Below are 72,089 nucleotides of genomic sequence, written 5' to 3'. Positions count from 1 at the left end.
CACATGTTAGACAACGTGTATGACCACATTTGTGGTTCCCCGTGTGGTGTAGCCAAGAATATTTGTTCGTGTTTCCATCTGTGTAGGTGAACAGACTCGGCGATACCATAGATCCTATTGTTGGGGCCTTCTTTGAGATGAACCTTACTCCCTGCTTAAGGCATATCTTTAAATCATTGTCTTGTTCTAAAATAGGTAAGTATTTATTGATTGCTTTCTTGACTAAGTGGAACTGGTCACTATAAGTCGTAACGAATGAGATGGGATTCGTATCTCTCCTCTGTGTGTCATCTCGCTGCTTATCTTCTAACAGGATTGACCTCTGTATTTTATTGATTTTACCCTTAGCCGAAGCTAAACTCTTTTGCTTGTACCCCCTTCTTCTGAGCCTCTGTTCCCAGTCTGTGAGATGTTGTTTAAAAATACCGTCTGTGGAGCTATTTCTACGTATACGAGTTAGTTCCCCGAAGGGAATGTTGTCCACCACATGCCTAGGGTGGCATGATGTAGATAGCAAAATCGTGTTCCCTGATACTGGCTTGCGGAAGGGAGATATTACAACTGTATTTCCTTGTCCTCTAATAGTGACATCCAGGAAATCTATACTGTTGCCCCCGAAATGTTGTGTAAATCTAAGATTCATATCATTTAAATTTAAAAAGGCAACAAAGTTGTCAAACTCCAGGGGTGAGCCACTCCACACCCACAACAGGTCGTCTATATAGCGGCCATACCACCCTATAGACGACCTGTGTGGGTTCTCATCACCAAAAATGTATCGTTTTTCCCATTGGATCATGTAAATGTTGGCAAGGGAGGGGGAAAATTTTGCTCCCATAGGAGCCCCCTCCACTTGCAAATAATATTGGGAATTGAACATAAAAAAGTTGTTCTCTAGGAGAAACTTGGTTGTCATCAGAATAAATTCCTTTAGTTCTGGTGAATAGGTACTAAACTCCTCCAGATGTTTCGCCAGGAATACTATCACTTTCTGATGGGGAATAGATGAGTATAGTGCACACACGTCGCAAGACGTCCAACTGAAAACGCTATCCCATTTCATAGCCTCAATCTTTTGCAATAAATGTTTAGTGTCACGGAGGTAGCTGGGTGTGACACCGATCAGGGGTTGTAAATAATGGTCAAGCCAATCTCCCAGTCTCTCCCCAAGGCTCCCAATGCCCGCGACAATAGGTCGACAAGGCGGGGGAAAAACTCCCTTGTGAACCTTGGGGAGAGAGTGGAAGACCGGCATGACGGGGAACTGGACATACAGAAAATCCCTCTGTTTCTCACTTAGCACTCCCAAGGCAACCCCCTCCTCCAAATGCTTAAACAGACTGAGTTGGCAACTCCTCGTCGGGTCTGAGGGGAGCTTGCGGTAAGTGATGGGGTCATTCAGCATTTCCTCATTTATTTTCCTATAAAGAGATGCGTTCATAAGAACAATCGAACCCCCCTTGTCCGCATTCCTTATTAACAGATCTTTATTGTTTCGAAGATCCCGTAGAGAGGTTCTTTCCGAATAGGTTAAATTCTGTTTTTTAGCAAAAGTATTGCATCTATCTTTAAGATCGGTCAGTTCCCTCTCCACGAGATCCTGAAATCTATCCATATGATCACTCCTAGACATGAGCGGGTAGAAGGTGGGATTGCTGGTTTTAAAAGGTTTCTCCAAATGGTTATCTATTCCTGTAGATTCGTTGGATAGTATTCTGAGATTAAAGATAGCTGTTTGGTCTCTAAAATCTTCAGCTCCTGTGTTAATATTTATTTCCTGTGTACATATATTATCTGGTATGATGGTAGCAGGTGACAAGCTACCCTCCCCCATGGGATCATCACCCTGTTGTGCATGCATTTTATTTGTGAAGTGGTTCCTCACTGTCAAATTTCTCACGAATTTGTTAACATCAAGCAATGTCCTATACAAGTCAAAATCTGTTGAGGGCGAAAAATTAAGGCCTTTACTGAGAACCTTTAAGTGTTCGTCAGGAATAATATAACTAGAGAGATTCAGAACTGATGATTTCCAGTCCGATTCTTCGGATCTAGCGGAGTTTCCCGTCCCTAGGTTCGTTTCTTGGGTTGCGATGGAGTTCCTCGTCTCGTCTTCATTCTTTCTTTTTCTTGTCCTGTGCTTCCTCCCTGCCCTCCTGCCCCGTTTTTTGAAGATGACATATTATGGTTAGTTGTTTGGTCAGAAGCATCGTCGGATGGGCAGGAAGAAGAGCTATTGAATGATTCCTCCGTTTCTGAGAAGCTAACATGCGGAAGATTTTTATTCTTCCTTTGTCGTCTGCTCTGTTTATTTTTTAGGATGGATTTAGGTGTGCTTTTTTGATCTGAGCGAAAAGATTTCCAAGTGTACACCTCGTTGTACTTATAGTCCAATAGATCCCTATCGAACTTCTTTTTCTTCATGTTCATAATGTTATTTTCCATTTCGGTGATACTGGATTTCATCTCTAGCTCCACCTTTGATATGTCCTCCGCTGCTACTAGCTCTCCCAATCGATTCTTTATGTCCTCCACCTCTACTTTAATATTTTTGAGTATGTTCTGTTCCTCTTGAACAATTAAAGTTATCAATTTCTCCGAACACTCACTCAGAGTTTGGTTCCAGGTTTCTAAGAAGAGGTCAGAATAGATGGTGGTGGGCATTTTCTTTATACGCAATCCGCGTGGAATCATTTTTCTATTCAAATAGGATGACAGAGTCTCTGCGTCCCACCAAATTTTCACCTCTTTACCTAGGAGTCTCTCCCAGCGTCCCTTTAGAATGCTGTATTCTTGTGTCTGTATGCCTGCGCCACCTTCAATGTTAAATAGCATTGCTGATGATCGCAAAAAGAAAGCAGCAATGCTATTTAACATTGAAGGTGGCGCAGGCATACAGACACAAGAATACAGCATTCTAAAGGGACGCTGGGAGAGACTCCTAGGTAAAGAGGTGAAAATTTGGTGGGACGCAGAGACTCTGTCATCCTATTTGAATAGAAAAATGATTCCACGCGGATTGCGTATAAAGAAAATGCCCACCACCATCTATTCTGACCTCTTCTTAGAAACCTGGAACCAAACTCTGAGTGAGTGTTCGGAGAAATTGATAACTTTAATTGTTCAAGAGGAACAGAACATACTCAAAAATATTAAAGTAGAGGTGGAGGACATAAAGAATCGATTGGGAGAGCTAGTAGCAGCGGAGGACATATCAAAGGTGGAGCTAGAGATGAAATCCAGTATCACCGAAATGGAAAATAACATTATGAACATGAAGAAAAAGAAGTTCGATAGGGATCTATTGGACTATAAGTACAACGAGGTGTACACTTGGAAATCTTTTCGCTCAGATCAAAAAAGCACACCTAAATCCATCCTAAAAAATAAACAGAGCAGACGACAAAGGAAGAATAAAAATCTTCCGCATGTTAGCTTCTCAGAAACGGAGGAATCATTCAATAGCTCTTCTTCCTGCCCATCCGACGATGCTTCTGACCAAACAACTAGTACTATTATAGTATAGAGTTAGGGGATATGGGCAATACATATAGTGCAAATATGCATTATCCCCACTCAAGATACCATAAAACACACCATTATCAATAAAGATAAAAAAGGAGAAAACCAATATAAGCTATATAGAACAATATAGTCTTTATTAGTACATATATAAACAGTATAAAATGGCACAACAATGGATGAAAATTAAAAACAAGAGAGCAGTGCATGAAACCTTGAAATAAGCGTGTAAAGCAATATGAATTAGCAGTGGAGAGGTAGTGATAACAACGGCAGACAGAGAGACAATAAATAGCACAAAGGAAATGTGCTCTAATACAGAATATAAGTCCTAGGCCAAATACCATACCACAGTTAGGAACATGCACTGCCAGACCCCAACACGTGTTTCGCATAAGGCTTTCTCAAGGGGAGTATCTGGGATTAGGAAGCATGGGTATATATGAGAAGGGTCCGCCAATAGGATGGCGAGAATTAGATGACGTGATCATGGTGGGAGGAGTTAAGATCGGAGGGTCCACTAAGGGAGCCTTTGTTACCATAATGAATTTAAAACTGTATCACAGGCACAGGTGTATGGCCAGAGTAGAAAGTCGTCGCGTTAGCATAGTGTGCTGACGCGGAATACGAGAGTAAAGAGAGCTCCGGACAACGTCGGAAACTCTCGCGATGGAGTGACGTCATAAAAGTGAAGAACGGCGCATGTGCCGTCCAATGGAAAGGTCAGATAGACGGAAAAGAGGGTGCGCATGCGCAGAACCAGCCCGATGAGTATTAACTCCTTGCGGTGGATGTAGTTGTATGACATAAATTGGACAAAGTGCTAGTGCAAGGTATAATAGTTATAATGTAAATATAAATTACATTTATATACATATTAGAGACAAAGTGCTAGTGCTAATATGACATTGAGAAATAATACAGAAATTAGTTAATAGTACCTAAATAAATACATAGAAGGAGTACAATTAATTTATATTGAATACATTCATAGCCAGAATTATATAAAATTATGTGATAATACATAATGTAGTGTAATCAAAGACATGATATAAAATTGACACTAATGAATAACTTGCAATGAAAATCGTTTAGCAATGTAAGGAGTAAAATCTATATTACATATATGTGAGTGAAAAATTAAATCCGTGAATAAAAGTGCAACCCAGTGAGCAAAGTGACATGCAGTGCAATAATAATATTAAGGCAAGGAAACATTAAAGTCCATGGCAGAGGTATATAAATAAATAGAGACGCGGATGCAGAGATGAGTAAGGAGGGTGGTTCGTACACATTGAGCACTTTCTATTAAGAAAGAGTAAAGGGGATGATTCATACACGCTGAGCACTATCTGTTGAGAGAGAAGAAGAAAACCATGACAGACCCAAATTCATATAGGTAAGTAATGTAGGAATAAAAACAGCAAAAAGATAAAATAATAATGAAAAACAATGAACAATAAAGAATGACAAACAGGACCACACATCATGTAAACCAGATAACATACGTTAAAAAGAATCTGAGGAGTTTATAAATATTGCAAATATTACAAAAAGGATGAAAAACTAAGTTGTTCATTAAGACCTCGTGGTGAAACCGTATCAAGTAAGTAAATCCATTTACTTTCCTTTTGGGCCAAAACCCGTTTCCAATTGCCCCCTCTACTATCCACCAGGACTTTGTCAATGCCCCTTACCTTAAATTTGGATCCATCGCCTCCATGGTGTTCTCTAAAATGACGTGGGATGGTTTTCAGTTTATATAGATCTTTTTCGTCTTTAGCTGCCTCGATTCCAAGAACGTGTTCTCGGACACGTCGGCGAAGTTCACGAGTGGTGAGTCCCACATATATTAGATCACAGGGGCAGGTGGCGTAGTATATGACGCCAGTCGTTGTACACGTAATTGTGTGCCTGATTTCATATTCTTTTTGCCTGTCTGAATTAAAGAAAGTTGTAGTTCTCTCAATATTAGGACATGCAACACAGTTGCCACAAGGGCGACTGCCACATTTAGGACCTTTTGATCCAAAGATGTTACCTACCTCCTGTTCCCTATGCGTGCTTGTCACCAAACGGTCCCGTAGATTGTGGGAACGTCGGTATGTAATTGCTGGATGAGATGGTACATATTGTTGGAGGGTGTTGTCTATTCTTAACACTTGCCAGTGTCGTAATAAGGCTTGTTTCACTTTTTCCCATTGGGAATTGTATGTTGTAATAAATCGTATTGTGTCACCGTTGTTTTTTGTCTTGGGTTTGGGCATTAGTAACTCTTCCCTTTTAGCTTTTTTTGCTCTTATGTATCCTCTTTTTATGGATTGTTCAGAATATCCCCGTTCTCTGAATCTCTGGCATAGGTCTAGAGCTTGCTGTTCGAAAGAGGCGTCATCTGAGCAGATACGGCGTATTCTGAGGAATTGGCCTATAGGGATACCATTGATTAATTTCTTGGGATGTGACGATCTTGCATGTAACAAGGTATTACTCGATGTCTCTTTTCTAAACACATTGGATGAGATGTTCCCATGATCATCCACGTCAAACAAAATGTCCAGATATTCCATATTGTGGCGACCCATTTTATATGTCAGTTTGATATTAATATCGTTAGTATTCAGAGATGTCATGAAATCCTGTAATTCCGATTACACACAATCAAAACAAAATAAGGAACTAAAAACTAATCTACGAAACCTCTTACACCGACGAACTCGAATTTGGTGGAACCGCCTCTCACTAGAAAAATACATCCTATCGGGTATGATTCCACGAGGACTACGCATACAAATCTGCCCTTCTTTCGGGTATGATGATCTCACTTTCTGTAATAAATGGGAGGAGATCTGCAACAAAACCTCTATAGCCCTAATGCAACTCATAGTGGAACAGAATACAAAACATCTTGAAAATTTGGACTCTGAACTTAACACTATTCAGCTGGAGATCAGATCATCTCTCCCAACTGGGGAATTTGAACTCTTCTCTATGGAAATAGATGAATCTTCGAAAACCTGGGAAAAACAAATTAAAAACCAAAAGGCAAAAAAATTCCAACGAGACACCCAGGACATGAACCTTGGAAAAATCTATAAATGGAAGAATTTCAAGAATACACCCCGTAGTCGTACCCCATCAGTATCCTCTCAGATATCCCTGAGTGAGCTATCACAGACATCCTCTGAGCATGCGAACATGAGACCACACAGAGGCAATAAAAGGCGTTACGAACCCTACCACAGGCAACAGCCGAAACGGTGGGCACGGGCAGAGAACAAAAATGAAACTAGGAACTCAACATTAAAGGTAATTAACTTAACAGATATTATACTAACTAAAACACAATGTGAAGTGTTAAGTCTTGGTTTGTCATTCTCTCCAAGTGACAAATTTGATTGTTTCCTAGCAATAAAAGACCTGCATCTGTTCGCTCGAAAACTGGCATTCAAGAAGATATTTCACGACAAGGAAGCACTAATGTCACCACAAGACCATGAACACTTGGCCCTACAAGCCCTAGAAGAACTTTTGGAAGAACAAGACAACGCATATAAGAAAGGTAAAATTCCATCTACTCTATTACCTAAATCTACTAATTTCCCAATTCTGTCTAACTTTGCTAACATAGATCTGTTTGTTAAATTAGTCACACGTGACTTCAAACAGATATCAACATGGGGCCAAGAAACCAACTGTACAACAGCCCAGCGCAAAGCAATTACTGAATTGAGGGAGATGAAAAATGTGATAATAAAACCCTCTGATAAAGGGGGAAACGTTGTGCTATGGTCTACGAAAGACTATGAAAAGGAGGCTTTTCGCCAATTACGCGATATTACCTGCTATAAAAAACTTACCTTCAATCCTTTACAAAAATTCAAAGAAGAACTAACATGTATTCTCTCAACAGCAGTAGAAAACAACATTCTAACGAAAAGCCAGATGGAGTGTCTAATTCCGGACTACCCCAAGATTTCTGCGCTGTATCTGCTGCCAAAAATACACAAACGCCCCAACAACCCACCAGGTAGGCCCATTGTGTCAGGGATCAATAATCTATGTGAACCTATCTGCAAATTAATTGATTATCACCTACGGCCTTTGGTGGAGGCTCTACCGTCATATCTGAAAGATACGACTGATACTTTAAAGAAATTCAACGGCCTCCACCTAGAATCAGACATGCAGATTGTTACGTGCGACGTAGAGTCGCTATATACATCGATAAAACATAGAGATGGCATTTCTGCCGTCAAATTTTTTCTTGACTCCTCTGACATGGAACCGCAGTTTGTGACACTTCTGATACAATTGTTGGAATTCGCCTTAACACATAATTTTTTTCTTTTTAAGGGGAACCTCTACCTACAGCTCCAGGGAACTGCGGTGGGGGCGGCATGTGCCCCCTCATACGCAAACCTTTTCCTGGGGCTGTGGGAGAGGGAAATTTTCCTTACCAATCCAAATATATTGATCGACAAGGTACATCTCTATGCCCGGTACATTGATGATGTCATTATGATTTGGCAGGGCCAAGAATCGGAATTACAGGATTTCATGACATCTCTGAATACTAACGATATTAATATCAAACTGACATATAAAATGGGTCGCCACAATATGGAATATCTGGACATTTTGTTTGACGTGGATGATCATGGGAACATCTCATCCAATGTGTTTAGAAAAGAGACATCGAGTAATACCTTGTTACATGCAAGATCGTCACATCCCAAGAAATTAATCAATGGTATCCCTATAGGCCAATTCCTCAGAATACGCCGTATCTGCTCAGATGACGCCTCTTTCGAACAGCAAGCTCTAGACCTATGCCAGAGATTCAGAGAACGGGGATATTCTGAACAATCCATAAAAAGAGGATACATAAGAGCAAAAAAAGCTAAAAGGGAAGAGTTACTAATGCCCAAACCCAAGACAAAAAACAACGGTGACACAATACGATTTATTACAACATACAATTCCCAATGGGAAAAAGTGAAACAAGCCTTATTACGACACTGGCAAGTGTTAAGAATAGACAACACCCTCCAACAATATGTACCATCTCATCCAGCAATTACATACCGACGTTCCCACAATCTACGGGACCGTTTGGTGACAAGCACGCATAGGGAACAGGAGGTAGGTAACATCTTTGGATCAAAAGGTCCTAAATGTGGCAGTCGCCCTTGTGGCAACTGTGTTGCATGTCCTAATATTGAGAGAACTACAACTTTCTTTAATTCAGACAGGCAAAAAGAATATGAAATCAGGCACACAATTACGTGTACAACGACTGGCGTCATATACTACGCCACCTGCCCCTGTGATCTAATATATGTGGGACTCACCACTCGTGAACTTCGCCGACGTGTCCGAGAACACGTTCTTGGAATCGAGGCAGCTAAAGACGAAAAAGATCTATATAAACTGAAAACCATCCCACGTCATTTTAGAGAACACCATGGAGGCGATGGATCCAAATTTAAGGTAAGGGGCATTGACAAAGTCCTGGTGGATAGTAGAGGGGGCAATTGGAAACGGGTTTTGGCCCAAAAGGAAAGTAAATGGATTTACTTACTTGATACGGTTTCACCACGAGGTCTTAATGAACAACTTAGTTTTTCATCCTTTTTGTAATATTTGCAATATTTATAAACTCCTCAGATTCTTTTTAACGTATGTTATCTGGTTTACATGATGTGTGGTCCTGTTTGTCATTCTTTATTGTTCATTGTTTTTCATTATTATTTTATCTTTTTGCTGTTTTTATTCCTACATTACTTACCTATATGAATTTGGGTCTGTCATGGTTTTCTTCTTCTCTCTCAACAGATAGTGCTCAGCGTGTATGAATCATCCCCTTTACTCTTTCTTAATAGAAAGTGCTCAATGTGTACGAACCACCCTCCTTACTCATCTCTGCATCCGCGTCTCTATTTATTTATATACCTCTGCCATGGACTTTAATGTTTCCTTGCCTTAATATTATTATTGCACTGCATGTCACTTTGCTCACTGGGTTGCACTTTTATTCACGGATTTAATTTTTCACTCACATATATGTAATATAGATTTTACTCCTTACATTGCTAAACGATTTTCATTGCAAGTTATTCATTAGTGTCAATTTTATATCATGTCTTTGATTACACTACATTATGTATTATCACATAATTTTATATAATTCTGGCTATGAATGTATTCAATATAAATTAATTGTACTCCTTCTATGTATTTATTTAGGTACTATTAACTAATTTCTGTATTATTTCTCAATGTCATATTAGCACTAGCACTTTGTCTCTAATATGTATATAAATGTAATTTATATTTACATTATAACTATTATACCTTGCACTAGCACTTTGTCCAATTTATGTCATACAACTACATCCACCGCAAGGAGTTAATACTCATCGGGCTGGTTCTGCGCATGCGCACCCTCTTTTCCGTCTATCTGACCTTTCCATTGGACGGCGCATGCGCCGTTCTTCACTTTTATGACGTCACTCCATCGCGAGAGTTTCCGACGTTGTCCGGAGCTCTCTTTACTCTCGTATTCCGCGTCAGCACACTATGCTAACGCGACGACTTTCTACTCTGGCCATACACCTGTGCCTGTGATACAGTTTTAAATTCATTATGGTAACAAAGGCTCCCTTAGTGGACCCTCCGATCTTAACTCCTCCCACCATGATCACGTCATCTAATTCTCGCCATCCTATTGGCGGACCCTTCTCATATATACCCATGCTTCCTAATCCCAGATACTCCCCTTGAGAAAGCCTTATGCGAAACACGTGTCGGGGTCTGGCAGTGCATATTCCTAACTGTGGTATGGTATTTGGCCTAGGACTTATATTCTGTATTAGAGCACATTTCCTTTGTGCTATTTATTGTCTCTCTGTCTGCCGTTGTTATCACTACCTCTCCACTGCTAATTCATATTGCTTTACACGCTTATTTCAAGGTTTCATGCACTGCTCTCTTGTTTTTAATTTTCATCCATTGTTGTGCCATTTTATACTGTTTATATATGTACTAATAAAGACTATATTGTTCTATATAGCTTATATTGGTTTTCTCCTTTTTTATCTTTATTGATAATGACCAAACAACTAACCATAATATGTCATCTTCAAAAAACGGGGCAGGAGGGCAGGGAGGAAGCACAGGACAAGAAAAAGAAAGAATGAAGACGAGACGAGGAACTCCATCGCAACCCAAGAAACGAACCTAGGGACGGGAAACTCCGCTAGATCCGAAGAATCGGACTGGAAATCATCAGTTCTGAATCTCTCTAGTTATATTATTCCTGACGAACACTTAAAGGTTCTCAGTAAAGGCCTTAATTTTTCGCCCTCAACAGATTTTGACTTGTATAGGACATTGCTTGATGTTAACAAATTCGTGAGAAATTTGACAGTGAGGAACCACTTCACAAATAAAATGCATGCACAACAGGGTGATGATCCCATGGGGGAGGGTAGCTTGTCACCTGCTACCATCATACCAGATAATATATGTACACAGGAAATAAATATTAACACAGGAGCTGAAGATTTTAGAGACCAAACAGCTATCTTTAATCTCAGAATACTATCCAACGAATCTACAGGAATAGATAACCATTTGGAGAAACCTTTTAAAACCAGCAATCCCACCTTCTACCCGCTCATGTCTAGGAGTGATCATATGGATAGATTTCAGGATCTCGTGGAGAGGGAACTGACCGATCTTAAAGATAGATGCAATACTTTTGCTAAAAAACAGAATTTAACCTATTCGGAAAGAACCTCTCTACGGGATCTTCGAAACAATAAAGATCTGTTAATAAGGAATGCGGACAAGGGGGGTTCGATTGTTCTTATGAACGCATCTCTTTATAGGAAAATAAATGAGGAAATGCTGAATGACCCCATCACTTACCGCAAGCTCCCCTCAGACCCGACGAGGAGTTGCCAACTCAGTCTGTTTAAGCATTTGGAGGAGGGGGTTGCCTTGGGAGTGCTAAGTGAGAAACAGAGGGATTTTCTGTATGTCCAGTTCCCCGTCATGCCGGTCTTCCACTCTCTCCCCAAGGTTCACAAGGGAGTTTTTCCCCCGCCTTGTCGACCTATTGTCGCGGGCATTGGGAGCCTTGGGGAGAGACTGGGAGATTGGCTTGACCATTATTTACAACCCCTGATCGGTGTCACACCCAGCTACCTCCGTGACACTAAACATTTATTGCAAAAGATTGAGGCTAAGAAATGGGATAGCGTTTTCAGTTGGACGTCTTGCGACGTGTGTGCACTATACTCATCTATTCCCCATCAGAAAGTGATAGTATTCCTGGCGAAACATCTGGAGGAGTTTAGTACCTATTCACCAGAACTAAAGGAATTTATTCTGATGACAACCAAGTTTCTCCTAGAGAACAACTTTTTTATGTTCAATTCCCAATATTATTTGCAAGTGGAGGGGGCTCCTATGGGAGCAAAATTTTCCCCCTCCCTTGCCAACATTTACATGATCCAATGGGAAAAACGATACATTTTTGGTGATGAGAACCCACACAGGTCGTCTATAGGGTGGTATGGCCGCTATATAGACGACCTGTTGTGGGTGTGGAGTGGCTCACCCCTGGAGTTTGACAACTTTGTTGCCTTTTTAAATTTAAATGATATGAATCTTAGATTTACACAACATTTCGGGGGCAACAGTATAGATTTCCTGGATGTCACTATTAGAGGACAAGGAAATACAGTTGTAATATCTCCCTTCCGCAAGCCAGTATCAGGGAACACGATTTTGCTATCTACATCATGCCACCCTAGGCATGTGGTGGACAACATTCCCTTCGGGGAACTAACTCGTATACGTAGAAATAGCTCCACAGACGGTATTTTTAAACAACATCTCACAGACTGGGAACAGAGGCTCAGAAGAAGGGGGTACAAGCAAAAGAGTTTAGCTTCGGCTAAGGGTAAAATCAATAAAATACAGAGGTCAATCCTGTTAGAAGATAAGCAGCGAGATGACACACAGAGGAGAGATACGAATCCCATCTCATTCGTTACGACTTATAGTGACCAGTTCCACTTAGTCAAGAAAGCAATCAATAAATACTTACCTATTTTAGAACAAGACAATGATTTAAAGATATGCCTTAAGCAGGGAGTAAGGTTCATCTCAAAGAAGGCCCCAACAATAGGATCTATGGTATCGCCGAGTCTGTTCACCTACACAGATGGAAACACGAACAAATATTCTTGGCTACACCACACGGGGAACCACAAATGTGGTCATACACGTTGTCTAACATGTGGCTTTATCCTTACAGTGAACCAGTTCTCATCATGTGTGACTAATGTAGATTATGAGATCCAATCTTTTATTAATTGTAACACTTCTTACGTGGTGTATCTGATTACGTGTATCTCCTGTAAAAAACAATACGTAGGATGTACAACTAATCCACTCAAAGTTAGAATTAGAAAACATCTTTCTGATATTAGAAACACCAACCTGACTAACATTTCTGCTGCCTCCAGGCACTTTCGGGATACTCATCTGGGGGATACACGCTCCTTTAAATGGGTTGGCATAGAAAAAGTGACAAAACCAACTAGGGGTGGGGATTACAAAAAGAAATTGATGAATAGGGAAACCTATTGGATGTTTGTTTTAAAGACCACACAACCTCTAGGTCTGAACTACAGACAAGATCTAATTTTATGTTACTAAAATTTCCTAACTTGGTAAACATAAGCACTCCATAGAGAAAACTGGTTATTCTCTTAACTATGGGTTTATGTTTACACTCTTAACATACATTCAATAGTGTCTATTACCCTGTAGAAATCACTTAATCTCTAAATATTCCCGATTCTATCCTAATATGAGTAATTTCATCTCACTCTTATTTGTAAAATTTTGGAGGTTCTCTTCTCTCTCTCTTCGGGGATAGGAAGTGGTTCTCTGTTCCTGTCTTCTTATGTTGTTCTGCAGTCTACCTAGCCAAACTTACCTGGGGTTACGTTGTTCCTTCCCTGAATCTCCCTTTGGAATGTTTTTTAACCATGAAATTATGGTTTTAATGTAAGCGCTTCCCTTCGCTGGTTTTGGGGCTGTCCCGGTCATGTGACCGGTCATGTGACCGCAGTTTGGTCTCGTGATGCGGTCACGTGCCCGTGACGTCACACGCCATCAAGGTGGCGCGATCTTCAAATAGAAGTTAGAATTCACTGTGTGTGTATCCATGACTAAGCTCTTTTGAGCGAAACGCGTTGGAATTCCCTGGGTTTCCATTGTGTTGTGCTGCCTGCCGTCATTTATGCTTTTAAAGAGGTATGAATAAAGAATCAAGATAATTTTTTACATTTACGAACGTCTGAAGCGCTGGTTCTTCCTATTTCTGTGCTGCTGCCCCGGGTCCATGGGGGATCTTTCCATGACCGTGCGCTGGATGCTCTACGTCTGAGTGGTGAGCTGGATTTCACTTTTTTTTCCGTATGTTCTTGTGCTAAAGTTACGTGGACTATTATCCGTTGCCTCCCACCTTGTTATTATTCCTCTTTTTGATCGGACAATATCGGCAGACTACTTTATTTTTATATATATTTATATCTTGCCTTCACGCTTATTTAAACACAATGGAACCAGGTGTGAATGATGCCACAGCCACCAGCGACATTGATATATCGTGCGCAGATGATCGCAAAAAGAAAGCAGCAATGCTATTTAACATTGAAGGTGGCGCAGGCATACAGACACAAGAATACAGCATTCTAAAGGGACGCTGGGAGAGACTCCTAGGTAAAGAGGTGAAAATTTGGTGGGACGCAGAGACTCTGTCATCCTATTTGAATAGAAAAATGATTCCACGCGGATTGCGTATAAAGAAAATGCCCACCACCATCTATTCTGACCTCTTCTTAGAAACCTGGAACCAAACTCTGAGTGAGTGTTCGGAGAAATTGATAACTTTAATTGTTCAAGAGGAACAGAACATACTCAAAAATATTAAAGTAGAGGTGGAGGACATAAAGAATCGATTGGGAGAGCTAGTAGCAGCGGAGGACATATCAAAGGTGGAGCTAGAGATGAAATCCAGTATCACCGAAATGGAAAATAACATTATGAACATGAAGAAAAAGAAGTTCGATAGGGAGGATCTATTGGACTATAAGTACAACGAGGTGTACACTTGGAAATCTTTTCGCTCAGATCAAAAAAGCACACCTAAATCCATCCTAAAAAATAAACAGAGCAGACGACAAAGGAAGAATAAAAATCTTCCGCATGTTAGCTTCTCAGAAACGGAGGAATCATTCAATAGCTCTTCTTCCTGCCCATCCGACGATGCTTCTGACCAAACAACTAACCATAATATGTCATCTTCAAAAAACGGGGCAGGAGGGCAGGGAGGAAGCACAGGACAAGAAAAAGAAAGAATGAAGACGAGACGAGGAACTCCATCGCAACCCAAGAAACGAACCTAGGGACGGGAAACTCCGCTAGATCCGAAGAATCGGACTGGAAATCATCAGTTCTGAATCTCTCTAGTTATATTATTCCTGACGAACACTTAAAGGTTCTCAGTAAAGGCCTTAATTTTTCGCCCTCAACAGATTTTGACTTGTATAGGACATTGCTTGATGTTAACAAATTCGTGAGAAATTTGACAGTGAGGAACCACTTCACAAATAAAATGCATGCACAACAGGGTGATGATCCCATGGGGGAGGGTAGCTTGTCACCTGCTACCATCATACCAGATAATATATGTACACAGGAAATAAATATTAACACAGGAGCTGAAGATTTTAGAGACCAAACAGCTATCTTTAATCTCAGAATACTATCCAACGAATCTACAGGAATAGATAACCATTTGGAGAAACCTTTTAAAACCAGCAATCCCACCTTCTACCCGCTCATGTCTAGGAGTGATCATATGGATAGATTTCAGGATCTCGTGGAGAGGGAACTGACCGATCTTAAAGATAGATGCAATACTTTTGCTAAAAAACAGAATTTAACCTATTCGGAAAGAACCTCTCTACGGGATCTTCGAAACAATAAAGATCTGTTAATAAGGAATGCGGACAAGGGGGGTTCGATTGTTCTTATGAACGCATCTCTTTATAGGAAAATAAATGAGGAAATGCTGAATGACCCCATCACTTACCGCAAGCTCCCCTCAGACCCGACGAGGAGTTGCCAACTCAGTCTGTTTAAGCATTTGGAGGAGGGGGTTGCCTTGGGAGTGCTAAGTGAGAAACAGAGGGATTTTCTGTATGTCCAGTTCCCCGTCATGCCGGTCTTCCACTCTCTCCCCAAGGTTCACAAGGGAGTTTTTCCCCCGCCTTGTCGACCTATTGTCGCGGGCATTGGGAGCCTTGGGGAGAGACTGGGAGATTGGCTTGACCATTATTTACAACCCCTGATCGGTGTCACACCCAGCTACCTCCGTGACACTAAACATTTATTGCAAAAGATTGAGGCTATGAAATGGGATAGCGTTTTCAGTTGGACGTCTTGCGACGTGTGTGCACTATACTCATCTATTCCCCATCAGAAAGTGATAGTATTCCTGGCGAAACATCTGGAGGAGTTTAGTACCTATTCACCAGAACTAAAGGAATTTATTCTGATGACAACCAAGTTTCTCCTAGAGAACAACTTTTTTATGTTCAATTCCCAATATTATTTGCAAGTGGAGGGGGCTCCTATGGGAGCAAAATTTTCCCCCTCCCTTGCCAACATTTACATGATCCAATGGGAAAAACGATACATTTTTGGTGATGAGAACCCACACAGGTCGTCTATAGGGTGGTATGGCCGCTATATAGACGACCTGTTGTGGGTGTGGAGTGGCTCACCCCTGGAGTTTGACAACTTTGTTGCCTTTTTAAATTTAAATGATATGAATCTTAGATTTACACAACATTTCGGGGGCAACAGTATAGATTTCCTGGATGTCACTATTAGAGGACAAGGAAATACAGTTGTAATATCTCCCTTCCGCAAGCCAGTATCAGGGAACACGATTTTGCTATCTACATCATGCCACCCTAGGCATGTGGTGGACAACATTCCCTTCGGGGAACTAACTCGTATACGTAGAAATAGCTCCACAGACGGTATTTTTAAACAACATCTCACAGACTGGGAACAGAGGCTCAGAAGAAGGGGGTACAAGCAAAAGAGTTTAGCTTCGGCTAAGGGTAAAATCAATAAAATACAGAGGTCAATCCTGTTAGAAGATAAGCAGCGAGATGACACACAGAGGAGAGATACGAATCCCATCTCATTCGTTACGACTTATAGTGACCAGTTCCACTTAGTCAAGAAAGCAATCAATAAATACTTACCTATTTTAGAACAAGACAATGATTTAAAGATATGCCTTAAGCAGGGAGTAAGGTTCATCTCAAAGAAGGCCCCAACAATAGGATCTATGGTATCGCCGAGTCTGTTCACCTACACAGATGGAAACACGAACAAATATTCTTGGCTACACCACACGGGGAACCACAAATGTGGTCATACACGATGTCTAACATGTGGCTTTATCCTTACAGTGAACCAGTTCTCATCATGTGTGACTAATGTAGATTATGAGATCCAATCTTTTATTAATTGTAACACTTCTTACGTGGTGTATCTGATTACGTGTATCTCCTGTAAAAAACAATACGTAGGATGTACAACTAATCCACTCAAAGTTAGAATTAGAAAACATCTTTCTGATATTAGAAACACCAACCTGACTAACATTTCTGCTGCCTCCAGGCACTTTCGGGATACTCATCTGGGGGATACACGCTCCTTTAAATGGGTTGGCATAGAAAAAGTGACAAAACCAACTAGGGGTGGGGATTACAAAAAGAAATTGATGAATAGGGAAACCTATTGGATGTTTGTTTTAAAGACCACACAACCTCTAGGTCTGAACTACAGACAAGATCTAATTTTATGTTACTAAAATTTCCTAACTTGGTAAACATAAGCACTCCATAGAGAAAACTGGTTATTCTCTTAACTATGGGTTTATGTTTACACTCTTAACATACATTCAATAGTGTCTATTACCCTGTAGAAATCACTTAATCTCTAAATATTCCCGATTCTATCCTAATATGAGTAATTTCATCTCACTCTTATTTGTAAAATTTTGGAGGTTCTCTTCTCTCTCTCTTCGGGGATAGGAAGTGGTTCTCTGTTCCTGTCTTCTTATGTTGTTCTGCAGTCTACCTAGCCAAACTTACCTGGGGTTACGTTGTTCCTTCCCTGAATCTCCCTTTGGAATGTTTTTTAACCATGAAATTATGGTTTTAATGTAAGCGCTTCCCTTCGCTGGTTTTGGGGCTGTCCCGGTCATGTGACCGGTCATGTGACCGCAGTTTGGTCTCGTGATGCGGTCACGTGCCCGTGACGTCACACGCCATCAAGGTGGCGCGATCTTCAAATAGAAGTTAGAATTCACTGTGTGTGTATCCATGACTAAGCTCTTTTGAGCGAAACGCGTTGGAATTCCCTGGGTTTCCATTGTGTTGTGCTGCCTGCCGTCATTTATGCTTTTAAAGAGGTATGAATAAAGAATCAAGATAATTTTTTACATTTACGAACGTCTGAAGCGCTGGTTCTTCCTATTTCTGTGCTGCTGCCCCGGGTCCATGGGGGATCTTTCCATGACCGTGCGCTGGATGCTCTACGTCTGAGTGGTGAGCTGGATTTCACTTTTTTTTCCAAATGTTGTGCTCTGTTACATTACATTTGTATTTGTTTCCTATGATTTGTAAAGCGCTACGGAATATGATGGCGCTATATAAATAAAGATTATTATTATTATTATTATGGAGGCAGTGAACTAGTAGTAGATTAAAGGTGCTGCAACTATGTTAGTTGGATCTTGGGATGGAGCTGGCGCTCTGCAGCCAGGCGAGCTTTTGCCAATCCAAGCCCCTGTCTCTAGGCTACTCCCCAAACAGCACTTCTAAGAACCTTTTGTATAAGATCAAGTGTAGTAGCGTTCTTATAAGTTTAGGATATGGCGGGTGAGGGGAATGTAAACAGATGCGCAAGAAGCGCTGAAATAATATCCCTAAATGGTAAAAGTTTGCAAGTATATTTTGTGGATTACACAGCAGGGTGGCGACAAAGTTAACAACTTTGATGTGGAATGCCCTGTAATAGCTCTTGGGCGGTGTGCCTTTTATCGCCTAGGCTCAGCAGTTTCAGCACCGCCTGCTGTCGCTTAGCGACGGCACTGCTGCTGTGCCTAGAGCTACCGACTGATGGCGCCATGGCCACGGATGGTAATTCGGAGGAGGAGGAGGTGGAGGAGGGGTGGGAGGAGGTATAGTAGGCCTTTGAGACCTGGACCGAGGTAGGCCCCGCAATTCTCTGCGTCGGCAGTATATGACCAGCCCCAGGGTCAGACTCGGTCCCAGCCTGCACCAAGTTAAGTGTAGTAGCGTTCTTATAAGTTTGGGATATGGCGGGTGAGGGGAATGTAAACAGATGCGCAAGAAGCGCATGATGCGCATGGAGCTGGCGCTCCGCTGCCAGGCGAGCTTTCGCCAATTCAAGCCCCTGTCTCTAGGCTACTCCCCAAACAGCACTTCTAAGAACCTTTTGTATAAGATCAAGTGTAGTAGCGTTCTTATAAGTTTAGGATATGCCGGGTGAGGGGAATGTAAACAGATGCGCAAGAAGCGCATGATGCGCATGGAGCTGGCGCTCCGCTGCCAGGCGAGCTTTCGCCAATTCAAGCCCCTGTCTCTAGGCTACTCCCCAAACAGCACTTCTAAGAACCTTTTGTATAAGATCAAGTGTAGTAGCGTTCTTATAAGTTTAGGATATGCCGGGTGAGGGGAATGTAAACAGATGCGCAAGAAGCGCTGAAATAATATCCCTAAATGGTAAAAGTTTGCCAGTATATTTTGTGGATAACACAGCAGGGTGGCGACAAAGTTAACAACTTTGATGTGGAATCCATGAAAACAACCCAAATTTCTGCCTGACACACCTCGTTTGATAAAGGGACGATGTATGGAGGCAGCTATATGGACGACTTTTGGAGGTAGCAATGGAGACAACGTGTGGAGGCTGCTATGGAGACAATTTAATTTGGATAGTGCCTGTATGTGGCAGTCCCAAACATTTTTCAAACCAGAGGAGCAGGTAGGTGGCCCTCCAGTAAAATGGGATAGATTGAGTGCCTGTATGTGGCAGTCCCAAAAATGTTTCAAACCAGAGGAGCAGGTAGGTGGCCCTCCAGTAAAATGGAATAGATTGAGTGCCTGTATGTGGCAGTCCCAAAAATTGTTCAAACCAGAGGAGCAGGTAGGTGGCCCTGCAGTAAAATGGAATAGATTGAGTGCCTGTATGTGGCAGTCCCAAAAATTGTTCAAACCAGAGGAGCAGGTAGGTGGCCCTGCAGTAAAATGGAATAGATTGAGTGCCTGTATGTGGCAGTCCCAAAAATGTTTCAAACCAGAGGAGCAGGTAGGTGGCCCTCCAGTAAAATGGAATAGATTGAGTGCCTGTATGTGGCAGTCCCAAAAATTGTTCAAACCAGAGGAGCAGGTAGGTGGCCCTGCAGTAAAATGGAATAGATTGAGTGCCTGTATGTGGCAGTCCCAAAAATTGTTCAAACCAGAGGAGCAGGTAGGTGGCCCTGCAGTAAAATGGAATAGATTGAGTGCCTGTATGTGGCAGTCCCAAAAATTGTTCAAACCAGAGGAGCAGGTAGGTGGCCCTGCAGTAAAATGGAATAGATTGAGTGCCTGTATGTGGCAGTCCCAAAAATGTTTCAAACCAGAGGAGCAGGTAGGTGGCCCTCCAGTAAAATGGAATAGATTGAGTGCCTGTATGTGGCAGTCCCAAAAATTGTTCAAACCAGAGGAGCAGGTAGGTGGCCCTGCAGTAAAATGGAATAGATTGAGTGCCTGTATGTGGCAGTCCCAAAAATTGTTCAAACCAGAGGAGCAGGTAGGTGGCCCTGCAGTAAAATGGAATAGATTGAGTGCCTGTATGTGGCAGTCCCAAAAATGTTTCAAACCAGAGGAGCAGGTAGGTGGCCCTCCAGTAAAATGGAATAGATTGAGTGCCTGTATGTGGCAGTCCCAAAAATTTTTTAAAACAGAGGACCGGGTAGGTGGCCCTCCAGAAAAATGGAATAGATTGAGTGCCTGTATGTGGCACTCACAAAAATTGTTTCAAACAGAGGACCGGGTAGGTGGCCCTCCAGAAAAATTAAATGCATGAAGTACTATAGCAAGAGCCAGTGGGCCCTGTCAAAAAATAGCCATTTTCCTCTGCTTTACTGTACAAAGAGGAGGAGAAGGAGGAAAATGAGGAGGAGGAGGAGGAGTGGATCAATTATTCAGGTTGAGCTTCCTTCACCTGGTGGAGATTGGAAATTCTGAGAAATCCAGCCTTTATTCATTTTAATAAGCGTCAGCCTGTCAGCGCTGTCAGTCGACAGGCGTGTACGCTTATCGGTGATGATGCCACCAGCTGCACTGAAAACCCGCTCGGACAAGACGCTAGCGGCAGGGCAGGCAAGAACCTCCAAGGCGTACAGCGCCAGTTCGTGCCACATGTCCAGCTTTGAAACCCAGTAGTTGTAGGGAGCTGTGTGATCATTTAGGACGATGGTATGGTCAGCTACGTACTCCCTCACCATCTTTCTGTAAAGATCAGCCCTACTCTGCCGAGACTGGGGACAGGTGACAGTGTCTTGCTGGGGTGACATAAAGCTGGCAAAAGCCTTGTAAAGCGTACCCTTGCCAGTGCTGGACAAGCTGCCTGCTCGCCTACTCTCCCTCGCTACTTGTCCCGCAGAACTACGCACTCTGCCGCTAGCGCTGTCAGAAGGGAAATACTGTTTCAGCTTGTGCACCAGGGCCTGCTGGTATTCATGCATTCTCACACTCCTTTCCTCTGCAGGGATGAGAGTGGAAAGATTTTGCTTGTACCGTGGGTCCAGGAGAGTGAACACCCAGTAATCGGTGCTGGAATAAATTCTTTGAACGCGAGGGTCACGGGATAGGCAGCCTAGCATGAAATCTGCCATATGCGCCAGAGTACCAACGCGTAAGAATTCACTCCCCTCACTGGCCTGACTGTCCATTTCCTCCTCCTCCAACTCCTCCAACTCCTCTTCTTCTGCCCATACACGCTGAACAGTAAAGGACTCAACAATGGTCCCCTCTTGTGTCTCACCAACATTCTCCTCCTCTTCCTCCTCATCCTCCTCCACCTCCACCTCCTCCGATATGCGCTGAGAAACAGACCTGAGGGTGCTTTGGCTATCAACAAGGGAATATTCTTCCCCTGTCTCTTGTGACGAGCGCAAAGCTTCCGACTTCATGCTGACCAGAGAGTTTTTCAACAGGCCAAGCAGCGGGATGGTGAGGCTGATGATGGCGGCATCGCCACTGACCATCTGTGTTGACTCCTCAAAGTTACTCAGCACCTGACAGATATCAGACATCCACGTCCACTCCTCATTGTAGACTTGAGGAAGCTGACTGACCTGACTACCAGTTCTGGTGGAAGTTGACATCTGGCAGTCTACAATCGCTCTGCGCTGCTGGTAAACTCTGGATAACATGGTCAGTGTTGAATTCCACCTCGTGGGCACGTCGCACAACAGTCGGTGAGCGGGCAGTTGGAGGCGGCGCTGCGCTGCCCTGAGAGTGGCAGCATCTGGGCTGGACTTCCTGAAATGCGCACAGATGCGGCGCACCTTCGTGAGCAAATCAGACAGATTGGGGTATGTCTTGAGGAAACGCTGAACTATCAGATTTAACACATGGGCCAGGCATGGCACATGTGTCAGTCTGCCGAGTTGCAGAGCCGCCACCAGGTTACGGCCGTTGTCACACACAACCATTCCCGGCTTGAGGTTCAGCGGTGCCAGCCACAGATCAGTCTGCGCCGTGATGCCCTGTAATAGCTCTTGGGCGGTGTGCCTTTTGTCGCCTAGGCTCAGCAGTTTGAGCACCGCCTGCTGTCGCTTAGCGACGGCACTGCTGCTGTGCCTAGAGCTACCGACTGATGGCGCCGTGCCCACGGATGGTAGTTCGGAGGAGGAGGTGGAGGAGGGGTGGGAGGAGGAGGAGGCATAGTAGGCCTGAAACACCTGGACCGAGGTAGGCCCCGCAATCCTCGGCGTCGGCAGTATATGAGCAGCCCCAGTGTCAGACTCGGTCCCAGCCTCCACCAAGTTAACCCAATGTGCCGTCAGCGATATATAGTGGCCCTGCCCGGCAGCACTCGTCCACGTGTCCGTGGTCAGGTGGACCTTGTCAGAAACGGCGTTGGTCAGGGCACGGATGATGTTGTCTGACACGTGCTGGTGCAGGGCTGGGACGGCACATCGGGAAAAGTAGTGGCGGCTGGGGACCGAATACCGAGGGGCGGCCGCCGCCATGAGGTTGCGAAAGGCCTCGGTCTCTACTAGCCTATAGGGCAGCATCTCCAGGCTAAGCAATCTGGAGATGTGCACATTAAGGGCTTGGGCGTGCGGGTGGGTTGCACTATATTTGCGTTTCCGCTCCAGCGTCTGGGGTATGGAGAGCTGAACGCTGGTGGATGCTGTGGAGGATCGTGGAGGCGACGATGGGGTTTTTGTGGCAGGGTCCTGGGCAGGGGGCTGACTAGCAGCTGACACAGGGGAAGGAGCAGTGGTGTGCACGGCCGGAGGTGAACGGGCTTGTTGCCACTGAGTGGGGTGTTTAGCATTCATATGCCTGCGCATACTGGTGGTAGTTAAGCTAGTAGTGGTGGAACCCCTGCTGAGCCTGGTTTGGCAAATGTTGCACACCACAGTCCGTCGGTCATCCGGTGTTTCCTTAAAGAACCTCCAGACTTCTGAAGATCTAGCCCTCGCCGCAGGAGCCCTCGCCACGGGAGCTTCACTAGTTGACACATTTGGCGCTGATGCACCAGCTCTGGCCCTGCCTCTCCGTCTGGCCCCACCACTGCCTCTTCCAACCTGTTCTGGTCGAGGACTCTCCTCCGTCTCAGAAGCACTGTGTTCACCCGGCCTCTCAACCCAGCTTGGGTCTGTCACCTCATCATCCTCCGATCCCTCAGTCTGCTCCCCCCTCGGACTTCCTGCCCTGACAACAACTTCCCCACTGTCTGACAACCGTGTCTCCTCATCGTCGGACACCTCTTTACACACTTCCACTACGTCAAGAAGGTCATCATCACCCACAGACTGTGACTGTTGGAAAACCTGGGCATCGGAAAATTGCTCAGCAGCAACCGGACAAGTGGTTTGTGATTGTGGGAAGGGTCCAGAAAACAGTTCCTCAGAGTATGCCGGTTCAAATGCCAAATTTTCCTGGGAGGGGGCAGACTGGGGGGGAGGAGGCTGAGGTGCAGGAGCTGGAGGAGTGGCGATTTCGGTGACATGGGTGGACTGCGTGGAAGACTGACTGGTGGTGGACAAATTGCTCGAAGCATTGTCAGCAATCCACGACATCACCTGTTCGCACTGTTCTGGCCTCAACAGTGCTCTACCACGAGTCCCAGTAACTTCAGACATGAACCTAGGGAGTGTAGCTCTGCGGCGTTCCCCTGCTCCCTCATCAGCAGGTGGTGTCTCACCCCGCCCAGGACCACGGCCTCTGACCCCTGCAGTAGTTGGACGCCCACGTCCCCGCCCTCGTCCTCTACCCCTAGCCCTCGGGTTAAACATTTTTAAAATGAGAGTTATAACTTTATTTTTTTTTTTACTTTTTTTTGTTTTTTTTTGTGTTTTTTTTTTTTTTTTGTGTTTTTTGTTTTTTTTTGAGTTTTTAAAACCAAACAATGCTATCCTATTGCTATGGCTATTTTCTAGCCAAGTATCAAAGCACACTACTATGCCAGATGAGATGACACTGAGTTAGTGCCTAATTGAAATCCAACCCCTACTAAATTTTCCCACTTCGGTCTTTGCTATGGATATGTGCGTCACTAAGCGCAGAACACAGCGGTCGCAAGTCTCACTACAAATTGCTCAGAATTGGCTAGTACATGCACTGCAGAAAGTACAGCCACCAGCAGATCAACCAGAAATCAAATATATAGAACGCTACTGTATGCGTAAGTAAGCTCTTTGTATTCTCCTATGGCTATTTTCTAGCCAAGTATCAAAGCACACTACTATGCCAGATGAGATGACACTGAGTTAGTGCCTAATTGAAATCCAACCCCTACTAAATTTTCCCACTTCGGTCTTTGCTATGGATATGTGCGTCACTAAGCGCAGAACACAGCGGTCGCAAGTCTCACTACAAATTGCTCAGAATTGGCTAGTACATGCACTGCAGAAAGTACAGCCACCAGCAGATCAACCAGAAATCAAATATATAGAACGCTACTGTATGCGTAAGTAAGCTCTTTGTATTCTCCTATGGCTATTTTCTAGCCAAGTATCAAAGCACACTACTATGCCAGATGAGATGACACTGAGTTAGTGCCTAATTGAAATCCAACCCCTACTAAATTTTCCCACTTCGGTCTTTGCTATGGATATGTGCGTCACTAAGCGCAGAACACAGCGGTCGCAAGTCTCACTACAAATTGCTCAGAATTGGCTAGTACATGCACTGCAGAAAGTACAGCCACCAGCAGATCAACCAGAAATCAAATATATAGAACGCTACTGTATGCGTAAGTAAGCTCTTTGTATTCTCCTATGGCTATTTTCTAGCCAAGTATCAAAGCACACTACTATGCCAGATGAGATGACACTGAGTTAGTGCCTAATTGAAATCCAACCCCTACTAAATTTTCCCACTTCGGTCTTTGCTATGGATATGTGTGCCACTAAGAGCTAAACACAACGGTAGCAAGTCCCCCTGCTAATTCCTCACAAAATGGTACTAGATGCAAATTAAAATAAAAAAAGTAGAACGTTATTGTAGCCCTAAGAAGGGCTGTTGGGTTCTTTGAGAATCACTCCTGCCTAACAGTAAGCTAATAGAACACCCTAACGCTTTCCCTGACCAGCAGCAGCTCTCTCCCTAGCGGCATCCAGACACAGAATGATCCGAGCAGCGCGGGCAGCGGCTAGTCTATCCCAGGGTCACCTGATCTGGCCAGCCAACCACTGCTATCGACGTGTAAGGGTACCACGTCATGCTGGGTGGAGTGCAGAGTCTCCTGGCTTGTGATTGGCTCTGTTTCTGGCCGCCAAAAAGCAAAACGGCGGGAGCTGCCATTTTCTCGAGCGGGCGAAGTATTCGTCCGAGCAACGAGCAGTTTCGAGTACCCTAATGCTCGACCGAGCATCAAGCTCGGACGAGCATGTTCGCTCATCTCTAATCTTAATCCAGTCTTCAACATGGTTCCCAATATGATTTGACATCTTTTTATACATGCGTGACTATGACAAACCACACTCCTATAGTTGATATGCATATAAGAACCTGTTTTCGGTATGTTTACCCCATGATATGCAATGTTTGAATGATCTGGGTTGCCACAGGAGGTGAAACTAGCAAATTAGTTTTATGTATATTTATAAATTAGCTTGACACATGTTTTATGGCTATCACTGATGTGGGCATGGCTTGATAAATTAACACTGTAATTATCATCGTAATACTGACAGATGTCACACCAACAGCTACAGCTGCAGCCAGGTGTGCCGATGTCTCCTCAGGCATTCTTCTTCTCCTCCACACCATCCCCCACCCCGTTGCCTTCAATGCACATGACAGGAAGTGGGGGGGGGGAGTTGGATGAGCGTGGAGGAGAGGCATGCACAGGCTGAAGCTGCCCCCTCCCCCTGGGGCTCGCCACATACTGCTGGCAGGGAGCCAGGTATTATGAAATAAACTTATATAAAGCACTGGAATGATTGTGAATGCTGACAGAGGCATTTTTAAAATCAGCATAGTATAGCATAGGCTATTGGAACCTGCCACCGGCCAAAAGTGACCTTCCTGGTGATAGGTGCACTTTAAATAACATCATGCAATGTCAATCAGCTGCCTCTGAAGGCATTAGGATGTTGTAATGTATAAAAATTGGTATGGACTCTCAGGATAGGGATGTTATATTACCATTGTACACAGTATTAGTTTGGCCTCACCTGAAATACGCAGTTCAGTTCAGGGCACCAGTCCATAAAAAGAATGCCCTGCAGTTGGAAAAGGTACAAGGAAGAGCCACAAAAATGATAAGGGTTATGGAGGGTCTCAGTTATGAGGAAAGAAGAAAACAACTCGATTTATTCAGTCTTGAGCAGAGGCGACTAAGAGAGGACACGATCAATTTATATAAATATATGAATGGCCCGTTCAAAAATTATGGTAATTTCAGGTTAAATCATCAAATGACAATAGGGCACTGTCAGTCAACCAAAATAAACAAGGATGGCAAATGTCTATATTTATGCAGCAACTCCGCTTCTTTACAAATCACCAAAACAAAAATAGATAGAAGCTTGTCACCAAATAATGTATAGTAAAAAATGTTATTATCTTTATTAATGCAAAAAAGGAATGATAAAAATGTAATACATGGAAACAGTACAGCACTGAACGGCACTTTGTAAATATAAAATGCCAGCATAAGTATGTATTAATGTAAGTAACTGTGCCAAAGACATATGATTACAAGATTACTTATTTGTAGACAGATAAATATTGCTGTATTTAACTGTACCATTGTATCCATCTATTAATGAAAACATAATGTATATATTTGGGTATCAGCTGACCCAAGTATAAGCAGAGGCACCTAATTTTGCCAAATAAAACTAAAAAACCTATTGACTAGAGTATAGGGTGGAAAAGGCATTGGTCACAGCCTCACCCCAGTATATCGCCAGCAAGCCCCCAGTAGTATATAGCCTGTCCCTTGTAGTATATAGACAGCCCCCTGTAGTATATAGCCAGCCAGAACCTAGTAGTATATAGTCAGCCTGCAGTAGTATATAGCCAGCTACCAGTAGTATATAGCCCGACAGCCCCCATTAGTACATAGCCAGCCCCCAGTAGTATATAGACAGCCTGCGCCTAATAGTATATAGACAGCCATAACCCAGTAGTATATAGCCAGCCAGCCCCCAGTAGTATATAGTCAGTCAGTCCCCAGTAGAATATAGCCTGCCAGCCCCATGTAGTATGTAGCCTACCAGCCCTCTGTAGTATATAGCCAACCATCTCCAAGTAGTATATAGCCAGCCAGCCCCCAGTAGTATATAGCCAGCCAGCCCCCAGTAGTATATAGCAAATCCCCAGTAGTACACAGCTAGCCAGCACCCCAGTATTTTATAGCCACCCCCCCAGTGGTATATAGCCATCCAGTACCCAGTAATGCTTATAGCAAGCCAGCACCCAGTAGTATATAGAAAGCCATCCCCAGTAGTATATAGCCAGCCAGTCCCCAGTAGTATATAGCCAGCTACCCCACAGTAGTATATAGCCAGCCCCAAGTAGTATATAGCCAGCCAGCCCCTAGTAGTATATATCCAGTCCCGAGTATTATATGGCCAGCCCCCAGGAGTATATCGCTAGCTAGCCCCAAGTGTTATATAGCCAGCACCCTTTCCCCAGTATGCCCGGCACTTAGGCTACATTCACACGAACGTATGGAGGACGTATATACGGCCGACGTATATACGGCCGATATACGTCCCCCATACACTCCTATGGGCGCACGGCACCCTACGGGAGCGGTACAGTGCAGCACACGTGCGGCACCGTACCGTTCCGTACCCGGGAAAAAGCTAGGACCTGTCCTATCTTTTCCCATAATACGGGGCCGTGCGCCATAGGTTGCTATGGAGAGGGGCGGGGGTGAGCTGCGCTCACCTCCTCCTCCTCTCCCCGTACACTGCCGTTGCCCGCTACGGTACAGTGTGAATATAGCCTTAAAAGTAATAAACTCAGTACTCACCTTTCCGACGTCCCTGCAGGTCCTTTTTTTTAATGCCGATGCACAGGAAGCGAGAAGAGGACCTGTGGGGGGGGGGGGGTCAGAAATGAGCGCACTGAGTTTAATTTTAAATATACCAAGTGTGGAGTTTTTCGGGACAAAAATTGTGCTGCAAAACTTGGTTTCTACAGTTCCCTTATATACTTTCTGAACTTTTTAAGCCCTTGTCCAGGACAAATTTTTATCTAACAAGGACTACAAAATGGCTACAAGGTGGGGAATATTGCACATTGAGCTCCATTAAATCTGTGGATATGTATGGCATTCAATTTAGCAGCAACCAGTCATCTTTTTTCTAATCGTTGACACGCCACTTACCATAAATGAGCAACTTTCTACAGACCAGCCAGTGTTTATTCTTCTATATCTTTTTTATTTAATAAAGAATCAGTATTAATGTCTCCCATCAAACAAATGCTACACATTAATAAAACGTTGCTATAGATGTTGATACATTGAAATAATTAGCTTGTCTTTAGTGAATTCCTTTCATCATCATATATTAAAACATTACTCCAGTTTTGATAATGCAGGTGTGTAGCTTATATGCTTTCTATAAAAGTAGATGATGCTACAATTGTAACTGTGTATACTGAGAACGGTGACACCCAGTTCTAGTATAAAAGCCTCAGGTGATCACTCCAGAAGACAACAATTGAGAGGAATCTTCTGAGAACTTCACATCCTCCTCCAGGTTGCTTTCGAAGAAGAACCATCATGTCCCACCACTCTATCCACGCTTCTTCTGGACACAAGCACTTCAGCTCTTGTTCTGTTGCCTTACCTAAACACTCCAGCCCTCACAGCATCTTATCCCATTCTTCTAAACATACCGGACATGGACACAAGTCCCAACATTGCTTCAGCAGCATGAGTGCCCATAATATTGGACATAAAGGACATAAGATTTCAGGAGGAAGTTTTCATAAAAGTGGACATGGATCTGGATATGGTGGGCAATCTGGTATCACCCCTGTGACTGTAAATGAAGGTCTTCTAGCTCCTCTTAATTTGGAGATTGACACTAATATGCAGAGAGTGAGAAACGATGAAAAGAACCAAATTAAAGGCTTGAACAATAAGTTTGCTTCCTTTATCGATAAGGTAAGATTTGTAAAAGAAACTGTAAAAATAGGTGCAATAGTCCACTATGTAAAGATGACCGGTCCACTCTCCTGACAAGTCTCTTTAAACAATGTGTGTATTCCATATGTTATTGTAACACTAGGAGCATCATATTTCTTCTTCTCTTTGTTATGGTGCTACTTTTCCCTTAATGGAAGGATACAGCGCTACACAGTCTAATCCTATCCATACTGATTTTATATTATCACGCCCGGAATAGACATACAACAAAACTGACAACTAAGTTGTCAATTTGTTCCTAAATTTCTAGTAGGAAAAACAGAATGCAAAGTTAGGGAAAAAATCGGGTATATAGCATCAAAAGGAATCGAGTATGTTGACTGCCATAGAAAACAAACGCTGTTTGTCATCATACTGTGATTCCATATGACGCTGTACAACGTGACTATTGGCCGGTTTCTTCTTTCTTCCTCTCTATACCCTCCAGCAATCCGTTTCTGAGGAAAGTCGCCAGACCAAAACGTTAAATTGATGTGGATTGCTTTCTGGTGTTTCAATAGAGAAATAGGGGCACATTTACTTACCCGGCCCATTCGCGATCCAGCGGCGCGTTCTCTGCACAGGATTCGGGTCCGGCTGGGATTTAAGATGGTAGTTCCTCCGCCGTCCACCAGGTGGCGCTGCAGCGCCGAAAATAATCTTAACGCCCCGGAATGCACCATCCCATAGAAGGTGAAGGTGAGCGCTCCCCAAGCGACACATTTTCGGTTTTTAAATGCGGCGGTTTTTCCGAATACGTCGGGTTTTCGTTCGGCCACGCCCCCCCGATTTCTGTCGCGCGCATGCCGGCCCCGATGCGCCACAATCCGATCGCGTGCGCCAAAAACCCGGGGCAATTCATGTACAAGCGGCGCAAATCGGAAATATTCGGGTAACACGTCGGGAAAACGCGAATCGGGCCCTTAGTAAATGACCCCCATAGTGTCTGTTTGCACAAGAATTGAGTGCCAAGTTAATATACACTCATCTTTAGTACTACACATGTTTCTAGAAGATAGGTCCTTCTGAAGTGAGACTTCCATTGCAACCTCTAAACTTGAGACTTAATGTAAAAAATGAGGTAAATATTCATATTTGCTGTACTTTGGGGGATATTTTTTTAGAGGTAAATGGGTGAGATTTGACCTGAAATAAGGAATTCTAGAACGGACATTTCATACCCTACCTGAGAGGGCTATAACTGCTGACAGGTTCTCTTTAAATAGTAAAAGTAGTAATAATAACGTTTTCCCTAAAGGTGAGGTTTCTGGAGCAGCAGAACAAGATGCTGGAGACTAAGTGGGCTTTTCTACAAGATCAGAAGACAGCCAGGTGTCAGATTGAACCTCTGTTTGAGGCTTTCATCAACAACCTCAGGAGGCAACTGGAGAACCTGGAGTGTGAGAGGGCTCGCCTGGATGCAGAGAGAAACAACATGGAAAGAACTGTTGATGACCTAAGAAGAAGGTACTCAATATTCAACTAGAAACTGAAAAAAAGGGGTTTTCATTAGCCTTCAACTTGTGAAGGTATCTGCAGATTATGAAGGTCTTTCTCAGACTCCAGGTCCTTGTCACTAACACTGCACTTTCTATACTGTGGACCTTGACTAGAAACTTAACAAAAAAAGTAAAAAAAAAACTATATATCACAATTTTTTTACTGAATAATATGTTTCCTACAGCTATGAGGAGGAGTTGAACAGGCGCACCGCAGCTGAGAACGAGTTTGTCAGTATTAAGAGAGTAAGTTAAAAAATTATTGAATGCTTTTATATACATAAAAACTGTGTGGTTGGTTGATATGGTTGATATGATTTTTTAGATGATATATCATTACATCAAATTAATATATATATTTATACATTCACTCTAGGATGTTGATGCTGCCTTCATGAACAAAGCTGAACTTCAGGCCAGAGCCGACTCTCTGACGGATGAAATCAACTTCCTAAGGACTCTATATGATGCGGTAATTATGTTTTATTTTTAGTTAAAAAACACTATAAGTTAAGTCATTAAATATGTGTATTACTTTCTAATTTCTTACAGGAGATCAGTCAGCTCCAAGCTCAGATCTCAGACACCTCAGTGGTTGTCTCCATGGACAACAGCAGAGACCTGGACCTGGACAGCATCATCGCTGAGGTCAGAGCTCAATATGAAGAGATTGCTAACAGAAGTAGAGCTGAGGCCGAGGCCATGTACCAGTCAAGGGTGAGCGTAAAACATGGGCGCGTAATATATATTTGCCTTGATGAACAGTGTTTTAAAATTACATTTTTTGGGGACTTCAGTTTGATGAACTCCGTATGGCGGCTGGAAGAAACGGAAATGATCTGCAGAACAGCAGAAATGAGATTGCTGGACTCAATCAGACAATTCAGAGACTTAAGGGAGAGATTGAATGCGCTAAATCCCAGGTAAGTAAGCTTGATTCAAGGAAAGAAACTCATGTGAGACATTTTTTACCTAAAGTTACATTAAACAATATTAATCAATGCTATATATTTAGCGTGCTGCACTGGAAAATGCCATCATTGAAGCTGAGGAACGTGGTGAAGCCGCTGTCCGAGATGCCAAGACTAAACTGGCCGAACTGGAGTCTGCTCTACAGAAGGCCAAACAGGACATGGCTCGCCAGCTGAGAGAATACCAGGAGCTGATGAACGTCAAACTGGCTCTGGATATTGAGATCGCCACCTACAAGAAGATGCTGGAAGGAGAAGAATGCAGGTGAGAACAATCTACTGAAGATATATCAAAAACAATATGCACAAGACTATGTAAAAAACTTTATCTATTCAATAAAATTCTAACACATTTCTAGCAATTCATGGTCCTCAACCAACTAGAATAAATGCAACATAATTTAAAACGCTAAGCAAAATGATATCTCTCCAGTTTATAGTGCCCTCTAGATGTTAATTTTTTGCCACTATGATAGTGTAATTGAAAATATAGATGTGTATATATTGAAATAACTTGTAAGTACAAGTTATAATAAAGTACACAAACACTCATGGATGCAATAAAATAATACCAATCATTATTCTGTTCTGTTTTAGGATGGCTGGTGACAGCGCTGTGAATATATGTAAGTACTGAGATTAGATTGAAATTTGTATGTCATCTCCCATCCATATTATAGAGAGAGTGGAGTAATCATACTCACCTAACAATTGCCATTCACAGTGCCCTTGATGATGTCATATGGACCGCTTGTGCCACTCTGTGTCATATATAGCTTCTTCCAACATCTTATGTATAGCTAGGAACATCAGCAACATTTTGATTGAAACAAAATAGCCTTATACAGAATATTTCCCATAAACAAATTTTCTACTGTTTTGCAGCTGTGTTACATTCAAGCACCGGGGGCCAACCAGGCGGCCACCATGGTGGTCATCACCACCATAAAGTAGACCATAAATCCAGCAGCCATGTCTCCAGTGGTCATCACTCTGGTCATTACTCCAGCGGTCATCACTCTGGCCATCACTCCAGCGGTCATCACTCTGGCCATCACTCCAGTGGTCATCACTCTGGCCATCACTCCAGCGGTCATCACTCTGGCCATCACTCCAGTGGTCATCACTCCAGCGGTCATCACTCCAGTGGTCATCACTCCAGTGGTCATCACTCCAGCGGTCATCACTCCAGTGGTCATCACTCTGGTCATCACTCTGGTCATCACTCCAGTGGTCATCACTCTGGTCATCACTCCAGTGGTCATCTCTCTGGTCATCACTCCAGTGGTCATCACTCCAGCGGTCATCATGGTCACCATTGTTAAGGTGGTGTGGTAGACAGGAAGCCTGACACTACCAATGGATATCACAATACTGTATTTAATAAAACATGCCTAGCTGCTATTCCTGAAGGAAAGTGAGAGTCCATTATATTCTAGTTGTTTCACATGTGCCTATAGAATGCATTGTAACCATGACTGCTTGTCTCTGCCATCTTTAATAAACTAAGCTGCAAATGCCATGGTTTCATTTTTCTAGTTTTATAATTATTAGAAACCTCTTATGAGACTTTTGACATCCAGTAAAGGAAACTCAAGCTACAGCTAAGTCATATAACCGTAAAATAATATGATTATGTCAATAATTTATTGGATCTAATAGTTATTGGGAGATGCATTGGTTGAAAATGACTAACAGGATACAAAATTCTGAGGCCTACCTTTTGAGGCTATTGCTGAACAAGGTAGAAGTTTATCAGTTTGGATGTCTCCTTCATCCTTTATCTGATCAGTGGGCCACCCACCAACCGGACAACAGGATATGGTGGGGTGTTTAAAAAAAAAATCTTTGCTTTTTAAATTGATCATTAAGACTATTAACCCATTACCGCCAAAGCCACTTTTCACCTTCCTGACACAACACATTTTTTCAAATCTGCAATGTGTCACTATAAGAGGTTATAACTTCAGAACACTTTTAACATATCCAAGTGATTTTGAAATTTTTTCAAAATCACCCCTTTAAGATGACTGCCTTGGTATTATGCCGTTACTTGGGCGTGCTGTGTGGGGACCAATGGTAACTTGAAGAAAAAGACGGGTTGTCCGACATCCAGGCAATGAAGATAGTTGTTTGTTAAATTAAAAATTCCACTTTATTAGGTAAATATTTTTAAAAACATGAAGACGTCCTATAACATTATCGGTCTGACGCGTTTCGGACCGTGACCGGTCCTTAGTCGTAGCCTAATGATATGTTGCAGCACAGAGTATTTACTACTAAATAGTACTAAAAATAGTAAAGAAACACATACCCATCTTATATCAAGATGATAAACTGTCTCAAATTCTGGATAAAGGGGTAAGATTTGTGTCGAGAAATGCACCAAACTTAGGTACTATCCCCAAATTTATTCTCCTCCATCACCAAGAACAAAAAACTTGGTTAAAATACACGGGAAGTTTTAAATGCGGAGGTGTCCGCTGTAATTTATGCCAAAAAATACATAAAACCTCCTTTTATAAATCAGCCACTACTTCCAAAACTTACCCCATAAAATCTGATCTAAATTGTGATAGCGATCACGTTGTGTATTTGGCCACATCCACACAATGCAACCAATAATACGTTGGCTGCACAACGAGAAAACTCAAAAAAAGAATTTCAGACCATATTCTAGCAGCAAACAAAAATAGTAGTCAAATGAAAACAAACATATCAGGTCTTTCTAAACACTTCCATGAACACGAAGAAGACACTTCTTACTTACAAGTTATCCTCATTGAAAAGGTGTCCAAACCAAAAAGGGGAGGTGACTGGACACAAGCTTTACGCTCCCGTGAAGCATTTTGGATACTAGCTTTAAAAACTCGATTCCCGGATGGGCTCAATTACAGAAATGACTTAATGTATATATTAAATGTATTTGTTTTCTATTATGGTGTTGTAATGTATTAGCGATCATGTGATGCTACGTAGCAGCGCTTCCGGTCAATCCATCGTATGCTTAAATACTCTGTGCTGCAACATATCATTAGACTACTATTAAGGACCGGTCTTGGTCCGAAACCCGTCAGACCGATAATGTTATAGGACATCTTCAAGTTTTTAAAGATATTTACCTAATAAAGTGGAATTTTTAATTCAACAAACAACTATCTTCATTGCCCGGATGCCGGACCCGTCTTTTTCTTCAAGTTTGTCATACACCCCATGTTAAAAGGTGCACAAAAAAAAAATTGTTGCACTCTGTCGGAGCAGTGCAGGGGGCGCCAGATTCATGCAGAATTCATGAATCTGGTACCCTCTGCACACTACACAGTTTGAACTTATTTTTAGTAAATGTGGACCAATACGTTTATTTTTGATGGTTATAACGTTTCATTTCTATTAAAAAGGGTAAAACAAAATGTAATAAGCGCTATTCGGGCTTTACCACACCTTTCAGACTATGGCAGTTACCCTGGATGTCACATAAAATTCAATCAGTTAATGTGAGTTGCTTTTGAAGCTTTTTGAACATATTAATATGGCAACTAATACAATTTGTACCCTTTAACCAATATTCCATGTGATCTCTTTAGGAGACAGATCCTTTGTGGTTAATGCCCATTGGTGAGCCTATAAGAGTCTCTGTAACTGCCAAGCCTTTGTGCTTGCAACTACCTTGCCTCGCGCCTTGCATTGTAACCATTATTCTTCTGTTGATGTCAAGTTATGATAAGGGACAAAAATGCTGTTATGCTGTTATGATAAGGGACAAAAATTACTTGAAGAACTGAGCTTCTCGAATCTCTGCATTGGAAGAAAATTCAAGCCTGAATTATTACAGAAATGACAAATGTCTCTTTAATAGTTGACATAGACTGTATAAACGCCTCCCGCTGTTGTCATCAATAAATACTACAGTCGTTAAACTATGATTCATCAGCTAGCTAACAGGCTGACAGTCTATAACAGCATGTATAACAACATTGTACACACATAGAGTCACTGGGTAAACTGAACATTTATAAGATGTATTGGGAGATATTTATCTGGACCTCTGTGCATAATAATCGTAAATGCTAGCTTATTGCTAGCTTTTGAGATTATTTCCCCCTGATCCGCCACCTTCCCACTAGTGGGGCGTGAAGGGGGGGGGGGGGCGCGGCCGGCCCTGCGGAGAGTGCGGCCGGACAGGAATGGGGCGGCGCTATCATACGCTATCATCCCACTTTGTGTTTGTTAACACTTATTCTAAGCTATGCTGTTACCATCAAAATCCATCATGATAAATCAGGGTCACTTACTAATAGATCCAGACAGTGATTGTGGAAATCTCCTTATATGTGTTATCTGTGGCCTCCTTCCTTCTAAAAATCAACTTTTAAAATTATACTCATTCTGAGTCTGAAGGCTCCTGGAGTTGTTACCAGAACCCTCCATTCTGAAGAAGGCTGTAATTGTAACCGTGATTTGGCAGCACAAATTCCATCCACAGTAGAGATCTATAGCTGTCTTATCTTTCAATGGTGCTCACTCCCCCTCCCTTCTACACCCGGCTCTGTCCTCACGTGGGATCCAGACTGTCCCTGGTCCCTTCACTTCCCCCTCCACTTGTCTGATATACTTTCAGCATACAGTAAGAGGGGGAAATGCTCCAGCATAGTGTAACCACCTCTGAATCTGCAGCACGGAGAGGTTCTGTTAATGCCCCTAAAGCCCTTTAGGCTCATTAGCATAATTTTAACATTTGATTTTAGAAACAAAGAGGCCATGTATAACAAATATAAGAAGATCACCACAGTCATGGTACCTGGATCTATAAGTGTCCATGTCTCAGGGACCATGTAAGTGTCCATGGCTCATCATGCTTGATTTTGAAGGCTGATTTTTATATTTATAATTACCTTAACCAATGACAAGAATGGACGTTATGGGAAGCCACATATATTTTAGTCTCAATGATTTTGTAGGTACTGCCATTACATGTAAAAGATCAGTATTTCTGGATACATTAATTAACTCTCATTGAGCTGAGATTACACATAACAAACATTATGGGGCGGATTCATAATTCGGGTGGTATGTTAGTCCAATTTTTGGACTTTCTTAGGAGCTCTATTTATGTATTTTCCACAGCTATTTTATTATAATAGCTTAGACAGCCATTATAATAAATGTGGCCTACTATTTGTGTGCAAGGGTGGTTTATGATACTGTAGCGTTTTTACCACTTTTGGGCTATTTTCGCAAAGTTTAGTTAATTATAATATCTACTAGGAAAGGCTGTCAAATGCAGACCTATATAAAAGTTCACAAAAAGCAGGAAATTGTTTTAAAAAACGGTACCTGTGTTGCATGTCTGTCACTCAGATCCAAGGGAGAGGAGACGTTTCATTTACTGTTACATGACTACCGTAGATGATCATTGGATTCCATGTGCCGTTCATATCAAAGGTCTACAAAATTTAGACACAGCCAATGTCATAATAAATCTGGAACACAATTTTGAGACCCTTTTTAGACAGAGAGATCTTCTATATTTAGCGCAATTTGAGGGTTCATGCCTGTTGCTTATGAACCTGTAAGTTGACATAAAAGCAGACATATTCCATCATGCACTCGTTTTTTTCTTATTATTATACATATGCATACAGTACATATAATACTTCAGACTAATTTGATCTGTTACTAATCTTATACCTATTAAGTTCTACCATTTATTACTATGTCTGGAAGAACACATAGTCATTCTTGTGAGCACAGCCAATAATGTACATCAGGGCTTTGATAATACAGGCGTGTTACTGGACTGCCTTCTATAAACTGAAAAGAACGATGCTACCATACAATACTCATGCAGTAGTAATCATTTTATGTGATTGTTAATAACCAATTCTAGTATAAAAGCAGCAAACATAAGGTCCTCATCACAGCAGCTGTATTCACTCGCATCCATACTCTGAAGGTCAGCACCACCACAAGAAGAACCATCATGTCTCACCACTCCATCCTTGCATCTTCTGGACACAAGCACTTCAGCTCTTGTTCTGTTGCCTTACCTAAGCACTCCAGCTCTCACAGAAGCCATTCTTTTAAACACACAGGACATGGACACAAATCTCACCATTGCTTCAGTAGCAAGAGCGCTCATAATATTGGATCCAAGGGACATAAGATCTCAGTTGGAAGTTGTCACTTGGGCAACATGGGACATGGATCTGGATTCGGAAGTATTGGTGGCTTTGGAAGATCCATTTCTTCAGCAGGTATCACCCCTGTCACAGTTAATCAGAGTCTTCTTGCCCCTTTAAATTTGGAGATTGACTCAAGTATTCAGAGAGTTAGAACTGAAGAGAAGGATCAGATTAAAGGACTGAACAACAAGTTTGCCTCCTTCATTGACAAGGTAAGATTTATAATTCATGTTGTCCACAAACAAATAGTTTTATGTATAGTTTTTTAGTTCTCTAGAGAAAACTTGAAACAAATGAATTACTGGAACAGTGTCGGACTGGGGTTCTTTCGGCCGACCTGAGAAAATTATTCTGCAGGTTCCCTCCTATCAACACCTAGGAATTAGACCTTAGCAGCCTCTAAATTGGGCTGCCCTCTGCTGGACCTCTTTCACCTTCCGGAAAAATAGTTCAGCTCAAACTGACTCTTTAGGATCCACCTTACCAACCCCATTTTTTTTGGTTTGTATGTGACAGTTACATGATGTCATGGATATCTGCTCTTCCTGATCAATATTTGGTGGACTTGTGTTTAACACATCAGTCAATCAAATGTGGCAAACCTTCAGGAAAGAAGAAGGGAACTGCAGCCTGAGCCAATGACGAGGCAGAAGAAGTGTGTACTGGAGACTCCTTCCACGCACTGCAGATAAAGTGTAGCCATGGATTACAATTGTAGTAATTATAGTGCATCTATTATATTCATAAAAACAGATCGTGTTGTGTGTGTTTAGACATAACCCTTCTGTTAGTTGACTGTATAACGTGGGTGGGCACATGTAAAGGTTTGTTGCAATTATTGAATTATGATACCTGTGCTTTATAATGTATATCTGTACAGGTAAGATACCTGGAGCAGCAGAACAAGATGCTGGAGACCAAGTGGGCTCTTTTACAAGAACAGAAGACAGCCAGGTGTCAGATTGAACCTCTTTTTGAGGCTTTTATCAGTAACCTCAGGAGACAACTGGAGAGCTTGGAGTGCGAGAGTGCTCGCCTAGAAGCCGAAAGGGACAACATGGAAGACACAATGGAAGAATTTAAGAGAAAGTAAGATAATAGTTATGAAGACAAATTTCCTTTATGCACTTTATTTATAATTACCAATGAAAAAGAATTGGTTCTTGGACAACTTAGGGTCCACCACCTAGAATGTAATCATGAAAAGCTTATAATATACATTGGGGATGTTAGGAAGGGCCCATATATGATTGTGATAATCAACACTGTTGTCACTTTATTATAAAATGCATAGCTCTTTATCTTAGAGATTGGAGAAGGGTCTTGCCTTGATCCAACTACCACAGTTGCAGGCAGATAAAACATCTTTAAAGTGGTTGCCCACTTTATTTCACCTGTTCTGAAATGTTTGTTTAGTGTGGGGGCAGGATATTGGGTAATGTAAATAGACATGTAGGGTCATGTGATCCTAACTGTCCATGAACAATCTACCTTCAAGAACCTTATAATTCATGAATACAAGATTGAGATCCTGGCAGGATGATGAGCAGATAGAGATCACATGACCCTCCATCTGTAGCCATTTTATGGACAAGAATGTTTGGCTGATGAGATAAAAGACAGGAGGCGTCACTTTAGTGTAGATCTGTGTTTTGATGTTTCCATCTACAAATGTATATATCTTGGACCAATTTGACAAGATCTGTGCAGCACTGCATAGTCTGTTTGCGCTATATAAATAAAGAATTATTATTATTATTATTTGAGGTAGAAGACAATAAGGGGTTCATTATTGGGTTGAGCCAGGGCCCACCAGAGGATCCTCTGGTACTCTGGTGGGCCAGTCCGACACCGGACACGGTGTTAATGGGTGTTAATGTGAACTAAAATATGAGGTTTCATTAAGATAAAAGTGACTTCCATTGATAGGTATGAAGAAGAAATGAACAGACGCACAGCAGCAGAGAATGAGTTTGTCTTGTTAAAGAGGGTAAGTATGGATATCTAGAGTTACTCTAGGTACATGCGAATACATGATACTAGCAATGTATCCACTAATTTCTGTAGGATGTGGATGCTGCTTTTATGAACAAAGCTGAACTCCAAGCTAAGGCCGACTCCCTGACCGATGAGATCAACTTCCTAAGGACTCTCTATGATGCGGTAAGTCATTTACTTGTTGGCACAAACCTCCAACATTTTTCAGTTTATTTCATGAAAATCATCCAATATTGACAAATCTACTGTGCAAACTTTTTGTCAGTAAAAATCAGTGTTAGGCTACATTCATACTCACGTATGGGGGGCGTATATACAGCCGATGTACATACAGCGTATATACGTCTTACAGATGACCAACATCCATAGGTCCGTTTGTAACTACGGGTCATCTGTAAGTCAGGTTCTTAAGTAGTGGACCGCCTGTATATATATAACATAATATGAGGCTTGTATTATGTATAATGATGTTTGATTGTTTCTTAATTATGCAGGAGATCAGTCAGCTCCAGGATCAGATCTCAGACACCTCAGTGGTTGTCTCCATGGACAACAGCAGAGACCTGGACCTGGACAGCATCATCTCTGAGGTCAGAGCTCAGTATGAAGAGATTGCTAACAGAAGTAGAGCTGAGGCCGAGGCCATGTACCAATCCAGGGTAAGTCTAAGGGCTCTTTCACATTGGCGTTGTTTTTCATACCAGTGGTTCAGTGATATCCACAGATGCCTCATTGAGACATTGATTTCTATGGGTGTTTTCACATTGGTTTCTTTTCTCACTGATCCATGCTCAGTGGATAATTTTTTTAAACCAGTCCGTTGTTTTTTTACTGATGCGTATCATGAAAGGGAATAGAAGTCTATGGGTCTTCAAAAGAAACCGATGACAGGTCAGCATTTTTTCACTAATTAGGCAGGGAAACAAGGTGGTAAGTAATTTTTTAAAGCAATGTTAAACCTTCAGGGTTTATTTTAAGGACACAAAGACAAAATGGAAGCAACACCAAGACAAAACAGAAAAAAAACGGATGTGCAATACACACACCAATGTGAAACCAGGCCAACATACTAAATATTCATCTGCACTTCTTTTTACTTACATGTGAACAGTTTGATGAACTTCGTATGGCAGCTGGAAGAAATGGCAATGATTTAGAGAACAGCAGGAATGAGATTGCTGAACTCAACAGAGCAATTCAGAGACTTAAAGGAGAGATCGAGTGTGCTAAGTCCCAGGTAAATAAGCTACAAACTTGCATAAGCATGACCTAAAACCACCCAAAGTTGGAAAATTTCAGTCTGACGTGGGTTTTGTAAGTAGGGCACTAAGATGCACTGAGGTCATGTGACAGATTAATTTCCCCTGTTAATCAGGAGTGGTGCATCCCAAAGCGATGTAACTCATGTGGGGACCATTGGTGTGGGGGCCAGAACCCTGTAGATATGTGAAATTGGTCAACAATCCTAAAGACAAGTAATTCCTTTTTAACAACTCCTTGAAGCCAGTTCATAGCATCAAGTGGGATGGTTTTTACCATTGTGCCAAGTTATTGTAGTATGGCATCCTTGCTTCCAATATGGCTCGCTTGTATTTAGAACTGCCACCAGGCAGCCACTGTCTGGAAAACACTGCTCTCTATCAGATCAAGCTTTGTGATGTATCCTTAGCGTGCCGCCCTGGAATCTGCTATAGCAGAGGCTGAGGAACGCGGAGAAGCAGCAGTAAGAGATGCCAAGAGTAAACTGGCAGAGCTGGAGGCCGCTCTACAGAAGGCCAAGCAGGACATGGCTCGCCAGCTGAGAGAATACCAGGAGCTGATGAACGTCAAACTGGCTCTGGATATTGAGATCGCCACCTACAAGAAGATGCTGGAAGGAGAAGAACACAGGTGACTGCTCTATACATCATTGATGTACACATGTACTAATGAACAGTCATAGGACCTTCTAAGACTTTTTAATTTTTTTTCAGGTTGGCTTGCGATGGTTCAGTCAGCATCTGTGAGTGATATATATCCTACACTTGTTTCCTATGTATGTTGCAAACTTTCAAGGATATTTCATACTAACATTTTCTATCTTCTCTAGCTGTCCTTCACTCAAGCACCGGAGGCAAGCATCATTCAGGAGCATCCTCTCATGGTGGACATCATCATCATCATCACAACCATCATCATCACCATGGTGGACTCAATTCTGGCAGTGGAAGAAGTTATGGTCATGCACACTCCAGCAAACATCACTCTGGACATGACCACCACTGCTAAAACGGAAGAGCTGTCATCTCAGATGCACTTTGCGCATTATCCGCTAATCTTTCATTCCGCCTTGGTGACTTAACTGTTTGTCCTTGCTTTAAAAACTCAAGTGTATACATGCTAACCTATATCATTCCTCAATAAACCACTGTTTGCATTGCAGTCAAAGATGAATATATGACCATTACCAGAAAAGAATAATACACATATAAGACATTCAGGATGATGGTTGATGACACTCAGAAATTCATAGTTTGATAAGATTTTTCTCTCACAATAGATAAACTGTGTAAGGTAGATTCTTTAAGAGAGTATTGTGGAGCTTGTATATCCTTAAGAAACCGCCCATCACATCCTTAATGGGACAATGTTAGGTATCATTAATGGGACAATGTTAGGGTACATTGACACACATGTATGCCCACCCGGTAGAGATCGCAAAACTTTTCAAAAATTCGATTTGCCAAGTTCGACGAATTTTCTGACAAAATTCATTTTGACCCAAATTGAATCATGTGCTATGCTCAAATATGCATAGGGAGCGTCATTTGGTCTTCAAACAATGCTGTGTTTTAGTATGACATGCACATGACAGCCAGCGCTCTTAGAATTGCTTCACTCTTCAATTCCATGGGCACTTACAGAGCCCAACTTCACCAAATAAGTGAAGTGGGAACGCAGCCTGAGAAGGTAACATCTGTGCCAGCTTGAATGGACTGAGCTGAGGGCCAAGATCCCACTATAAGATCAAAGAGTTCACTCTTTTTACACTGACATCAGATGATTCCATAGATTACTACAGAACCTGTTATGTTAAACGCTGATACATGTAAAAACCCCTCAAAAGAGTGGAGAGGGTGTCGGCAGTAATTTTGCATTGACATCACTGGTCATTTTGCCCTTCTTTTGATCCGTCAGTGTCAGCTTTCAATTGGTCAATAATTCATCAGTATTGCTAAAACCAAAAAACAAATAGGAGTGGATCCAAAACAGAGATGACTAGTATGGAGGACACAATGAGTGTGGAGGTGCCGGCATCAGGAGGTCAGAAAGTGGCACGATGACAGAGTGTCTCCAGTAGTCCAGGGGATCCTCTACCTGGGATGGTAAAGTGCTGTCCAAGTAGGCCACCACCTGCTGGTGCAGGATGTGCTCCATGTCCTGCTGCTGCTGGTAGTGGCTACCCTCCTCACTAGGCAGGTGAAGGAAGCTGCTCATTAAGGACTCCAGACTTAAGCTGCTACTCATGGAGCTGCTACTGCTCCTACCCCACCATCTCCCCACAGCTGTGGCAGTAGTACATGAGTGATGACTGCCAGGAATCCCCTGGTCAGAGGATGGGCAATGGCGCACATAGGCAGCAGGCAACTGTCTCCACAGTATTTTTCTATAGGCAGCTTGATAAAAGGCACCCATTTTAGACTGGTAGCGAGGGTCCCAGAGGGTGGAGAGCCAAAACTCATCCCTATGCTGGATGTTCACTATTCGGCTGTCACTAGTTAGGCAAATCAGCATGCTGTGGGCCATCTGCGCAAGTGACTCTGAGGGATTCCTGGCTTCCATCTCCATTGTATACTGCCACGGTGCTTCTGGGTCATCTGCCTCGTCTTCTACCTCCTCAAGATGCTCCTGGTCCTCCTCTACTGTCACCAGAGTAGAAAAACCACTAATTTCACTCTACTCTGCTTGTGCTCCAATGTCCTCCTCCTCCCCCAGTCCAGCCCCCATTGGACTTATGTGGCCATGAGATGTAGTCGCCACTTCTCCAGTGTCCTGACCAGACAGATTTTGCAGCATCTGTTCCAGGACATGAAGCAGTGGAATGAAGTTATTCTGCCCATAGTCCTGGCTACGGACAAATAATGTGGCCTCTTCAAAGGGCCTGAGAAAACAGCAGGTGTCACGCATGAGCTACCAGTGGCTGACATCAAAGTTACACAGGGGAGTACTACGGTCCGCTTGCATTATCAAAAAATCATTAATGGCTTTTCTATGTTCATACAGGCGGTCTAACATATGGATGCTGGAATTCCAAAGGGTGGAAACATTGCATATCAGACTATAAGCCAGGGGAGGCTGATGCAAGGAGGGTATTTCCTGGCTTTTTAAGAATGGATGAAGTGCATGCACAGTTTCCTGGCCATTTTTAGAATATCTTGCAGATGGGTGGAACCTTTTGACAACCAGATTTAACACGTGCGCCATGCAGGGCGCATTGGACCATCCCTCCTCGGTGTACTACATATTTGTGATGGGCTGGTACTGCCTTTTTGGAAAAGAAATTTCAGCTTGAAACTCTCCACATTGGTTTGGCACAAGCCATAAGTTCACTGAAGGGTGCAGAGTCCACCACTTGGAAAGGGAGGGACTGCATTACCAACAACTTGAACGGGAGCACAGTCAGCTTCTGCACCTTAAGATGGCTGGACGCAGTTGTCTCATTGTAATCACCTAATTCAAGGACATGTGTAACGAGGAGCAGGAGCATCTAGACTGGGAGATTATGTCAAAGACAAACAGCTACCTTCCGCAGAGGTGCTGAAATGGCATGTGTGCCACTAGGTGCCGCTGCTGTTGCTACAGTAGCAGGATGGACCGCCACATCTGAGACACATTTCTCCAGGCCATTTGATGGTGATGCTGCATGTGTTGATGCAGGGCCGTGGTGCCAACATTAGCTTCCTGGCCACGCCTCACTTTCTGCCTGAAGGTGTCTTAAAAAAAACTGCCACACCGCCGAGTTGGTGTATTTACCGCCAACACTCTGCACTGCCTTGCTGAGCCCCTGTGCCATTGCTTACTTGGACCTGCAATGTGGGTTTTGTACCCCGCGGCCATTTGGCTCCTCGCACTGCTGCCACCCTGCTGACTCACGGCCACTGCAGTGACTTGCTGTCTGCTTTGTTGGCCGGATGCGGAAGCTGGCACCCTCTTCTCCCGACGATGTTGATGAAGCCCTTGCTTCACCAAGCTCCTAAGTGCGATCCGCTACATCATCATCGATTTATGTTTCCCTGTCACTCCTCAATGGTCTCAGTATGCTCAGCCCAACTACTTGCAAGTGCAACATAACCTCCTGTGTCACTCTCCACATCTTTACTTTCCCACCTACTGCATGAAGCAGTGGATGTCTGCCCCACCTCTTCACTGCCAAGCAACTGCTGACTGTTTTCAAATAGTTTGTCCTTGCTATATAGTGGCACTGAGCCCAGACCACCCAGTAGATCTCTGGCTGAGGAAAATGAACAGGACAAAGGATGGTTGAGGACAGGTGAGGGCCGCTGACCTGCTCCTGGGTCATGCCAACTAAGGGTTGTATCTGATGAACCCACGGACTCTTGGCCGGGGTTTTCAGATGTCATTTGGGAGGAAGTGGATGACCTAGTCAACCAATCAAGAACCTTAAGGTTGTTCATCTAGATGACACCGGCAATTCGGGCCTTACCACTGCTGCAATGTCCCCCTTATTGCTGCGTCCTGTGCCTGCTCCACCTGCCACCTCTCTGTCTGACAAATTCGTAATTCAACTATGTTCATTTGACATAGATTTCTTGATATCAACTTTAGCAACAAAAAAGAATTGAAATTTATGGAACAGAACCCCAAAAACTGACACCCTGGACTTTGAGAAAAAATCTCTCTGACAAATATGTGGATTTGACATGGATTTAATAAGCAACAAAAAAGAATTGAAATTTATGGAACAGAAGCCCAAAAACTGACACCCTGGACTTTGAGAAAAAATCACTCTGGCAACTATGTGGATTTGACATGGATTTATTAAGCAACAAAAAAGAATTGAAATTTGTGGAACAGAACCCCAAAAACAAACACCCTGGACTTTGAGCAAAAATCACTCCATCAACTATGTGGATTTGACACGGATTTCTTGATATCAACTTTAGCAACAAAAAAGAATTGGAATTTGGGGTATATAGATCCCCCCAAACAGACACTCTGGACTTTGAGCAAAAATCACTCCATCAGCTACTGAGTACAAGCAGCTAGACATTAGAGACAGCACATGCAGTGTGAAAAGGGAAAAAAAAATTGTTCCCATGAATTACCGTAAACTTCGGATTTGTGCTGAAGTTTTCCTGAAATTCTAAACGAATTCCACTTCGTTAGAAGTGATTCGCCCATCTCTACCGCCTGGCCTTAGCCAGTCGGGCATATGGCGGAGCTCTGGATAGGAGGCAGGGTGACACCTCCCCTCTCCATGGAAAATGGAGGTCGCATATATGTCTCCATAGACGCCCGTATGGGACCTTCAAATAGTTGATCATCAGAGATGCAAGGAGTTGGGGCATAGGTACGTAAGGCCTTCTGTAATACAAACTCTGGGTTTATCATAATACTTGCTGTATGGAATGACACAGAGGTGAACCTACAGGCCCATTGTGTGCAATATTTAACAGCGCCCCTACAAACTATGGGTAATTATTAAAATTAATGTCTGAGCTCTGCACCCATATAACTCAGGCTAAATGACTACCTAACAGCTGATGTGGGAGTGGCATCAGGCATCAAAAGTTTACATCCTGTAATTGCCCTGCCCCTTACCCCAACACCTAGTGTGCAAACTATAATATTCCCTCCATACTGGCCCCCACATTATATAATGCTCCTTAGTGGCTCCTACATGGCTTACTATAAATCACAATCTGAAATAAATTCCCTTTTTCTGTTAGCCCTGATTTAATGCTCTTTTATTGGCACACATTTCATGCAAATTAGAAAATACAACTATTGAGACATTTTGAAAACTTATACAACTTTATTCATTCTTCCCCACTTCAATGAATTTTTACCACATATTTTACTTCTGAACAACCCTTGTTTTGGCCAAAAAAACTAAAGAAATAAAAAAACTCAATGGGGCTGGTATATAACCGAGGTATTTTTTAAGTCACATTAAAGAGGTTGGCCACTTTTAATGAGTTCTGCTCTGGGGTTTTGGGGCAGGAAAATAACTAAAATTGCAACTTACCAGGGTGATTTGGCGGCCTCTTCTCCTTTCTTCATATCCTGGCAGCATGTGACAATTCTCCCATCCAGGGTGCACTCCCATGAGCAGCTCATCCTCTCCTGTGAGTGTTCACAGCTGTGTCTCCACTCATGCACACAGATTCGCCTGGGCAGCGGGCCATTCCTGTGCGTGTGCCGTGCCCGCGTCATGGGTGCATGAGCTCAAAGAAGATGGAGAGGGAGACCACCAAAAGAAGATGGGTGAGTAAATCTACCACTCGAAAATAGGACTGGAAGAACTAAAAGTTAGTTCTAGTGGGTATAATTTTAGATTTTTCTTCAGGAAATGGCCAACCCCTTTAATGTGTATACTTTGGGCTGTAACTTTTCCTCTATCTAATTTATCAAAGTGTCAGACGGCTGTAGTTAAATTATATTTGAATCAGTTTAGGATTAATAAAACTGACCACTCTGAACCAGCGAGTCAGATGTGTCTGATTTAGTACTTTTGGATGAAAGACACAAATTAAGCCAAAACACGCTAGAAAAATGAAACATCATGATTGATACATCATCCCTTACGTGTGCCTTTCACCTTAGCTAGATGTGTCTGCTTCTTTCCAGACACTACACCCCAGACATTTGCACTTTATACGGTCAGTGAACCAGATCTTCTATCTCGAGGATAAATATTAAATTGCCTAATAATGGGTGATGCATAATCATGTAGGAAATTTCATTAAAATGTACACAAGTCAAATAGTTCGAACAATACTTGATCTGTAACTCTGTGTGTGCATGTAAAGAAATCCATAAAGGAATGTTATAATTATATTAATTTATCCAAACATATTTATAAGAGACATATATTATCTTTCGATGGTGAAACTCCAGAAGCATTCTATTACAACTGAAAAAGAATTGTGGATGTTCTGTGTATTGATAAATTGTGATAACGTTGTTTTTGTGTGTATAAAAGTCCATGGAGGGGAGATTTATCAGAAGTGTGTGAGCAGAACTTTTCTAGTTGCCTTGGGCGAACCAATCAGAGCTCAGCTTACTTTTTTCCACAGTTGTTTATAAAATGAAAGCTAAGCTCTGATTGGTTTCCATGGGCAACTAAAACTAGACACTTCTGATAAATCTACCCCCATATGTTACTCACATGTTAAAAGTTTGTAGAAACTTGAAAGTGCACTATTTCTATTCAAATTTTAATTGTTTTAAGAGGTAATATCATTAATTAGGGTAAATTCACATGGCTGTCTGCGGAGACGTATATGCGGCAGCATGAACGTCCTCATAGACGGCAATAGCGGCACAGCGGGGATATGGCGCCATATATGTGTGGCACCAATCGGGCATACCGCGGGCATACCGCGTGTGAATGAACCCTTACACTGCAAGCAGAGAGGAGAATAAGTAGCTCCATTACACTGGGGTAGCAAAGAAGTTCATAGAGAAGAGCTCTGCAGCACCAATTCTAATAAAGGAGCTGAAGTGAGATAGAAAAATCTTTTCTGAGTCTTTATCTGTGCCTATAACTCACTCTCTAAGTAATAAAGGCAAATCCAGGCACTCTTTGGGTGAAAAGGTTATTTTATTTTATTATTTTATGCGGCAACAATCCTGTTTGTGACATTTCGGCAAATACAACATTCCCGTTTGTGTACAAAAGCAACCAGAAGAAGAAGATTGACAGGTTTCCAGCCTAGGAAAGAGCGCTGGCCCCCAGTAGATAGGTAGCCCCAGCACACACTTTCCCCCCAGTATATAGGTAGCCCAGCACACTCCTTTCCCCAGTCAGTATATAGCCATGCATAATATGCCCCCAGTAGATAGGTAATCCTTGCAAATGTCCCCAAGTAGATAGCTAGCTCCTGCATATGACTCCCCAGTAGGTAGGTAGCCAAGCAAACACTGCTCCCCCAGTAGATAGGTAGCTCGGCACACTCTGCCCACTTCCCCATAAATAGGTAGCCCAGCACACCCCTCCACAATCCCCATACAAAATGCCTCCCAGTACATGGGTAGCTCGGCACACTTTCCTCCTCTCAGGAAGATAGTTAGCCCAGCAGACTCTGTCCCCCAGGAGATAAGTATCCCAGCTCACTCTGCCCCCTCCAGTATATAAGAATACTGTGTCCCTCCCCTAGTAGATATGTAGCCACAAACAATGTGACCCCCAGTAGATCAGTATATAGGAATCCCAGCACACACTGCCCCCCCCCCACTAGATAGGTATTCGAGTACACACCGCCACCCCCAGTAGATGAGTAGCCAAGAATACTGTGCCTCCCTGATATAGGCAGCCGAAAAACGTCTGCTCCCCCAGTAGATAGAAATCCCAGCACACTATCCACCCCAGTACATAGGCATCCCAGCATACTGTGCCCCCCATTATATATGTAAATAGCATACCCTGTCCCTTCAGTAGATAGATAGCCCAGCAGGCTCTATCATTACTCACCTTTCAGTGTTTTCACACAGCTCCTCTTCTCCCCAGGATTCCACCGCAGATAGCCTGGATCTAGCACCCTACAAATAATAACTGTAGCCCCAGTTTTCTTCTTAGTACTGCTCCTTCGTATGCAGATTGTTCATCAAACATAAAGGAAGTTGATCAAAATGGGTCCAGGAGTCCATAACACTGATAAATCTTTACAGAGCTACCCACCACAACACAATGTATTCTTATTTAGAGGATCTGTGTATTATCAGAAACATAATCTTTTTAACGTACAATTAATTGTAAAAAAAAAAAGAGAAATTTGGATTTATTGATTAATAATACAAACAATTTTGAATTGTTATATTTATAATTAGTCCTAAGAATACAATAGAAAACCCAGTAAAGTGCAAGGTGTAGTCATCACCTTAACAAAACTTAGTTTCTTCTGCCCTCTGGTGTCCTCCTCCTATACTGCAGCAATGAACTGGAGCGATGACAGGAATGTGAGTGACACTGTAATAATTCAGATTTATAGACTAAGTAAACATGTCTTTACTAAGGATCATGGTAACCTCATCTCTTCCTAAGAAGTCAGTGAAGCCTCTGATAAGGATCTTAAACTAAATTTCACAAAACAAGATTCAGATACTTGAGCCTCAGGTTTTACTGAATATGGTCTTGAATTTTTTTGTTGTACTTTGTATTCAATCAGGATGGTTTTCGTATAATATTGCCTTAGACATTTGGATGCAAAAATAGAAATTATGCAGAAATCTTTGAGTTAGTGTTAGAGAAAAGAAGAAAGACTGAGACCTGGAGAAGAACCGGGGCCACACTGTAAGCTGATGTGATGGGTGCGAGGTGATGTGATGGTCTTCATCCCTCTCCTTCCAATTTACTCAAATTGAATGTCATTTTAACAACTGGTCCAGGTAAACCCTGACTATAATGTATGGTTCATAGTACTAGTCTTCTCATATGGGAAAGTGAGACCTTATGGGCCCCCAAAGCCTCTTGGGCCCGGTTCCGACCACATCATCCTCAAGTTATGCCCTGATCCCACCACTCTGTGGGGTCTCCTGCTCCCTGGGACCGCACACAGTTGCATGGGATGTGTTATGGCCGCTCTATCCTGTAAGGTAGTAAAGGTAAAATTCTAGGGTCTGGTCTAACAAACATGCATATTCTGGGCTCTTTCTTGGGGGTCTACCTTTGTTCTGTATTTTTCAAGGTATATTCAATGTTCTGAGGTCTGGTTGTAAAGGGGTTATCCGGCTGTTAAAAATTACTGAGGGCCGGGCTGGGGTGGGCTAGTTAAACATAATAAACATCTACTTACCTCCTACAGCGCCGCTGTTGTCCCTCGCCGTGGTCCATTTGATCCGTGCCCCCGTTTGTTTACAGGGGCACAGAAGCCACGCTCAGGGAGCTACCGGTTATGTTTAACCAGCCCACCCCAGCACTGCCCTAAGTATTTTTTAACACCCGGATAACCCCTTTAAGTCTGAATTTATTATTGGTCTGCATTATGAATTCTGGGATTTGTTTTGGGTTATGTGTTCATCACAGGTTCCGGGGTCCATATTCATAAAGTAACACAGTACAGGGAGATCAATAATTTAAAGGGTTTGTCCAGAAAAAACAAATGGTCATTATTGATTCCTTGAATTTAGTTAAGTATTTTACACTACTTGTAAAATTAAATTGGTGATAACCTGTGTCAGGATCATGGACTTAGGTTCCTAAGGCGGCCTGCCGGGTCACGCTGAACCTTCCTCTTACAGCTCTCTGCGCTCCAAAGCCACTGCCACCATGACGAGACACCTTGTATCGACTATGCCCAAATACAATATTACACTCGCTAATAAAGCAATTCATTCAGGTAACGTCTTTTCTGAGTTATGGAATCATTAGAACACAAGAAGACTCTTAGAAAATTGAAAGTTTAATATGGAAAAGGGACAGTGCTTACAAACAAAGAGGTTATTATACAAAAGATTAACTCAAAATAAACAGACACAAACATACAATGCAAAAATAACAATTTGACAAAACAAAAGAGTTAAAGCAGAACTTAATACATTAAATCAGTATTGGTATATATTAACCCCTTAAGGACGGAGGGTTTTTCGGCTAATTTCTCGCTCTCCAACTTCAAAAATCCATAACTTTTTCATTTTTACGTGTACAGACCTGTGTGAGGGCTTATTTTGTGCGTAACAAATTTTACTTTCCCGTAATGTTATTTATTTTAACATGCCGTTTACTGCGAAGCTGAAAAAAAATTCCAAATGTGGAAAAATTGAAAAAAAACCGCACGTGCGTCACGTTCTTGTGGGCTCAGTTTTTACGACTTTCACTCTTCGCTCCAAATAACATGCCTACTTTATTCTTTGGTTCGGTGCGATCGCGGTGATACCAAATTTATATAGGTTTTATTGTGTTTTAATACATTTTCAAAAATTAAACGAATGTGTACAAAAAAGAAAAAACATTTTTTGCCATCTTCTGACGCTAATAACTTTTTCATACTTTGGCGCACGGAAATGTGTGGGGTCATTTTTTGCGAAATGAGGCGACGTTTTCATTGCTACCATTTTGAGGTCTGTGCGACATTTTGATCATTTTTTATTTCATTTTTTATGTTATGTAAAAAGGTGTAAAAGTCGCATTTCGGACATTTGGGCGCCATTTCCCGCCTCGGAGGTCACCGCTGGCCGTAACCGTTTTTATATTTTGATAGATCGGGCATTTTGGGACGCGGCGATACCTAATATGTCTGTGATTTTTACTGTTTGTTATGTTTTATATCCGTTCTAGGGAAAGGGGGGTGATTTGAACTTTTAATATTTTATTAATTTTTTTTATTTTTTAAACTTTTTTTTTTTCTTTTTTTTTTTCACTATTTTTTAGACCATCTAGGGTACATTAACCCTAGATGGTCAGATCGCTCCTACCATATACTGCAATACTACAGTATTGCAATATATGGCGTTTTTGCAGGTCTTACATTACAATGAGCCACTGGCTCATTGTAACGAACCTGCATAAACCATGTAGCCTCGTGTCAAAAGAAGACCCGAGGCTACCATGGTAACCGATCGCCGCCCCCCGATGACGTTCGGGGGCGTGGCGATCGAAAAAAAAAGATGGCGGCGCCCGCGCGCCGTCTTTTAAACGCCGCCCGCGACTTTGCGGGCGGCGTTTAGAGGGTTAATAGCCGCGATCGGTGCAAGCACCGACAGCGGTTATTAGCGGTGGGGGTTTTGTGCAAAATGCAAAAACCCCCACCTCTGTATGAAGAGGACTCAGCCCGTGAGCCCTCTTCATACATCCCTTATACCTCTGCGCCGTAGAGCTACGGCGCAGAGCGTTAAGGGGTTAATTAACCTTTATGCTTTAGGATCTATATATGCTGATATCTTGCCATGTGGGCATCCGATAAACTTGCTTTGTAGGGCAGCACGGTGGCTTAGCGGTTATCAATACAGCCTTGCAGCGCTGGGGACCAGGATTCATGTCCCAGGGTCAACATCTGCAAAGAGCTTGTTTCCTCCGGGTCCTCCGGTTTCCTCCCGCACTCCAAAACATTCTGGAAGGTTGATTAGATTGTGAGCCCAATTGGGGAAAGAGACTGATTTGGCAAGCTCTGTGCAGCGTTGTGGAATCTGTGTGCAATATATATATATAGAACTATTATTATTATTACTTCCATTTTTCCCTCATATTGTCCTGCACACCTTCTGAGATTGATAATAACAGTAGTAATAATTTTGGAGTTATTGAGTTGCTCCCAGTTGCTGGGGGTGTCATGCCAGAGCCTTTGAGACAGCAGGGACACGGATGGAGTTAGTAGGGAAAAGTATGTGGCTGAAATATGAATTATGCATCCATATTTCTTTGATGTGTATAGCAAGCTATGTGTAAAGCCAGAAAGGCCATTTATCCACTATAGAGATTTCAAACAGAGAAAACACAGTTATTTGTCTGTCCCAATGCTCTGACAGGTAAAGAGCAACAACACTAGTCACAACAGACCTGGGTTTAGATCAAAGATCAATTACCATGTCCTATTCTAATGTATGACCCTGGTAACCTAATCACAACCCCTGACTCAAAAGCAGCTGGGGGCTGCAGGCTGCTAAGCATGGGGTTTTCTTCATGTAGAACTATTATGTATATTGTAGGAACAACAGAAAAGTGGAAGGAGCCTTCTCACAAAAATTTGGCATGTATGGAAGGGCCAATCAGAAGGAAAGTATATGCAAGGCATTATTGAACATGTAGGAATCTGCCAACTAGTGCAAACCCCCTGACCCTCCCGCTTTTTCTACTATTAGTCTCTGCACAATGAGCCAAATATGTGTGAAAAAGGCCACATCTGCAAAATAATATTAACTATTTAAATGTTACAGGAAAGAAGTCACCTTAAGTTGCAAACAGTATGAAGAGTAGTCAGATTTGACCCCTCATTTATGACTAAAGCACTTTTACACTGTATTATCCTCTTATATATTGGGTCTGTTTACCTGGATGCTGCAAAGTGACAGTCAAAGCTGGCGAAATGCAAAAAAGTAGCGCTAGAGGCCATCTATATGAAGGATATTATTTAGGTCATTAGGTATTAGGTTTGAGTGCAGATCAAAGGCCTCTCTCGTCAGACAAAAAAACATCAGCTTCTGATCAAAGGGTTTAGATAATATAGGAGCAGGATCAGATAAATGGTTGTTTATGTGGCTGCAATGGTCTAGTACCAAGCACTTTTTACATATTGTCAGACCCTGCTAGATTGTATAATGGGAAAAAAATTATAATATGAAAATTTTTTTACCCATGTTATATGACGGGGCGACCCTGACCAAAACTTTTACATTTCGCAGCACTTTTCACATTTTTTTTATATATAAGTTTTTATTAATTTTTCCAAAATGTTTATAATACAGATGTTATTAATAAGCATTTTACATTTCATTTGTAATTTTACATATTCAATCTTCATAGTGTATAGACAATGGGGCTCATTTACTCACCCGGTCTAGTCGCGTTCCCGCGGTGCGTTGTCCGATGAGGATTCGGGTTCTGCCGGGATTCACTAAGGTCGTGCGCCCGATATCCAGTAGGTGTCGCTGCTGCGCCAAGGTCCGCCGGAGTTCACCTGCTTCTTCCCGGTGCATGTAAGTACTTGATCTTGCGTCACATTTTCGTTTTTTAAATTCCGCGTTTTTCCTGAATCCGTCGGGTTGCCTGACAGCCACGCCCCCTGATTTCTGTCATGCCGAAATCCGATGGCATGCGCTAAAATCCCATCGGATTTCGGTGGAAAACGGAAAAATTCAGGAAACCCGACAGAAACGCGGCCGCGGAGCCCTTCGTAAATGAGCCTCATCATATACAACATAAAAAACTACTTCTCGTCGGAGTTGTCTTTGTGAGATCCAGACCAGTAAATAGTCAGTAAACTTAAGAACAAATCAGAATGAATTTGAATCAGACATTCAAACTGGATATTATTCTTATTTTTGCATTGCTATGCTTTCTAAGACAGTCACTCTGTATAAAATTTGGAGGTGGTCCAGGATTTCCATTGGGAGTCAATTTGAGATACTCTATTATTTTACAGTGCTATGGCCTTTTCATAGGCGCATGTTGAATTCATTTGTCTAATTACTTCTTCTGTCGGTGGATAGAGGGGATCTTTCCAGTGTCTAGTAATTATAAGTTTAGTAGACATAAGCAGATGCGCTGGCACTGTTGGGTGTTTCTTGTCAATTTCTACAAGGTTAATTAAAGGGGTTGTCCGAGTTTTGAAAAAAACTATATGTGCCCGGGAGCGGGCTGCTTAAAACAATAAAGATGTACTTACCTTCCGGTGCCCTCCGGTATCCAGCGCTGCTGTCGCTCCGGTCCGGGCGCCATGTAAACAAACATGGCCGCCGAGCAGCGCTACATTCAGCTTTCGGCTGGCCGTGGCCGGGTACGCCTATCCGTCCCTATACACAGCATTGTGTATGGGGGCCGGAAGGTTGTCGGGTCCGGCCGGAAGCTGAATGCAGCACTGCATTCCCAAATAACATGTAGGAGAGTTCTTCTACAACCACATCCTCGCCAACATAGGGGAGAACATTCTGGGTATATTTTGTTTAATTTGCACTTTTCACATTTTGAGTGTTATTATGCATTTATATTATGAACATAGTGATAAAAGTAATTAATCACAAACTGCCTGATGCCTAATTCCTGCCACATTTGCATAGGTTGATTCCCTACTACAAATCCTTTAAGGACCGGCACCACCAAAAATGCCATGTAACCATTAAGCTTTTGTGCCTCATCTGAGTATTGCAACTATCAAGCTCTATTTGTGATTGCAGGAGGCACCAGTTTGATCTGAATTTGGTCTTTTATTGTCCCCCTTTTCATAAATCATATGAATTCTAATTGGTTATAGCTAATGATGACGTAAATGCTCCAATGAGTATACTTTCCATTCCCGTTTTGCCATCACCATGGAGACACGCCATTCGGCAGGCTTTGTTTGCTCAACAACCACAGTAAATCCAGATTATAAAGGTCCTGTGATACTGATGTATTGTCTGGTGACAGCTGAACCTCTTCACAGCATTGTCCTTCAGTCATAACATTGTATTATTATAAAAGGCCAATGTTCCTTGAAGTCATGCAGCAATATTTATAGAGCGATTTATTGTCTGGCTAATCTATTACTGATGTAAAATACAGATAAGTCGTAAATCAAATGATATTTTCTAATGAATTCTTAATGCTGTTCTTACAGTAAAAATTTGCTAATCCCAAATTCTTTGTACCTGTGACATCTTGTAAAATATTTATTAAATTGTGACAGTAGTAATCACACTCATTATTGTCACTCAAGTTCTTATAAGAGGAAATCTACCATCAAAATCAAGCAGGGATAAACCAGTGACACTTAGGGTCATAGGGGCACATTTACTTACTTGGTCCCTGCGCGATCCTCGAGGTGTGTTGTCCGCCAGAATCCACATCTGCCGCGATTCATGAAGATCGTGCGCCCAAGTTCCTGCATGTGTCGTGGAGTTCACCATCTTCCTTCCGATGCATGTAAGTGCTGATCTTGTGACACAAATTGCTTTGTTAAAGCCCTCACGTATTCAGAATCCAACGGATCGTCTGACGGCCCGCCCCCCAATCTGTGTCGCGCGAAAGGGGGCGCGGATCCGTCAAAATCGGATCGCGTGCGCAAAAAACCCTTTCTAAATGCAGCGCACATCAGAAATTGTCTGGTATTCCGATGATAATGCGGACCACGGACCCTTCGTAAATAGGCCCTATAGCAGTGATGGCGAACCTTTTAGAGCCCGAGTGCCCAAACTTCAACCAAAAGCCACTTATTTATTGCAAAGTGCCAGCGCAGCACTTTAAGCAGTAATTTATTTCTCCTTGTTCATTGACAACTTTCAATCCTTCAGTCTCCCAAGGACACCAACCCAGTTGAAAGGAGGAGGGCAAATTCATCTATCATTGTAGGAAGATTCTGCAGGAGGATTCTTTATGTTCTGTCTGGTGAACTTCATTCTGGGGTGATGGCCTGGGTGCCCACAGAAAGGGCTCAGAGTGCCGCCTCTGGCACCCGTGCCATAGGTTCGCCACCACTGCCCTATAGTGTGAAACTAGAGCATGGAGGGGCTCTGCTAATGCCCCCCAGAATCCTTCAGCCTTTCTTAAGATAAAGTGTGAGATAGAAATCGACTAGACATGTAATTAGGAATTCTTTATAATGTTGAATTTAAACCCAATATTATTATATACAGGCTACTTCTATCTTGCCTCTTACCCACCCAAAGTTTCAAACGTGCTCTTAAAATCCATCTCTTTAGACTAACCTATCACATTCACTAACTGCATGAAATGTCAACTCTCCCTTTACTAACCCATCCTATGTCCCATCTCCCGTCTGTTATCTGGCAGGCACCATATATATACCAAGTTCCAGGCTTTTCTGCAGTCACTTTCGCTGCCACCGATCGCAGTTGTTACTAGTAAGCCTTTGCTGCAATATGCAGCAAAGATTTACCGGCTATGGAGAGGGCTCAGCCCGTGAGCCCTCTACCTGCACCCGCACCCGCCATGTGACATAGTATTACGTCACATGTCGGTAAGGGGCTAAAGGGGCAACACTGAAAAATTCTTGCACGGCTCACTTTGCTAGGCGAGTGGAAAAGTCACAAATATAGGTGCAAATATATCAAATGTGCCAAAAAAGTTGCAAAGATAAGAGAAAAAGTAATAGAGTACCGTAATAGTATAAGTATGATTCAGACTCCTGGGCAATGTAAGCCATTCTCCCATGTAGTTCTTAAAAAGAATGTTTTAGCCAAATATTTTTAACTCATTAAAACCAGATAACTGAATAAAGTTAAACAACTCCAGAAAACCATCGCTTTGAGAAGAACCCTTCCCTAAAAGACAAATTATTTTCAATATCTGATTTTTTCCCCCATTATACTCTATGGAACAGAGGTTTCACTGTATATCATTTTTTTCTAATTTGTTTTTTATTTTCTTTTTGTGGATTTGTTTTCTTTTTTATTTGCTGTCAATGATCGTAAGTGCTGCCATCTTGCTTGATCTGTGAACAATATTTAGTGATATGCCATAGACAGCAATGGTCTGCAGTCAGCTTGTTGAAGTCTATGGGGGTCATTTATCTTATCTCTGTTTGTTTTGGCTACTTTTTGCCTGTCTTTTTTCTCTCTTCTTCTTTGGTAATTTATCAATCTCACTTTTTCCTTGTGTTAAATGTTTTTTTTCAGATCTTTTTTTGAGACATTTGTTACAAATGTTTCAAAAATGTCACACAAATGTCTCAAGTCACTTCTTTCCTTTTTATAAGTTTTCCTTAAGGATGGTTTCCTCATGGAATTTTTTAGCGCCAAAAAATGACCCAAATTTTAAACTATTTGAAATGATAAATGTCATTTGTGACATTGGGGGATATTTATCATACGCTGGCACTCGTGCGCCAGCGTATGATCACCCTGCCGCTGCAAATTCGCAACCCGATACATCAAGAGGCTTCTGCCTCTTGATGTTTTGGGCTGCCAGCAGCGCAGCGTTTAACCTACGCCAGGCAGGGCATATGAAAAGTCGCCGGCAGCAGCGAGTGCGCAGGCGCGGGGACAGTAACGCCCCGCGCCGGCCCTCTCCTGTCCGGCCGCGCCCCCCCATTCAGGCCCCTTCACGCCCGACTGGCGTGAAGGTGGCAGATTGGGGAAAATAATCGCAAAAGCTAGCAATAAGCTAGCATTTGCGATTATTTCAGGGCCTCTGCGCCACTGGCGGTGCGCAAAGGTCCTGATAAATATGCCCCATTGAGCACATCTGGAATAGAAGATAAATGCATCTTATTGACAAAAAACAAATGTCCGGTGGATATTTCAAAATGTCCCCAAAGAGGCGCAAAAATTGCAATGCACCATGTCTGTCTTGTTCATGATGTAAATGAGTTGACTGTTATACTAATAAGTGTAATAAGTGTCTCTCTACTAATTAGCCTACTGAGTGAGGATTGCAGGATATAGTACTTTTTATTAAATATACTTTAGCTACTGAAATGGATATTTTTTTGACTCATTAAAGATTCCTAAAAATATGTTTTTTACATAAAAATGGATACATTTTAGATGAAACCTTCCCTTTAAAGAAACTGTATGAAGCTAATTTTACATAAATGCTCTGGCTAACATAAGCAATTAAATAATTAATTATTAAAGAGACAAATTAGTATACAACTAAGTTGTATGCACAAATATTTGCCGTCTATACTAATTTTTTTTCTCTTTCAGTCTTTCATGCGATCTCAAGTAGACTTGTCATGCAGACATGTAATTATTATATACAACTTGCAGTAAAAAGTAACACTTGTACCTTACAATACATTTATTGTAACACATTATTCCCTATGATTATTTCTATCTCTTCAGAGAAATGCTGGAATTCTGCCAGTTTGTACATTTTTTTTATACTTGTAGCCCATCCTTAAGAACACATTAAAATAACTGATTCATGCAGTTTCAACAGTATAAATTTAATACAGTTTTATGGGGCAGACGCCGCCAAATATAAATTATTACATTTTTGTCTAGGGGGTGTGGGAGAGTCTTAGTTTTCAGGTAATATGAATAGGATAGCACATTGCCAGCCCAAAGAAGCCAATAAAAGGGTCTCTCTGTTTTATTGTTGACCAAGCCCAAATTAGTATCTGTATATAAGTTCTTGCCATCAATTGATGCCAACAGAGCTGGTTCTGTCAGAAGCTGTTATCCAACTCATCCTCTTCCCAACGCATCCTCTTTCCATAGCCTGTGCAACAAGACAAAATGCCGAACCAAACCTACAGCACCTCGTCTAAATCTGGAGCTAGAAACTTCAGTTCTTCTTCTTCTTATACACCAAGGAATATGGGTGGATTCAGTAGTACTTCTTATCGGATGGGTCCAAGCTTTGGTAGCAGAAGCCTTTACAATATGAGCTCAGGTGGAAGCAGAATGTCAGTTGGAAATGTTCATCCTGTCAGGAGCTCCTACATGTATGGTGGACGTGGATTTGGTGGTGGTGGTGGTAGTTCAAGCTTCAGCTATAGGGTTGGTGGTGGATATGGTTCTGGCTCTGGATTTGGTGCTGGTGGTGGATTTGGTGGTGGATATGGTGGAGGTGCTGGATTTGGTGTTGGTGGAGGATTTGGTGGTTACGGTGTTGGCTTTGGAGGTGGACTTGGTCCAGCAGGCATCACACCTGTTACCATTAACCAAACTCTACTTAAACCACTAAATTTGGAGATTGATCCAAATATACAGCGAGTAAGGAAAGAAGAAAAAGATCAAATTAAAAACCTCAACAACAGATTTGCCTCCTTCATTGACAAGGTAGTGTAAAATAATGTATTTTAGAATTACAAAAGGCTGAATCATAAATATGGTCTCTAACACATTTTTAACTAATTTACAGGTCCGTCACCTGGAGCAACATAATAAAATGCTGGAGACTAAATGGGCATTCTTGCAAGACCAAAAAACGGTGAAAAGTTACCTAGAGCCCCAATTTGACATTTACATAAACAATCTAAGACGGCAGCTTGAAAACCTTGGTGGGGATAGAATAAGACTAGAAGCGGAACTTAAAACCATGCAAGATACGGTGGAGGATTATAAGAATAAGTAAGTATAAGAATAAGTAAGTAATAATTAAATATTTGTAAAATAAAATGTCTGAAATGTTCATTACTGCCATGAATAGTATTAATATTTTGTTGGCCCAAAAAATTATAACTTTCTATATTACTTCAGATACGAAGATGAAATCAATAAGCGCACCACTGCTGAAAATGAATTTGTTATTCTCAAAAAAGTGAGTCTCTAAAATTTTTCTTTCTGTAGTTGTATAAGAAAGAATACAGCTTGATAATTTTTGATTCTGTTGATGATGTTTGTGAAATGTTGAAATGTCATTTTTTTGTATTGGATTTGGAGTTTTTTCTTGTTTCTAGAACATTGGTAACTGTATTGTGTTTTGTCCACTAATTTGTCCTTCTGTATATTGAACTAAAATATTTTTGAACTTCTATCAAGTTCAAAAACTTGGTTTAGTGTTAAGTGTTTTTCAGATTGGTGCTTTTCTCAGGTTGTCAGGGATTAATTTATATTCTAGATCTGAAATTTCTAGAAAAGTGGTAGAAAGCACAGACATTTTGAACTGCAAGAACTCCATGCTCTGACAAGATCAAGAGTCAAGGACATATTGTACAATACACTGGGGGAGGAGCTGGCAGGACGTGAGAACTAAGGAATGGGCCAGGGCCTTGGCATTACTGCCTTAACCACATACTAAACCTGTGCCTACTTACACTCTCTGAAATACTTCACTTCATGCCATGCAGGAAAGGTTGAACAATTGTCCTCTGAGTCATTTTTTGGAATGAAAATAGTATTGTAATTCTATTTTCACTACAAAAAAATGACTCGGTAGACAATTGTTCAGCATTTCCTGCATGGCATGAAGTGAAGTATTTCAGAGAGTATAAGTAGGCACAAGAACGTGGCTGTTCTGTTCTTCTGATAATTGTATCTCTCCTGTGATATCTATAACTACCTTCAACCGAACATGTGTTTGCCATATGTGCCAAACTATACAGCTTTGTCTTTGCAACTTACTACAAACATCTGCAACTACATACTACACCTGACTCTTACTTAAACTGGATTGCCTAGTTTGAAAAACCAATTTATGTACTCTATTAATAGAATGGAGTCATCTTTGCAAGATGTTAATCTGTTGTGTAGAAAAAAAAAGGTTCCCAAAAGTGTCCCTCACTTGCGAGGACCAGTCTTGCACTGACCTGTCTTGTCTTGCTTTACACAAAGATCCCATTGATTGGAATGGGGTACAAACTGTGTCGCCAATGCAGGAAAGCTTTACATTTTACATAACTCTACCCAGATTTTGCATGTTTGCCGGGGTTCCTTACCAGAAGACTTTTTGTGATATGATATTTGTCCTGTAAGGCCCCTTCCACACTTGCGTTGCAGATCACGTCAGTGTTTGATCAGGGTGCGATCAGTGTTTGGTCAGTGAAAAACGCACATTTTGCATCAGAGTGCAATCAGTTTTCAGTCAGAGTTTGTTCAGTTTCTCAGTTTTTCACGCATGTTTTCAATGCAATTTCAATGCGTTTCTCACGCGCATTTTCTGGACTCAGGACTGAGCTCTATCTTTTCTATGGCAATTGATGCGTGAAAAACGCATTGCACTTGCATTGCACTTGCAAGTGTCTCAGAGTGCAATGCGTTTTTGATGCATCTCCATAGACTTGTATGGTGCGTGTGCGTGAAAAAAAATGCAAGTCTGAAAAGACCCATTGGTTACAATGGGTCAGAGTGCAATGCAAGTTCTGCGCGTCAAAAGCACGCGCAGAAAACGTGCGTGAAAAACGCAAATGTGAAAGGGGCCTTAATGTCAAAAGTAGAGAATCAGCTTAAACTTTGGATGTAAAAATCAGTATTCCTGGGTGTCTACATATGGAGTATGAATGTTTCCCGTCCTTATGTGACTTGTAGTCCTAATTTTCTAGCAGGTCTCAGATATTGAGTTTGCAGACCACATTCATCTTTACTGCTGTTGTTTAGTGCTTCCTCCTCCCTTCTCCATAGACATTCTTTGTGTTAAGAAATTCAATCAGATCCTGTCTTTCTTCCTAGCAAGACTGAATTCGGGTTACAATTAATAGTGAAAAGAAGATTCAAAGAGAAGAGCATAATAAGTGAACACGGAAGCACTTTGCTCTAATAAGATATATTTCATAAGTTTTTATAAGTTTCATTTAGAGGTATTTTAGATTGTGCATTTTGGCTCTGGGCATTTGTGTGTCCTTGTGGATATACACAATTTTCTATGGTTATAATTGGATAAGATTCATGACCAGTCCTTCCTACCTCTAATCATTCATCCCAGTCTATGGTCCAACACGTGCTCTTCGATATGCCAATGATCTTAGACTAACCTCCACCTTAATTCGAACCTCTCATGCTCGTCTCCAGGACTTCTGAGCTGCACCAATTCTCTAAAATGCCCTTCCCGGTCTGATGAATACGAAACTGCCGAAGTTTCAAACATGCTCTTAAAACCCATTTTAGGCAAGCCTATCACACATTTGCTAACTGCATGAAGATTCAACTCTCTTTTTACTAACCCATCCTGTGTCCTCCTCCTGTCTGCTATCCAGCAAACACTAGATACCAAGCTCCAGGCTTCTCTGCAGTCCCATTGATCTTGGACTCTGTATGTAAGATGGTGACTGATGGCTGGTTCAAGCAGCAGCATTTTTATATACTAAATTATGTTATACAGTTCCCTTATAAAGAATGTCTGGACCATTATACAAGCTCTTATACCTCTTGTGTCATCCTCATAGACTGTAAGCTCTTGTGAGCAGGGTCCTCACTCCTATAGCTCCATATGACTGTTTGTACTCTGTAACGTAATATTTTATTTGTATATTTCCCTATGACTTGTAAAGGTCCAGGAATATGATGGCGCTATATAAATAATAATTGTTATATATAAATTATTATTATTATGTTCCAGACCTTGGTAAATATAACATTGTAACACATAATCTCTTTGATTTAGGATGTGGATGCAGCCTATTTGAATAAAACTGAATTGGAGGCAAAGGTGGGAGCGCTGATCGATGAAATGAACTTCCTACAAGGAATTTTCCAGATGGTAAATTATTGTATATATTAGTTCTCTTTATACAATTCTGAAAAGACCTTTCCTTATGACATGCCAAATTGAAACAGAGCTAATCTGATGCTCAAGAAATTAACTTAATTATCCTTTTATTGATATTCTGAATTGCATAAAGCTCTCCTGGAACTGCTAAAAGCCTTCAAAATACCACAAAAACTTATAATATCATCAAACAGTATACATCAATAAGGTATCATTGCAGGTACATACTGTATCATCAAATAATTGCTGAATATTTTATTTTAGGAGTCACAACAACTAAATGACCAGATCTCAGACACACAAGTTGTTGTGTCCATGGATAACAGCAGAGAATTGGATATGGATAGCATTATTGCAGATGTCAAAGCCCAATATGAAGATATGGCTAATAAGAGCAGAGCAGAAGCTGAGTCATGGTATCAAAACAAGGTGAGTTTTATTTAGCTAAATACTATGGGGGTGTTTATGGTGGGATTCTTTGGAGTAACTCCATTTGCACAAAAAATATGAGCAAACCTTGCCACTTTCAATAAGGGAAGCATAGCGAGGTCGGCAACACTGGCCTCCACTTGATTCATCAATTTTTATGCCAGACGATGGGCATAAAAGGTGACTCCAGTTTACACCAGTTCCAGCGAGAGACACCACTTAAAAGGTGTCTCTCTCTCGCTGAGGCTATGTGCATAGGTCTCACAAGGCATAAATTCTGCGCATCCTACGGCAGCACTGGGAGTATCAACACCGAAGTACAAAACTTCAACATTGATAAATGCCCCCGTATCAGTCCACCTATAGAAAAAATCCATATTAATGAAACGATTTTGATGAAAGTAGACTCCTTTTTTACTCATATATTGCTCTTCTTTTCAGTATGAAGAGCTACGTATCACCGCTAGTAAGCGTGGAGATGACTTAAGGAACACCAAAAATGAAATTGCTGAAAATCACAGAATTGTGAACAGAATTAAAGGAGAAATAGACAATTGCAAAGCACAGGTATGATACATACTGATATATTTGTAAGTTGTGGTCAATCAATATCTCCAACATGCAACCCCATACAAAACACACTATAAATCATGTGAAAAGTTAACTTGATGGCATTAGGAAACTGTATGCTCAAGACTATGATTCAAATATTAAAAATTTTTGCACGTATGAGAAAAAAGAATTGCTTCAAGATAAGCATACAGTTCCTTCATACCATAAACTTTGGATGTAGGCAAGAAAAACGATTTCTACAGTTTTTCTTTTTTAACCTCAAAAGCGAGCCAGGCTAGAAGCTGCTATATCTGAAGCTGAAGACAAAGGCGAAGCCGCTCTTCGTGATGCTAAAAACAAACTCTCTGAGTTGGAGGACGCTCTACAGAAGTGCAAGCAGGACATGGCTCGCCAGCTGAGAGAATACCAGGAGCTGATGAACGTCAAACTGGCTCTGGATATTGAGATCGCCACCTACAGGAAACTGCTGGAAGGAGAGGAGAGCAGGTGAGGAGGAAGGGATATATTTTTTTACACAAATTGGATTAATGTTTTATACATTTAAAAAAAATGTGTTGACATGTTTAGAGGAATTTCAGTGCCTTGACTTTAAGATGCAAAATAACGGGCACCAGAAAAGTCATTGTATTTAAAAGAACCCTATAGTCGCTGGCTACAGTTTACCTGCAGTGCCTACTAGGAGTCTATGGTGATCCAAGAGACTCTCTTAAGTTATGATTAAGAACTCTGCTTTCAACCTCCCCCAAATGCATTGCTTCCTCAGATTGACAAATGTGTAGGCATACTACAAAATTGGTGCAAGAAGATCTAATGTATATATTCAAGTATAAGCAGACATGAGGCCGAGGCCCCTAATTTTACCACAGATAACTGGGAAAACTTATTGACACGAATTTAAATCTAGGGTGATAAATGCATTGGTCACAGCCTCCATAAGTAATGTATTTCCCAGCTGCCTCCTCCAGCAATGAAATACCCCATGCAACCCCCCCTTGTAATGAAATGCCTTGCAGCAGCACCCCCTAGTAATGGAATGCTCTGCAGCGCACCCCTAGTAATGGAATGCTCCTCAGCAGCCTCCGAGTAATGAAATGCCCTGCAGCACACCCCTAGTAATGGAATGCTCCTCAGCACCCTCCGAGTATTGAAATGCCCTGCAGCACACCCCTAGTAATCATACTCATACTCATCTCTAGATGCTTTCCCTGAAGCTCTGTGTGGCTCCTCTTTCTACTTCTGGTCACCATGAGGTGACGTCATAGTGTGCACCGTGGGCAGAGCGAATTGATGCGTCTCTGCCTGCTCTTAGGGAAGAGGAGAAGGAAGGCACACGGAGCATCAGGGACCATGAGAAAGCATTGGAAGGTGAGTATGTAAGTTTCTTTTTTACACACCCGTGTTTAAGCCGAGTTGAGTTTTTTCAACACATTTTTGGTGCTGAAAAACTCAGCTTATACACGAGTATATACGGCATTTCTATTACAGAGTACAGAGAATAATTACAGCCATAGTGAGCCAACAGTAAGGAATAGATGCTTACTGAGCCAAACAAGGCGGTAAGAATGGTAATCCTAAGGTATTGCTTTAATATTTAGAAATGCTCCATATTACATTGTAATAAATATATATATATATATATATATATATATATATATATATATATATATATATGATATAATGTGGATTACAGTTCTTATGTCCCCAGTACAAAAAATGACAATTTAAAAAGCAATCAATAACACATCAAGCAGAGATAAGGTGCAGTATCCTTTAAATATTGTAAACAGCAAAATGATACACTCTTTTAAGTTAGTTTCAAATTCTATTTTAGCACTTACAAGTCTAAATAAGTTTCACATGTTTCAAATTTTTGATCCAATTTTTTTAAAGCATTGAGTATGATTGAGTCTAGTACTGTATTTTAAAGGGGTTATCTGGGAATAATTTTATATATGGCGAGGGGCCAGTAAAAATAATAAACCTCTTATACTCACCTCTTTCAGTGGTCCCGTTCACCCACAGAAACAACCCTTCACTGCTAGAGCACAACTGGGCTCCTGCTATGCCTGAAACTCCTGTAGCAGGTGCAGTGCTGTGGTTAGCATATGGCTGCCACCTATTGTATATAAACAGTATCACACAGTGATAAGTGGTGATGCTAGTGAACGGGAGAGATGAAAGAGGTGGGCCCCCCATCCCCCAAGCCACATCTAAAATATTTTTTAATTTCCGGACAACCACTTTCATTTATAGGGGGAGATTTATCATAAATGTCTGAGAGCAGAACTGTTCTAGTTGCTCATGGCAACCAATCTGAGCTCAGCTTTCATTTTTCCACAGTGTTTCTAAAATTTAAGCTGAGCTCGGATTGGTTTCCATGGGCAATTGGAACTATTTTACCTCAGACACTTCTGATAAATCTGCCCCATACAGATTCCCATGCCTGTCTATGGGGATTTATATGCGGGCGCAAATTTGCAGCCACATATATGTCCCCATAGATGGTAATGGTGGCCCGGCGGCGGTATGGTGCCACACATGTGAAATGCTCTACCTTTTCCCATGTGTGCGGCCGCGCAGCGCTGTTTTCTATGGAGGGGGGGGGGCATACCAGCTTCAAATTCATAAACTTCTTCTAGTTCTGCCCTCAGATGCTTCTGATAAATTTCCGTTTATGAAATATATTGGAAAATCTTTCTACTTAGAATATCTAAAATTGATGCACAAGCATAATAAGTTTCTGTATTCTTAGCTACTACAATAATAAATTGTTGATTCAATATCCTCTGTTTATTGGTAGATTGTGTGGAGACGGCGGCTCGGTCAGCATCTGTAAGTATCAATGAGGATGTTTGCCATATTAGAGCATATATATATACATACAGTAACTAATGCTTGCGTCTTTCTACAGCGGTGGTGAGCTCTAGCACCGGAGGAATCCTCTCTGGTGGTGGAGGAGGATATGAAGGAGGAAGCGGATTCTACCAAGGAGGATCTGGATTCAGTTCTGGCAGTGGAAGAAATGTCATGGGAAGCAGATTTAGCAGTGGTAGTGGCTTCGGCTCCAGCTCTGTCGCAGGGGGGTTACATAGTGGTTCTTCTGTTGGGCATGTTACAGGTGGTCTGCACAGCCCTGGGGGCTACTCCTCTGGTGGTGGAGGCGTTTCAAGTGTTAGTATTGTCAGAAAAACAACATCAAGCACCAGAAAAGCCTAAAGATTGTTAAGATTTGTATGCAACTTTCTGATTTTGTGCTTCCCTATTCTTCCTCACACTAAACACTTCATCACTTTATGAAGCAGGGTAATAATATCTAGTGCAACAAATAATGTGGGCCTAAAAGTCCACTTTTGAAAGACTAGGACTTAAAGTTTGCAATTGATAAATGATTGAAAACTTGGCACAATATCCTTCCGCAACACACCCAAAATTAGCAACTGTAGGCATAGGGTGAGGCACATTTGCTGTGAATGGGGCCAGTAGGAGCATTAAACGCCATATGCATTGCACATCATGTCCCAGCCTGTTTCAATGCTAAGCATTTTGTATTTCTAATAATGCATTGTTGTCTTATATCTACATTTCACTAACATTTTCTAGCACCACTCTTTTCAGTATGGTCCACCACCTGTCAGTACCAAATCATATACAAGATATCGTGAACAGGCCCTAACTGAGAACAATGTTACAAATACATCCACACAAATCAAATAGCTAGACAACATTTTACTGTATAGACCAATGCAATGTGTACTAATAAATATACAGTTTGGTTCAGTCATCTACTTCACATACTGTATAGCTATGGATGTAAGTGATCCAAATTCTTCCAAAAATTTCTATGTGCAGGTTGCTGGAATATATTGAATTGTGGTTAAAACTTCGTAAAATAAACCATTTTCTGCTTTTCTGACTGAAATTTTTTGTTCATTTTTGCTTCTTTAAATACATTTTTGTTTATTTCTTTAGATTATTCTCCCAATTTAACTAGTAAGAGTTAAAAGGGGATTTTACCTACTGCTACATTACATAGGGCTATGCCCACAAAGACCACCCATATCTTTGTTTTTATTTTCCATTTGTTCCGTCTATGCCAAAAGTTTAGAGATATGCAAATGTGGCTGAAGTGCATTGTGGGCATTATCAGAGCACACATAGCTCTGTCCCTTACTATGCTTCCACCGGCCATATTCCTCTCTCCTTTATTACCTTTTCAACTATGTCATTGGGTCTAGCAAGATCGGGGATCCGGTACCTTGAGCTGTTCTGCTAAAGCATTTGACCCTAATTTGCATATTTTTAATGTAGTGTTTTGGATTGATAGTAGCAGCTGAAAAATGAAAACAACGGTATGGGTGTAATGTGTGGACATAGTCCTATGTAATGTAGAAATTCCCTTTAAAGAGAACGTTTGTGTTCTCCCAAATGTCTGCTTTCATCTGTAAATACTGGTATTTTTAAGAAAATAACAATTCTGAATGACAAGAAACACCTTCTTCTTATCCTTTCTGAACAATTGTAATTTGTCCTTTTATCTTGTGAAAAGAGCATGTTTCTACAGAGTCAGCAATGATTGGTCAATGACACCTAACGTGTGGTTCCAAATTTTCAACATATTCATAATTTCTTATGTATGAATAATATCGCCACAACCTAATTGTAATATAAAATGCTCCAGAATTTCCAGAATACATGGAGCCGACGGTTCACTTACATTACAATCACATTAGAACACATGGAAGTATAAAACATAAAAAATCACACTGAACTAGAAGAAGTGGAAGGAAGACCCTGGCTCACAGGGCTCACAATTTGTAGATACCAACATAAGGTAAGGGAGCATAGCATTGGGGTTATTGTGTGCTGTAGGCAAACCAAAACAGAGGGGTTTCAGGTTATGTTTGAAGGTTTGGAAGGTGGTGGATAACCTGACACATTTTGACAGAGAGTTCCAGTGTTTGGGGGAGGCATGGGAGAAGTCCAGGAGGCTGTTTTAAAGGGGCCCCATCAAACTCCCTGTTCTTGTGATCTGTGGGGGTCTCATCACTGCGACCCCCACCATTCAGAAAGTTGGGCCATATCCTGTGGATAGGGCCTAACTTGTTTGTTGGTAAAACCGCTAATATGAAGAGTGGATAGTAGGAAAGTGAAGCACAAGGTCTTGTGAGGATAAGACATTACATGTGGAAGGCTATTGAGTGATAAGGTCAGAGACATATGTAGGGTATGGTTAATATTTTATACTGAATTGGAGACAAAGGGAAAGCGAGGAGAGAATTTGATCAGGCGAGCCGCAGAGTTAAGGAGGGATTGGAGGGGCGTTAAAAAGTTAGCTGGAAAACCACAGCGAAGACTGTCGCACAAGTCCACGTGAGAAATTTTTTGTAGACTTTGGGGCACATTTACTAAGAATAGTGCTAACTGCACTAAATGCAGTTTGCCATTGCAGTGTGCAGACAGGATCAGCTCCAGGTTTTAGTTGGCCCCTGGGCAACAGAGCCTCAGCAAGCCCCTATGCAGTGAAATCACGTGGCGGCTTTGAAAATTCAGAAGCTCAAACAGTCTCCTGTTCCCCAAAATATTCCCTACCAAATATTCCCTACCAAACAGCCCTGTCAAGGTTATTTTATATAAAGCCCACCTCACCCCCTATGGATTCCTAATGTACAGCCTTATGTGGGCCCTCAGAAGCTCTGGGCCCCTGACACCTGCCCAGGTATACCCAGTGCTGGCCCTTAGTGCAGAGAGTGCCAGATTCAGGATTTCTGGCTCACGTTCTTCATGAATCTGGCGTCCGCTGCACTGCTCCAACAGAGGGCACCACTTTTTTTTGGTGCACCTGGAACATGGGGAATACAATCCTGTCGAACTTTGCATGTTAAATCTGGTCCCCGGCCGACAGAGCACTGGAATACCCCCTAATTTGTGTCACAAGGGTCACAAGCAACACAAATGTGGCACCAAACCCTTCTTAAATACCTGTGCAAGTAGTTTAAACTAAAAAGAATGTGCAAAGTCGGACAGAAAACTGGCCCTTAGTAAATGAGCCCATTTGAGTTGAGGAATTATTGGATGTGAAAGAACACTTTGGTTTGTCAGTTTACAAATTTTTTCCACTTGTTCATTAAATCTCTCTTCATGTAAAACTCTTGTTGATCCTGTGCTAGCTTTTTAAAATCTAAAATCTTAATTTGAAATATCAGCTTTCAAATTCCTACTTTCCTATGTTAAGTACAGGGTCCTGTACCCTCTAGATATGCTCTAGATAGGATCGCTCTCTACAACTCTCTCCAAATGTTCAGCATTTCTGCCCACCTCCTCCCTAGCCAGATAGCAGACAACAGAGGCGGAATGGGTTTCTGTGACCTAGCCAGGAGCCCCTGAGGCTCATTTGTATAATTTTAAAACATTATTTTCTCAAACTAAGCTTTTAGAAGCAAAAATGAGAATGGATCCTGTTTCAGAAGGGTCCACACCTACATGTCCTATATACTTGAATGGAAGATGTCACCTGAAATAAGTGTAAGGATGAATCAAATAATAATAATTCTAATTAGTGATACGTCAAGATAAAAGGGTGGAAAACATTTTCACAAAACACTTGGTTTATCTTGTGTTCCCACCAGTGGCATAGCTAGGGTGGTAAAAGATCTGGGGCACAGGCCCCAAAGCATTTGTATTAAATTGACAGTAGGGACCATTTTTGTACATGACCCCCTCAAATGAGCTCCCCGCCAAAACCAATTGGAAATTCAGGAGAAATCCCTACCTATTCCATTGGCTGTAGCTGATGTATCCTCTGACTGTAGTTGTTCTCTGTGTTCTCCATTAGGTTCAGCATCACCACGTCTCCTTTTCAGCCACGTGTACTCCCTGT

The 72,089-nt window shown here is 41.9% G+C and overlaps 3 protein-coding genes across 3 annotated transcripts; all 3 read left to right on the top strand.

Moving 5' to 3' along the window:
* Positions 1 to 29,132: 29,132 nt before the first annotated feature.
* On the top strand, positions 29,133 to 33,566 carry LOC140117649 (keratin, type II cytoskeletal cochleal-like). The gene is made up of 9 exons (XM_072134578.1): positions 29,133 to 29,574; positions 30,854 to 31,062; positions 31,280 to 31,340; positions 31,471 to 31,566; positions 31,647 to 31,811; positions 31,892 to 32,017; positions 32,110 to 32,330; positions 32,663 to 32,691; positions 32,951 to 33,566. The coding sequence occupies exons 1-9, from the start codon at positions 29,188 to 29,190 to the stop codon at positions 33,388 to 33,390; spliced, it is 1,734 nt and encodes a 577-aa protein (XP_071990679.1). The 5' UTR covers positions 29,133 to 29,187; the 3' UTR covers positions 33,391 to 33,566.
* A 4,433-nt stretch (positions 33,567 to 37,999) lies between these two features.
* LOC140117650 (keratin, type II cytoskeletal cochleal-like) lies at positions 38,000 to 42,666 on the top strand. The gene is made up of 9 exons (XM_072134579.1): positions 38,000 to 38,459; positions 39,128 to 39,336; positions 40,177 to 40,237; positions 40,315 to 40,410; positions 40,740 to 40,904; positions 41,357 to 41,482; positions 41,915 to 42,135; positions 42,219 to 42,247; positions 42,335 to 42,666. Exons 1-9 carry the CDS (start codon positions 38,046 to 38,048, stop codon positions 42,511 to 42,513), a joined length of 1,500 nt encoding a protein of 499 aa, XP_071990680.1. The 5' UTR covers positions 38,000 to 38,045; the 3' UTR covers positions 42,514 to 42,666.
* Positions 42,667 to 60,206: 17,540 nt separating this feature from the next.
* Positions 60,207 to 69,055, top strand: LOC140117647 (keratin, type II cytoskeletal cochleal-like). Its single transcript, XM_072134575.1, has 9 exons — positions 60,207 to 60,846; positions 60,929 to 61,137; positions 61,267 to 61,327; positions 64,106 to 64,201; positions 64,475 to 64,639; positions 65,081 to 65,206; positions 65,478 to 65,698; positions 68,013 to 68,044; positions 68,124 to 69,055. The coding sequence occupies exons 1-9, from the start codon at positions 60,301 to 60,303 to the stop codon at positions 68,426 to 68,428; spliced, it is 1,761 nt and encodes a 586-aa protein (XP_071990676.1). The 5' UTR covers positions 60,207 to 60,300; the 3' UTR covers positions 68,429 to 69,055.
* The last annotated feature ends 3,034 nt before the right edge of the window (positions 69,056 to 72,089 follow it).

This window comes from Engystomops pustulosus, chromosome 2 (genome assembly GCF_040894005.1).
Source record: "Engystomops pustulosus chromosome 2, aEngPut4.maternal, whole genome shotgun sequence".
Taxonomy (NCBI): domain Eukaryota; kingdom Metazoa; phylum Chordata; class Amphibia; order Anura; family Leptodactylidae; genus Engystomops; species Engystomops pustulosus.
Note: the sequence above shows the minus strand (reverse complement) of the source record. Positions and strands in the feature narration are given on the sequence as shown.

Excerpts from the sequence above, each read along its gene's own strand:
- LOC140117649 (XM_072134578.1), top strand. The coding sequence starts at position 29,188 with ATGTCCCACCACTCTATCCACGCTTCTTCTGGACACAAGCACTTCAGC. Across the intron at positions 31,063-31,279 it reads GTTGATGACCTAAGAAGAAG|CTATGAGGAGGAGTTGAACA; the intron begins GTACTCAATATT and ends TGTTTCCTACAG. Across the intron at positions 31,812-31,891 it reads AGGCCATGTACCAGTCAAGG|TTTGATGAACTCCGTATGGC; the intron begins GTGAGCGTAAAA and ends TGGGGACTTCAG.
- LOC140117650 (XM_072134579.1), top strand. The coding sequence starts at position 38,046 with ATGTCTCACCACTCCATCCTTGCATCTTCTGGACACAAGCACTTCAGC. Across the intron at positions 42,136-42,218 it reads CTGGAAGGAGAAGAACACAG|GTTGGCTTGCGATGGTTCAG; the intron begins GTGACTGCTCTA and ends ATTTTTTTTCAG. Across the intron at positions 42,248-42,334 it reads CGATGGTTCAGTCAGCATCT|CTGTCCTTCACTCAAGCACC; the intron begins GTGAGTGATATA and ends TATCTTCTCTAG.
- LOC140117647 (XM_072134575.1), top strand. The coding sequence starts at position 60,301 with ATGCCGAACCAAACCTACAGCACCTCGTCTAAATCTGGAGCTAGAAAC. Across the intron at positions 64,640-65,080 it reads AGTCATGGTATCAAAACAAG|TATGAAGAGCTACGTATCAC; the intron begins GTGAGTTTTATT and ends TCTTCTTTTCAG. Across the intron at positions 65,207-65,477 it reads TAGACAATTGCAAAGCACAG|CGAGCCAGGCTAGAAGCTGC; the intron begins GTATGATACATA and ends TAACCTCAAAAG.